This window comes from Callorhinus ursinus, unplaced genomic scaffold, assembly GCF_003265705.2.
Source record: "Callorhinus ursinus isolate GAN/ISIS: 27379988/994484 unplaced genomic scaffold, GSC_fseal_2.0 scaffold35, whole genome shotgun sequence".
NCBI classification, from domain to species: Eukaryota; Metazoa; Chordata; class Mammalia; order Carnivora; family Otariidae; genus Callorhinus; species Callorhinus ursinus.
The window spans coordinates 1,036,649-1,108,737 of NW_027397097.1; the positions used below are offsets into that span (position 1 = coordinate 1,036,649).

A 72,089-nucleotide genomic window follows, 5' to 3' on the forward strand; every position below is an offset into this window, starting at 1 on the left:
TTTCCTGGAAATCGTCAACTAGGTGCATTCCAGAAGATTATATGTAGAAATATGTGGTGAACCGTGGAAGCACTTGCCTGTAATTACTAGATACTTTTGCTATAATCAGCAGTCCAGATTAGAGCAACTAAGACAGCCCCTGTCATGGCTATATCAAACTTAACTGTGTTACATGTATATTACTCCACCATGCTGGCTATGAAAATACTGTATCTCAGCTCTAGAATCACTATTCGTTACTATGCTTTGATATGAAAGCTGGAAATCAGGAAGCACGATTATCACTTGCCGGCTGGTTTCCTGCTATGTTCTGTTAATTGGAATATGCTAAAAGGAAACTGGAAGCTACTGGAAGGATGAGTATCCCAGCATGTTTGCTTGTTATTCCTGTCAATGCCACACAACAATGCCAACATCACTGGTTCCACATTCTAGTTTTATTTTTTCTCCCACACTCCCAGCAAAATCTCATCATCCTTCCTTGGAAGAAACAGAACCAGACACCAGTGGGGTGCTTTTCAGGAATCTGACTCTCAGGTCCCTGAGGGACCTCTTTGCTCCTAAGGCATGAGCTCCAGCTATAAAGTGCCCCTTCACAGCGGTTTCAGTCTTGGATTCTATGTGATCCATTCTCTCAGCTCCTGAGATACTACAACCAGCAGGATAGTACCTTCTCATATGGGTCTGAGTGTCAGCTCTAGGAAGACCTTCCACCAAGCTTCTAGGTTTTCATAACTTCAAACTCCTCTTTGTTCTCACAGACATACGGGTGGAAGTGACATCCTGCAGTTATTACCTCTATTATTTCTGTATTCCTTTTGTGCCTTCAGTCCACCTAAACATGTTTAGCAAGTTCCTTGGATTAAATACTCCCAGTGTTAACCACTGGTATGATTTCTGTCTTCCTAACTAGAGCATGATTAACATACCCACTTCAACATTCCTTGAAGAGAAGGTCCAATAAAGCATCACAAATCAAACCAGATTAAAATCTCTCTGCCTCTGGTTCCTGGTACTTGTGAGATTATATTTGTCAAAAACAAAACAGACTTATTAACCGTTAGACATGACATTAGTACTTCTGAAAAAAAAAACCCATACAGATTGTGTTGAATTAAGAAGAGTTATTTTTCTTTGGAGACATATCTAGCAAGAAGTTGCTGCAGCCAAGGTCGAAGAGGTTAATGCCTTTGTTCTCCTCTATGATTTTGATGGATTCCTATCTCACATTTAGGTCTTTCATCCATTTTGAGTTTATCTTTGTGTGTGGTATAAGAAAATGATCCAGGTTCATTCATCTACATGTGGCTGTGCAATTTTCCCAAAACCATTTGTTGAAGAGAATGTCTTTTTTTCCATTGGATATTCTTTCCTGCTTTGTTGAAGATTAGTTGACCATAGAGTTGAGGGTCCATTTCTGGGTTCTCTATTCTATTCCACTGATCTATGTGTCTGTTTTTGTGCCAGTACCATACTGTCTTGATGATGACAGCTTTGTAATAGAGCTTGAAGTCTGGTATTGTGATGACCCCAGGTTTGGTTTTCTTTTTCAATATTCCTTTGGCTATTCGGGGCCTTTTCTGTTCCCATACAAATTTTAGGATTGTTTGTTCCAGCTCATGAAAAATGCTGGTGGTATTTTGATAGGGATTGAAATGAATGTGTAGATTGCTTTTGGTAGCATAGACATTTTAACAATATTTATTCCTCCAATCCATGAGCCTGGAATGTTTTTCCATCTCTTTGTGTCTTTCTCAATTTTTTTCATAAGTGTGCTATAATTTTTAGAGTACAGATCCTATATCTCATTGGATAGGTTAATTCCTAGGTATTTTATGGTTTTTTGGTACAATTATAGATGGGATCGACTCCTTAACTTCTCTTGCTTCTGTCTCACTGTTAGTGTATAGAAATGCAACTGATTTCTGTGCATTGATTTTATATCCTGCCACATTGCTGAATTCCTGTATGAGTTCTAGAAATTTTGGGGTGGAGTCTTTAGGGTTTTCCACATAAAGTATCATGTCATCTCAAAGAGTAAGAGTTTGACTTCTTCTCTGACAATTTGAATGCCTTTTATTTCTTTTTGTTGTCTGATTGCTGAGGACTTCTACTACTATGTTGAACAACAGTGGTGAGAGTGGGCATCCCTGTTATGTTCCTGACCTTAGGTGAAAAGCTCTCAGTTTTTCCCCATTGAGAATGATATTCACTGTGGGCTTTTCATAGATGGCTTTTTTGATATTGATGTATGTTCCCTCTATCCCTATACTGTGGAGAGTTTTAATCAAGAAAAAGGCAAGAGAAACAAGAATAAAAATGAACTTACTGCAACTTCATCAAGATAAAAAGCTTTCAACAGCAAAGGAAACAGTCAACAAAACTAAAAGACAACCTACAGAATGGGAGAAGATATTTGCAAATGACATATCAGATAAAGGGCTAGCATCCAAGTTCTATAAAGAACTTATCAAACTCAACACCCCAAAAAACAAATAATCCAGTAAAGAAATAGGCAGAAGACATGAACAGACATTTCTCCAAAGAAGATATACAAATGGCCAATGACATAAGAAAAAGTGCTCAGCATCACTTGGCATCAGGGAAATACAAATCAACACTACAATGAGATATCACTTCACACCAGTCAGAATGGCAGGAAACAAATATAAATGTAGTGATCTGAAGGAGTACCTGCACCTCAATGTTTATAGCAGCAATGTCCACAATAGCCAAACTATGGAAAGGATGACCTCTTACCATTTACATCAACATGGATGGAACTGATGGGTATTATGCTGAGCGAAGTAAGTCAGTCAGAGAAAGACAATTATCATATGGTTTCACTCATATGAGGAATATAAGAACCAGCAGAGAGGATCATAGGGGAAGGGAGGGAAAATGGAATGGTAAGTCATCAGAGCAGTAGACCATCCATCAGGGACTCTTAACTATGGGAAAGAAACTGATGGTTGAGGGAGGGGAGGTGGGTTGGGGGATGGGGTAACAGGGTGATGGGCATTAAAGAGGGCACTTGATGTGATGAGCACTGGGTGTTATACAAAACTCATGAATTACTGAACTCTACATCTGAAATTAAAGATGTAATGTATGTTGGCTAATTGAATTTAATTTTTTTAAAAAAGAAGAGTTATTTTTCATAGGCTGCTTATGCTATAAATCTTCCCTGAAGAGCTGGGGGAAAGTAAGAACATTTGATCAAAAAAGTTCAGGTTACTGACAAAGCAGTAAAACATGTATTGAAGATAACACTAGCTATTATATAAAAGGTTATGGAGGTCTGAGGCAGAGAAAAAGTAAAAATATTTGGAACAATTCCATAACCATGGGCAATGCCAATTTCATGTGTCAGATTTAGATGATAAAATTCAGTAACTGGCTATTGTTAACACACTTTTTATTCCTGCCTTCTTCTTTAAAACAAACATTTTGGTTATCCAAGTAAATGAAAACCTTTTATCACAAATGAATAAATGTTAATATCATTGTGGTTGCCTGAGTAAATAATGATAGATAATTGTAGCCTAAATTTTTCTCTTAGCTCATGGTCTTCTTACTTAAAGATAAAGTGATCTTTTGAGATGCTTTTATCCCAAACACAAGTCTCAGCATTTTAACTTCTATGAGGGGCATTTTACTCATCTATACAATAAAAAGGAATAAAAAAAAGTGAAAAACCCATCTATTCCTTTGTTGCACTGGGCTGGAGAACTTTTAGCACAGCTCTGCGTATCTGTTTGGTCTTCACACTATAGATGATGGGGTTCAGCACAGGGGTGATTAGCAGGTAGGCATTGGCAATCAGCGTATGTACGTAAGGTGGAGTCTGTTTCCCAAATCTGTGTACAAAGGACAGACTAATCAACGGAATATAGAATACAGCAACAGCCCCAATATGTGAGACACATGTGCTAAAGGCTTTCTTCCTCTCTTCTGGAGATGCAAAGCTGAGGACAGTCTTAATGATTAAAAAATAGGAAAAAATAATGATGGATTCCACTCCAGCAGTGGTGATCAGGGCTGTCAACCCAACTGCACTGTTGATCCTGGTGTCTGTGCACAAGCGCTTCATTACATCAGGGTGGAAGCAGTCGGAGTGGTGCAGCATGTGGCTGCAGCAGAAGGACAATCATTTAAGCAACACCATAGGAGTCAGTATCAGTGTCCCCCTGGTGATGATTGCTACTCCACTCTGTGCTATTTTAAGGTCGGTTAAGATAGAGGCATATCTAAGAGGACTAGAGATGGCCACAAAACAATCAAAGGCCATGGCCAACAGCACTGAGGATTCCATGACAGTGAAAAGTTGAATGAAAAACATCTGTGACAAGCAGGCATTAAAGCTGATCTCCCTGACGTCGAACCAGAATATACCCAACATGGTAACTAGGGTGGATACGGACAGGCTGAGGTCAGTGGTGGACAGCATGGAGAGGAAATAATGCACGGGTTCGTGGAGGCTGGGCTGGGTGACAATGGCAAAGAGGATCAGGCTGTTTCCCGAGAGGGTGGTTATGTAGAGAAAGCAGAAGGGAATGGAGATCCAAGTGGAAGGCTTCCAGCCCGGGAACACCAGTTAGCAGGAAAATGATGGAAGAGGACGCGGTATTCTGGAAAGTTAACATGTTGAATTCAAACTGCATCCTGCAATGATAAACTGTATTTCTTTAAAATGAATTTGACCTGAAAGTAATTATTTCACCTAGTAAACATTTATAAAGGACAACATCTGTATTATAGAAAGAGTTTATGAAGATTGGTTAAAAAATAAAGGAAGGAAACTAAGATCACATCTAATAAAGAAGCAGAAAACAGGAAATGAACAATTATGTGAGGATACAGAATTTGTATATAAACAAATCTAGCAATGACCATCTTAATTAAAATCATTGTTAAGCAGATCACTTCCTGACTTTACGTGGATACAGTCAATACTTTTCGAAATATGTATATTGGGTTGTATGAAATCTTAGATGAACAACAAACAGTACATGTAGGGATTCTGATATAGTAAATCAAGTAAATTGGCTTCTGAGGTTCCAAAAAGAATGTTCTCTTCATCTCCTGGATATGTTTTTTGAAGTAGGTTGAATATCTCCAGTCATAATAGCCTACATTCGTTGAGCCCCTACTATCTGGTAGCTGTTAGTAGTTGTAATAATATCCTGTATGGACATACAGTTTATTTGTAGTATCATAACTTGAACTGTATCTAATTAACTTTCATATCACATAACTAGCATAAGCCATCAAGATAATTACAAACAGAACTATTTGAGTACAGAAGGTCTCAAAGGTAAGTATTAGGGGCGCCTGGGTGGCTCGGTCAGTTAAGTGGCTGCCTTTGGCTCAGGTCATGATCCCAGGGTCCTGGGATTGAGCCCCACGTTGGGCTCCCTGCTGAGCTCCCTGCTTGCTTCTCCCTCTCCCTCTACCTCCTCTCTGCCTACTTGTGCTTTCTATCTCTCTATCAAATAAATAAATAAAATCTAAGGGGCACGCCTGGGTGGCTCAGTCATTAAGCATCTGCCTTCGGCTCAGGTCATGATCAGAGGGTCCTGGGATTGAGCCCCACATCAGGCTCCCTGCTCCGTGGGAAGCCTGCTTCTCCCTCTCCTGCTCCCCCTACTTGTGTTCCTTCTCTCGCTGTGTCTCTCTCTGTCAAATAAATAAATAAAATCTTTAAAAAAATAAATAATAAAATAAAATCTTTAAAAAAGGTATTATGGATACCTGGATGTTATAAATTTTTATTTGACATCCCAAATCAATTTTTTAGGACTGCATATTCTACATGCTGATGCATTCACAACATGGACTGATATATATATTGGCTAAGTTACTCACATGATAAGTTCCTAAATTATGTGTGCCCTGAATTTCTCCATCTCTAAAGTAATAATAACACACATACCCCATAGAATTATTATAAGAATTAAATTAGTTAATGTATATGAAAAACTCAGGGGGTATTTCACTGTGATATAAAAGTCACCTAGTACCAGCTATTATATTTTTAAAAATTAAATTTAAAATATTATATAATCATTTCTTTTCCTTCCTCTCCCACATCTATTTGCATGCCACTCCCCCTTAGTCATGGGTCTTATTGTCTGAGCTGAGACAAAAGATGAAAATATTATCTAAGTCTGATTTTGGCAATGACTGCTGGTTAATAACTTCTTCATATTCTTCATATTCCCTTCTTCCTCCACAGCTAAGATTCTCTTCTTCATTCTTACATGATTCAGAAGAAGAAGAACTCTTGCTCACTTCCAAAGACAACCCTACCTACTATGTTGCCTCTAAATCAATTCTAGATATTTGTATAGTTTAACATTAAATTACTGAATGCATTCTGAAAACCAATAGAGGGATACAGAACCAAATTAAACATGGCACCTGCCATCAAGGATACTTAAAAAAGGATAAGATACTTAGAAAAACAAAAATGTAAATGAGCAAATAAAATGCCATGTGATATATAAAATAATGAGTTTGTGTTTAAAATACACAGGTTGACTATATTAGAACATCATGTGGGGGAAAGGTCAAGAGAGGCTTCCTTGAGCACATGAAGAACACTTGTGCAGGGATGATAAGTAAAAATCACCATGACAGTATCCTAAGCATGTCCAAGTGTCATTTCAGATATCTTAGAAATGTCATGAAGATCTGAGATACAAAGTGCTAAAAGTGTTTAAAGGTAGCAAGAATCCAGTACAGAATTATTTTATCACCATCAAAGGGTAAGGAATTTGGATTTTTTCTAAACACTGAAAAAATAAAAAATACATAGATGTCTTTCTGCCCTGTGAAATAACCCCACCAATTTTCCTTCTTTATTAAAATGTGTTTATTTTCATTTGTGCCATTACCACAGTCTATAAATATTTCAACTTCTTTCTCAACCTAATCATAACATGGCCTCTTTCCTGTTGCACATATCTCCTTCCCTTTACCAACAACTTACTGAACATTTGTCTATCCTCATTTCTCTCTTAAATGGTTCACACCTATCACTGAAATTTGCTTTTTCTTGGACTGAAGCATACTCTGTTGCATTCTATTGCTGCATAAAAACCTAGCACAGTCATGGTTCGAAACAAGACATTCATTACCTCACATTTCAGCAAGTCAGACATCTGAGCAGAGCATCAGCGCGATCTCTGCTCAGGGTCTCACAAGGCTAAAATCTGGCTTTCAGCCAGGACTGTGCTCATCCAGAGGTCAGGGTCCCTTCCAGAGCCATCCAGGCTGTTGGCAGCATTGCATTCCTTGTGGCATAGAATTGAGGTCTCCTCTTCCTGGCTGGCCGTGGACTGGAGGTTGCTCTCAGCTCCCAGAGACTGCCGTCCACCCAGTCATGTGGACCTCTCACCACATGACAGGGGCCAACTTCCAATCCAGCAGAGGAATCTCTCTGCTGCTTCTTGTCTCTTTTAAAGGCTCACATGATTGGGGCAGGCCCAGCAGAATAAACCCCCTTTTGATCAACTCAACATCAAGTCATCACAAACCCTACTGACATCTGCAAAGTCTCTTTGCCATATACACAACGCAACACATCCCATCACATTCAGAGGCCCACTCACACTCAAGGGGTGGGTTGCATACTGCACTGTACTCATAGAGGACAGCCATCGTGAGGGCCCTTTTAGAATGCTGCCTACCACAACTGTCTAGGCCAGCCAATCTACAAACCTTTATGGGTTTGACTTCTAAAATGTCCTTTGACTGACCAACCTTACCCTCCACTTCTATCACCTCTATTGTAATAACAGTCTCATTAGTTTTTGCAGGAACTACAGCAATTTTCTCATATGTAATTTCCCTGCCCTGAGTTTCAAGTGTTTACATACTTTCTCCATATTGATGCCAGCATGATCTCTCAAAAATACATCTTCATACAGAGGCCTTCATTGCCTTCAGCATGAAGTCAAAACTCTTTCCCCCTTTATTACAGCAGTCAAGGATCTTCCCAATCTGACTGAAATCTACTTTTCCTGCTGCCCAACCTCTTTCCTACCCAAGGGACCTTTTGATATGATCAGCCTGGACCTTTCCTACTTCACCAAACTACCAAATATAGCAAGTTATTTCACAGGGCTGTGCTTTGTTTAATTCATATACCTCCCACTCTTCTTTGAGTGAGCCTAAATTCTTTAGACATGTTGTTTGCTCCATGGATCCATTCATAAATTCAACATTAGTATATTATCTTTAGGAAGCATTTTGTGGCATCACTTTCTCTACGTCAAGGCAGAAATAATTACTTATTCCTCTGGAGTAACATTCTTTTTTATTTATACATCTAGAATAGCATTAATTCCATTGCATGATCATAAGTTATCTGAAAATATGCCTCTCCAACTGAAATCAGCTACTGGCAGGTAGACCATTGCTTTTCATCATTATATTCCTGTTACCATGCCCTGTATTGTGCAGTGTGGGAAATCAATAGGTATTTTTTGATAAAATTAAATCCAAGAGTTGTAAACCGACAAGGGATTCTGGAAATATATCAGGATCTCAACACATTACAGCCTTGTGCATTTAATTTAGGTTGTGTGGCCTCAGATTACACAGGTGACTATTGGAAGAATCTCAGTGAACTCTTTTAGTCCTATAAAATGAGGTGTGTGTGTGTGTGTGTGTGTGTGTGTGTGTGTGTGTTGGGTTTTTTTTAATGAAAGACTTGTGCTACTATTTTAGGGTAACTTTCGATGTGCCTCCCTCATTTCTTGATAGTAATTCTCTCTTATACGAAAACAATATTCCAGTCCCATTGTAAGAGCATTCTGCAGGTCCTGTGCAGGACTACCTTGAGTTAACTCTCTCCTCTAATTACAGAAAGTCACTAATATGGTTGCAGGGTAAGGCAAATATAGTTTTAAATGTTGGCTCTGAATCAGAGAAAGACATGTTATCATATGACCTCACTGATATGAGGAATTCTTAATCTCAGGAAACAAACTGAGGGTTGCTGGAGTGGTGGGGGGGGTGGGAGGGATGGGGTGGCTGGGTGATAGACATTGGGGAGGGTAGGTGCTATGGTGAGCACTGTAAAGTGTGCAAGACTGTTGGATCACAGATCTGTACCTCTGAAGCAAATAATACATTATATGTTAAAAAAAAAAAAAGAAGAAGAAGATAGCAGGAGGGGAAGAATGAAGGGGGGGAAATCGGAGGGGGAGATGAACCATGAGAGACTATGGACTCTGAAAAGCAAACTGGGGTTTCTAGAGGGGAGGGGGTGGGAGGATGGGTTGGCCTGGTGATGGGTATTAAAGAGGGCACATTCTGCGTGGACCACTGGGTGTTATATGCAAACAATGAATCATGGAACACGACATCAAAAACTAATGATGTAATGTATGGTGACTAACATAACATAATAAAAAAAAAAAAAATGTTGGCTCTGCCACCAGCTAGCTGAGGTTCTCCAAAGAAGCACTTCATATTAGGTTCTATCTCTGTAAAATTAAGTTTACCAACAGCATTAACTGTAAAGATTAAGTGAAATAGCATTTGTGAAGGATTTAACGTGCTAACTAGTATATGGGAAACATTTAACAATGGTAATGGGGATGAGAAAGGTGAATAGGGATGGGGTGGTGGGTGGTGACAGCTGTTCAATGATTTTGAAATGCAGAACAACTAACCAGAAAACTCACAATTGCAAGGACATGCCAACAACCTGCTCCAAGCACCAAGGTATGTGGTCCACAGATCGACTGAACCCCATCAGTCAGAATATAATGTACCTGAATACAGATTTCAGCAAAAAACTTTTCATAGTTTTCCTGAGAAGCCCAGGAGAGCTTTTTGCAATGAATTAGATCTTCCTTGTTCTGAAGGAAACCAGTGTGTGTAAAGCTTGCTGTTTTCCCTGAATTCAGCAGTTTTACTTACAAAGTATGGAGCTTGTTCTTTCCTGCCCCGTTTGCCAGAAAAGGGCTTGAGGAGCTGTGGAGGCTTTCTCCTCAGGGATAGATAGCGTATATAAGGAGCCATGACTCAGGCTGCATGAAATCTCCTAATCAGAAAACCCCTGGTGGACTTCTCTGTGGCCCCTAGAGTATAGTTTCCCAAGCGTTCATTCTACCTCATGACTTCCCTCCCTTTCTACTTTACTACACTTACTTTTGTCATTTCCATGCAGGGACTAGTATTATAGAGCCTTGACCTTGTATCATGGTAAAATTTTGCTAAAAGTAAATTTGTGAGTAAAAATTCCAAAACAAAACACCTGCTCTATGTACAAGCTCACTCCTGTCCCTACCTTACCTCCACACCCAGAAGATGAATGGATCTTCCTCTAATATCAGTTGTGTGAATCTTGTACATTTTTAAGAGACCTCTTCATTCATGGGGGGAGAAAAGCTCCATTGATTCTTTCATAGAACACTTTAAGTATCCATCGCATTCCAGGATTTTGTTACTGATAATACAGAAAATAGGACAGAGTCACTTTCCCCAGGGCTCACAAGCTAGTGAGGAAAGAGGCATCAAACTCACTGATTACAACAGGGCATAATTACAATGAGACCACAGAAGAAAGAGAATGTATTATCCAAGTCAGCACCCGGTCTGATGGAGACATGGGAGAAGAGAACACTGGAAAACCAGGAGTAACATGGTCAGCACGTCTGGAACCCTGTGTACAAATGAGAGAGCAGGTGGCAAGTACAGCTAAATAGGGAGGCAGAATCTATGCCACAGAAGATCTTACAGGCATTCTAAAGCCTTGAAGTCTAAATAACGTAATAGAAATTGCACAGAATGGAATTTAACCTTTCTCCTTTCCTAGAAAAAGGCATTTCTACATCCTTGAGAAGCAACTGAAGATTTCAGGCATCTTGTTTGAGGCTACATAATATATTGCAGTTCCCTGTTTGGTACAATATCAACCTGAATGATACAAATCTTAAATTTTACATGTAAGCCACAATACATCAGTTATAGTGAAATATCAATTAGAAACATTCTCAAACAGAACCTCAATGAGCTCATGTGGTTTTGGCAGAACACTCAATCACTTACTCTTTCAAATAGTCTGGTTCATCTGATGAAGATCAGATGAACCAGATTATTATTTTCAACATTGGCTCAGATAGTCATGAGCAAGCATTGTTTCATAAGTCTATAAACAAAAGAAAAATCTGAAAATACATGGACCTCTGTGTTTGATGATGTTGAATTCACAGGAAAGCACAGCTAAAAAGGAGTGAAAAGTATTGCCTGTAAGATTAAAAAAGAAAAAAGTATACTTAGGTATTTTTCTGTGAATTATATCACTTTATAAAGAAGGAAAAGAAATATACTTTAAATTTTATTAGTATACATATAACTCTTGCATGCAAAATGATATGTAATTTCTTATTGAAGCATAAGTCAACATTGTTGCTTTCCTAAAAACATTCTCTAATACATTTATGTTTTTAAAATTTGAACTTATGGTTTCCCAATTTACATTCCCACAAACAGTGCACTGAGGAGCAGGGTGCCTTGTCTCCACATCCTCACAAACACTTGTTGTTTCTTGTTTTCTGATTTTAGCCATTCTAACAGGTATGAGGTGATATCTCATTGTGGTTTCGATTTGCATTTCCCTGATGATGAGTGATGTTGAGCATTTTTTCATGGGTCTGTTGGTCATTTGGATGTCTTCTTTGGAAAGATGTCTATTCAGGTCCCCCACCCATTTTTTAATCAGATTGTTTGGAAAATAGTATTTAGGTTCCTCAAAAAGTTAGAAATAGAAATAACATGATTCAATAACTCCATTATTGGGTATCTACCCAGAGAAAATGAAAACACTAATTTGAAAAGATATATGCACCCCTATGTTTATTGTAGCATTATTTACAATAGCCAAGATATGGACGCAACCTAAGTGTCCATCAATAGATGAATGGATAAGGAAAATGCAGTATGTACACACACTAAAATATTACACAGCCTTAAAAAAGGTTGAGATCATGCCATTTGAGATGACATGGATGAACCTAGAGAGTTTTCTGTTAAGTGAAATAAGTCAGACTGAGAAAGGTAAATACCATATGATTCTACTCATAAATGGAATCTAAAAAAAAAACCAAATGAATAAACAAAAAGCAGAAGCAGACTTATAAATGCAGAGAACAAACTGATGGTTGGCAGAGGGGCAGAGGAGTGGGGAATTGGAATAATGGGTGAGGGGGAGAGAGAGATACAGACTTCCAGCTATGGAATGAGTAAGTCACGGGAATAAAAGGCACAGCATAAGGAATACAATCAGTAATATTGCAATAGCGATGTAACAGGAGAGATGGTGGCTATACTTGTGGTGAACATAGCATAATGTATAAACTTGTCAAATCACTAACTGTACACCTGAAACTAATGTAATATTGTGTCAACTATACTCAAAGAAAAAAATATATATGTTTCCTCATCTTCAAAGTTCTCCATTTTCAAAACTTTTCCTGAGAATCCATGAAATTTGAATCTCTTATGTTCATACTTTCTATACTGATTCTTGTCCTAAGTTTCCTGACACCCTAATTTTAATCTACAGAAATAATGCTTGGTTTTTAAGGTATACGCTCCTCTTTTATTCATTCATGTATGTATTCACTCAACAAGTATTTAAATATCTACAAAATGTCAGTGAGTGCAGTGGACAGAATTAGAATTAGATCTGGTACTCTAAGAAGAGACATCTGTCCATAACTCTGGGAAGGAATATATCTAAGTGTAAGTCAACTTGATGAGTTTCATTCTGTTATATGAACAGGCAGTGGCTTTGGCTAGAGTGGGAATAATTCATTACATTAAGACAGCCTTTGAAGAGAAGAAAAGAGAAAAAAGTTCAATAAAAAAATTAATGGTTAGAAAATTTGAATTGAGGGGCAATGTATAACGAAATAAAATCCATGAGTTTTGTGTCAATGCTTGGACCTCAGTTGGAAGACAAACCTGACTTTTTCACCTGTGACCTCCATGCAAGAACTAGAGTATGTACTTACCTTTACTTTCCCTACAAAGGGACTCCTGCCTTGATAATAAGGCTTATGAGTTGTCTAACTGATGTTCTGGTTTAAAGTCACAGGAACAGTGAAAAGGAGGTCAGAAGAAAGAGCACTGGAGAATAGCAGTATTTTCAAAAAAGACAGTAGCAGTAGCAGCACCTAGTGATGGGACTGCAGAGGCATGCCACTAAGGGAAAATAACCCCCAGGTAAGAAAACACAAGGCTCTCATCAGTTTTTCTCAGACCTCTGATCTCAGAGCCAGGAAAAATGCCTGGCAAAACAGTTTCTAAGAGTATCTGTTCAATGAATGAATTCATTGTATCTGATAACAGTAATAGGCCCTTAGACACTTAATATCAGGCATATATTGTGATTCCTGACTGCCCCTTCGAATTATGAATAAAGTTCATAACCATATGGGCATATATTAAAACAGGAGATCAGCTAACATTTTTCTGATTAATCTGGTATTTATCTGGGCGCCTGGGTGGCTCAGTTGGTTAAGCGACTGCCTTCGGCTCAGGTCATGATCCTGGAGTCCCGGGATCGAGTCCCACATCGGGCTGCCTGCTTCTCCCTCTGCCCTCTTCCCTCTCGTGCTCTCTCTCTCTCTCATTCTCTCTCTCTCAAATAAATAAATAAAATCTTTAAAAAAAAAATCTGGTATTTATCCTTGGTACTATGACTTTGCTCAAAGACAGACCCGGTGATAAAAATAAATTTTTCTATGTGAAGTTGTAAGGACCTTAAATCATATCCTCTTTATTTTGAAGATGAGGAAACAGGGTCTCAAGTTAATGCTCTTTTTATTATAGTTAAATAAATTAAGAGACCCCAATGGATTATCTGAATATCCAAACTAGTCTTCTATGTAATACCAATAGTGATAATGTATTAAATGCCTACTATGTAACAAACAATTTACTTCATTGTATTTCTTTCTCTGAATCCTCTTTCCACTCCTTTGCATGCTTCTAAAGGTCTCTTTTTGAAAGGGAAACAGAGTAGGACTATTCTAATGCAGGAAACCCCATTAGTAAAGCTTGTGGGAAAAGAATAACTTTTTTTTTAATTCTATGAGTATTAACCCCTCTTGGGTCTTCTTGCACTAAAACTAATGAGCAAATATTAAATAACTATTCATGGAAAGATATACTTAAATGTCTCTTTCTTCCCAATGGAGAATTCTTCCAAGACAAGACAAGGGCTTGTATGACTTACACATCCTTGTAACCAGGCTACCAAGAACATATAACTGCCCCCACTACAAAGTTTTGCATCCATCACTCTCACAAAATGCACTGGGTCTTATGAGCTCCTTTTTACACTTGAGAAAACTGAAGCTAAGATTAGAAAACCAAGGCTCAGAGGGATCATTTGCTTTCTCACATTTATCCAACATGACAATGGCAAATCCAAGAATTAAACTCTGTTCTGACTTCAAATTCTGTTTTGCCACTACTTATTTAAAAGGAATTTAATTTGGGGGCACCTGGGTGGCTCAGTCATTAAGCGTCTGCCTTCGGCTCAGGTCATGATCCCAGGGTCCTGGGATCAAGCCCCACATTAGGCTACCAGCTCAGTGGGAGGCCTGCTTCTCCCTCTCCCACTCCCCCTGCTTGTGTTCCTGCTCTCACTACCTCTCTCTCTGTCAAATAAATAAATAAAATCTTTAAAAAATAAAAATAAAAAATAAAAGGAATTCAATTTTTAAAATATGTTGAATGCTCATAACTTCATGACTTTAATGTACATTTTATTACATTGTTTTTATATTGATATAATACATGAGTATATATAACATATGAATTAGTTGAATATGTACTACCAAGTTCACCAATTTTCTCTGACCTGTTGGTTTCATAAACTATCTGAAGATTGCACAGTTCTTGATGTATTCAGAAAAGATTTCAATACACTAAAACACTGACCTCATGCAAAGAAGAAATCTTGAGTCTGGAAAGGTAGGTCATTTGGTCCTATGCCCTGCTCTTTGAAGAGTCATCCCAGGTGGCAGCAGAGAATCTTTTAAAGCCAGAGAGAGAGAGAGATTATCTCAACCTCACAAACTTATGGGCAGAAAGATCCTTCTGTCCTAAGGCTAGGGAAACACTCCCTGATCAGTCCTGTCCCCTTAAACCAACACCAAAGTTCTCTTTTGCCAAGAAAACTCATAGAGAATACTCAGGTATCAGCTCTCAGAAAAGCAGCCTTTATAAGGGGCCCAGAAGTTGCCTGGTAAGAGCCATTTTCCCAAAAGAGAATCAAACTCCTAGGAGAGAACTCTACGCACCTGTGTCCCACTAACCCTTTGTGCCCTGAAAAACAGACCATGAAGGGCAATTTCTGTGCAGTCTAGCTTCACTCTTACTGCACCAAAGAAAAATCCTGGAGATTCCAGGGGTCTAGTCTCATTCAAGAGCTTTCTGACCCCTGAACAGCTAGCTGTAAAGTTTATAAAGGAAAGCTTTGCACAGGGTAAAAGTAAGAGAGAAGCAGCATTTAATGGATCACCCATGAGTTTGCTCACCAGGCATTTGCCAGTGTCACAGAAATCATGACATTGAACCAGGTAGGAAAGGAGTTGCTGAATAAATACATTCACTGAGGCTAATGCAATAGTATTTGGTTCAGAGCCCATGACTGTCCCTGGGCATTCAGAATATCTTGGGAGTGTTGCTAACTTGTACACAGGCATACAAAATGATAACTTAAAAGAAAGTGATTCAGCAAACAAGCATATGAAAAGATGTTCTGCATCATATGTCATCAGGGCAATGCAAATTAAAACAATAATGACTTTAGAATGGCCAAAATCCAGAACATTGACAACACTGCCAAATCCTGGCAAGGAAGTGGAGCAACAAGAACTCCCATTTATTGCTGGTGGAAATGCAAAATGGTACAGACACCTAAGAAGACAGTCTGGAAGTTTCTTATAAAACTAAACATATTCTTACCATACAATCCAGCAATTGCATTCCTTATATACATACCCAAAGGAGTTGAAAACATATCTACACAAAAAATGCACACGGATATTTACAGTAGCTTTTATTCATAATTGTCAGAATTTGGGAGCAACCAGGATGTCCTTGAGTAGGTGTGGATAAATAAAGTATGATATAACCACAAAATGGAATATTTTCAGTACTAAAAAGAAATTAGTTATTAAGCCATGAAAAGTCAGGAAGTAAACCTAAATGCATATTATTAAGTGAAAGAAGCCAGTCAGAAAAGGCAACATATTGTATAATTCCAACTATGTAACATTCTGGAAAAGGCAAACTATGCAGACAGTAAAATGATCAGTGGCTTGCCTGGGGCTAGGGAAGAGTCCTTGAGGAATTAATAGGCAGCACATTAAGGATTTTTAGGGCAATGAAAATACTCCATGTGATACTATATAATGGTGAATACACGGTCATTATAAATTTGTCCAAACCCATGGAATGCACAACACCAAGAGTGAACCCTAATGTAAACTATGGACTTCGAGTGATAATGATGTGTCAGTGAAGGTTCATCAATTGTGAGAAATGAAACACTCTGGTAGGGGATGTTGGTAATGGTGGGATGCTATGGATATGTGAGCACAGGCGATATATGGGAAATCTCTGTCCCTTCCACTCAATTTGCTGTGAACCTAAACTTCTTTGAAGAACTGTGTGTTATATACAACTGATAAATTATTGAACACTACATCTGAAACTAATGATGTACTATACATTGGTTAACTGAATTTAAGTTAAAAAAATTTTTAAAAAGAATAGTCTAGGGGCACCTGGGTGGCTCAGTCATTAAGCATCTGCCTTCAGCTCAGGTCATGATCCCAGGGTCCTGGGATTGAGCCCCGCATCGGGCTCCCTGTTCAGTGGGAACCCTGCTTCTCTCTCTCCCACTCCCCTTGCTTCTGTTCCCTCTCTCGCTGTGTCTCTCTCTGTCAAATAAATAAATCAAATCTTTAAAAAAAAATAGTCTAGCAAAAACAAAAAACAAAAAGTAACTAAAAAAGAACACAAAATCTTGTGAGTCCCTTGTATGTCCCTTGCAATCTTACAAAGGCACTAGAGTGCTCTGATAACTGGTCTAAAACTGACCCTAATACATTCAGCTCTGTGGTGGAGACATTAACCATGTTTGGCAGACAGCTTCTGTTAAAAATGTGGATACTCATAAGTAGCCTCCAACCTTTGGCCATTAATATAACCTTACACAATTACTGGCAAATTGAGAGGGTTGGTAGTTTCAAGAACAGTAACTAATTAAACATACTTCTTGGCATAAAAAGCTATGCACCAAGAGGACATTGCCTTGCAAAGATCTGCTATACAGAAAAAGAGAATGATTTATTGTGATTAGCATTGCTGCAGAGGCCTTAATTATCCTGTTTAATTTTTTTTTTCTTCTGTCACAAGATTCTAGATCCCCAGGAAAGTCTGGAAAGACACAGTTCATTCCAGGAGTTCGTCCAAAACCTGATAAAGTATGCTATCCATTTAGGATCTTCGGGACTAATAGAAAAATAGTCTTCCCACAGAAAGCACTTCAACAGATGGGGTAAACATTTTCACAGCCCTGGGTAAGGTTGCCATGAAACGACTGAGACTCAGGGGAAGAAAATGCACAATTCAAACAGATGTTTCCAAGATACAGAAGCAAAGGGGGATGCCCAGGCAATTACAGGGATATATATGTGAAAATCTTGCTAGCCATGCTAAGCATTCCAATCTAAAGAGCACTGGTCCATGAGCAGGGCTGCAGGAGATGGTATATTGTTAGGAGAACATCTGGTTCTTTTCCAGTGCAAACTGAGGGATTTAAACCATTCAATAACCCAAGTTTAATGATTAGTGGACACACAAACAAAGGGCATAATAACCAATGTTCATTCTGTTGACAGAGTGTCTCTTCTAATTGGCCTGTCCCAGGGCTTGAATATTTTGAATACCTTCTCTGCACTCACCTATCCATTTAGAGTTAACAAGCATTGGTTAAAATCAAAGTATTTAGAACCAGCCCAGGCTCCAAAGCTCAGCTCTGTCACCAAAAGTGTGACCTTGGGCCAATTATGTAACCACTTCACTTGCATTTCTTCATTTTTACATGGGGAAAATAATTATATCTGCCTCATAGATGTACTTTTCATAATAAACTAAGTGACCCAGTATCAATCCATAGAAAAGTCAGCACAATACACTTTGTACTCATTCATAATAGGTTATTAACAACTGTTAATATTTATTGTTATTGCTTGCCATTACAATTATTTTTTTTCATTAAGATAGCGATCTTAATAAATTATTGTTTAGTGACTGACATGTATCAGATACTATGCTCCAGATATCAAGAAGAAAAGGTATAGTCTCTACCCGCAAGAAGATCACGTTTCTGACAGGTAAGAGAGCCACCATAGTAAAACAAATCTGATTAGGACATCACCCTGCTTCCAATCCTTTGGCTTCTCAGTTCCCTGAGGAATCTGCTTTGCAGCCCTTTTGGCTCTAACCTAAAAGCACTGTCTTTCCACTCTCTCTGCTTAACCCTGTTGAATTTATCTTCAACTCCCTAAATGAAGCAAGAGAAAACTAAAGGGGGGGAAATCAGAGGGGGAGACGAACCATAGAGACTCTGGACTCCAGGAAACAAACTGAGGGTGTCAGGGGGTGGGGGAATGGGTTAGCCCAGTGACGGGTATTAAGAAGGGCACGTGTTGCAATGAGCACTGGGTGTTATCCACAATGAATCATGGAACACCACATCAAAAACAAATGATGTGGGCGCCTGGGTGGCTCAGTTGGTTAAGCGACTGCCTTCGGCTCAGGTCATGATCCTGGAGTCCCTGGATCGAGTCCCGCATCGGGCTCCCCGCTCGGCGGGGAGTCTGCTTCTCCCTCTGACCCTCCCCCCTCTCATGTGCTCTCTCTCTCTCATTCTCTCTGTCTCAAATAAATAAATAAAATCTTTAAAAAAAAAAAAAAACAAATGATGTGACTAACATAACATAATAAAAAAAAAGATTTTATTTTTTACTGACATAAAGCTTACATTATATTAAAATTAAAATAACTTGTTCTAAGATTTTATGATTTGAAAATTAAAGATAAATTAATGGAAGCTGAATATTGTGGAGTGTTTTATTTTCCTCTGTTTTTGTTTTGTTTTGTGTTTGTGTTTGTTTTTTAGCTCTCTTGTGTTACAGTTCCCCCATAGTATGTTCAGGGTGCCTATGGAATAAAACACCACAGCTGCTGCCCATGCCCGCAACATTTCCCTAACCTTTATCAGCTCCTCACCCTACCCTCTATGTTACTATTCTCATCCCTAACTCCCTTCAGGAGGTCCTTATTTCCTCAGATCTCACTTTAGCAGTTATATTTGGTGAGCCTCCCTTGACCATATAGGGCAAGGTCTCAACATCCATTTGATCTACATCGGTGCTTCTCAAACTTGAATGTCACATAAGTCCCTTAGGTATCTTGCAAAAATGCAGATGATGACTCAGTATATCTGATAGTCTACATTTCTCACAAGCTTCCATGTGATGCCAATACTATTGGTTTTTTAATAGCAGAAATCTTTTTTTAAAAAAAGATTTTATTTATTTATTTGAGAGACAGAGAGAATGAGAGATAGAGAGCACGAGAGGGAAGAGGGTCAGAGGGAGAAGCAGACTCCCTGCCGAGCAGGGAGCCCGATGCGGGACTCGATCCGGGGACTCCAGGATCATGACCTGAGCCGAAGGCAGTCGCTTAACCAACTGAGTCACCCAGGAGCCCTAGTAGCAGAAATCTACTAATTTTCCTCCTTTAAAGTAACTATAACACAGTACTGTAATTTCCCACATACTTAATTTTATCCTCCACTAAACTCTGTAACATCTGGGGCAATATCCATTGTGTTCACTGTTATTACACCCTCAAATCTTACTCAGTAACAGACGTATAGTATGCATACAATACTTTTGTAATGATAAATGAATGCATGAAGAATGTTGATGGAAGCATGTATAAGACATGGGGAGAGCAGAGAGGAATGGGATAAATAGGAATATTAGGAATAGCCAGAAGGAGATGATAGAGAGAGGAAAGGAAGAGCTACATTTCTTTATCCACTAAAATTGAGTGGTTAATGTTGGCCAAATGAATAGGGTAGAACTACTGGTAATTCAACATGACTGAATCCAGGAGAAGAGAAAGAGACTGTCACCAGACCCTGGAGGGCCAGTAGGAGTTGCAGGACCTTAGTTATTTTTTGTAAATAGCAAATAGATTGTTTCTAAACACAGTTACTGAGGCAGGAACCAGGTTTTGTTGTTATTGTTATTCTTTGCTTGCTTTTAGGTTTGCTTCTACAATTTGGATATATTAACCCTCGATTATCTGATTTGCCTCTTGCTCCTGTCTCAGACTGTTTCTTTCAGAATCTACACTATTTACTCCCTTAGAAAACTCTCAGTCCTGAATTCTGTTTTCCCATTTCCTGATTCAAGATGACTATCCACATCAGCTGCTCCCTGTGTGAATTTTAAAGGTCTTAGCCTATGACCAGATAAAATACTTATTTCTGTGTCATTGAGAATTTTTGTTACCTACATGTTTCACTACTGTGGATAATACTGCAATAAATGTTCCTCTATATAAAATGTGGCCTGTATCTCTATTTTTTCCTCTGGATAAATTTCTAGAAATAGAACATAATGGACCTTTTAAGCCAACAATATACTGGAAAATACACTTTCAGGAAGTTCATACAAATACTGTAAAACAGGGCTTAGTCCATGATAACACAGCAACATAACACTGTGTATTATAAGTTTCTTAAAAATTTGCTAATTTGGGGGCACCTGGGTGGCTCAGTCAGTTAGGTGTCTGCCTTCAGCTCCGGTCATGATCTCAGGGTCCTGGGATCGAGCCCCGCCTCGGGCTCCCTGCTCAGCGGGGAGCCTGCTTCTCCCTCTCACTCTCCCTCCGTGCTCTTTCTCTCTTTCTCTCAAAGAAATAAAAACTTTAAAAATTTTTGCTAATTTGACAGGCAAGGATATTTTACTGTTTACTGTAGTAAAATACTGACATTCAATAAATAACATTTATTGCAAGTCCCTATGGCACATTTTTTCTTGTTTCTAATTCTGTTCTCCCTGTTTGGGTTATGAAGTTTGGAAAACATTAATATGAAGTCCAGTAATGTCACAGACTGTGGTATGTTTCCCAGGTTCAATGGTATTGATATTGACAGATTGATAATGGCATATTCCTGTTGCTAAGTGATTTTATTGAGGGGTATTTTGCTCAGACTTTCAGAAGGTTGAATTGAATTACCAGCTACTGTTCTGCTGGCCTGGCACGAGAGTAGGGCAGTGAGAAGGACTGTAATTTGGAAGTATGAGTACAATGTGTGTCAGTGCTCTACCACTATGCACAATAGTTCCATGCGCATGCACCAAGCTCTGGCTCAGAGTATACTATAATATTATTATAACTCTATTGCTGTGAGAAAAAGTAACATTCTTTTGGCCAAGGGATAAATAAACATAATCCCCAAGAAGTTTCTGAGACTGATGGGAATGCAGTCACTGCCCTAGAATTTGCCCAGACTAGTAGAGAAAATGCTTCCAAAGGTCTCAAGAAGTCCACTGTAAGGAGCTATAACAGACCAAACTTCATATACAAAATGTAAGCATACACAGGTAACCGTGTGTTAACATCCAGGCTAGCACATAAGCATGCGCACATGCTGTTGGGTTAGAACAATTTGAATTGGAATTAGTGGTAGATGAATGAGCATGTGAAGATTATCTAGAGAATGAGTTTTAAAACCTGACAGGGTTGATGTAATGTATGGTGATTAACATAACAATAAAACAGTAAAAAAGCAAAAAAATAAAAAAATAAAACCTGATCGGGTTTCCAATAGCCCAAGCTTTAAATAGTGGTTGTGACACTTATTAACTGAGAGACCTAAGTAAGTTACTTATATTCTCTAATCCTTGGTAACTGTAATGAATCAAAGTAATAAGGGATTCTTCCATCAAATTTATTATCTTACAGTTAAGTAAGTCAGAAACTGATATGAATCTCACTGAGCTAAAATCAAGGCATCAACAGGGCTGCATTATTTTCTAGAGGGCATAAGGAAGAACAATACCCTTGCCTTTTCTCCTTCTAGAGATTGCCCACATTCCTTGGCTCATGATGTCCCTCGCTCTGCCATCTTCAAAGCTAGCAATGGTGGATCAAATCCTTCTCAGGCTGCCACCTCTCTGGTTCTCCACTTTTAAGAACTCATGTGATTAGAAACCCACCCAGATGATTCAGGATAATCTCATCTCAAGGTCTTCAAGGTCAATCACATCTGCAAAATCCCTTCTGCCCTGTAAACATAACATATTCATCGGTTCCAGGTATTAGGACATGGACAACTTTGAGGGGCACTATTTTCTCTACCAAAAACACGCCATAATACCTTGGGCACAGAATGCATGATAAAGTGTTGTTGTTACATTATAAAGAATAAAGTATTTCAGGCCAAGATATTTTCTGTGGTGAAACAGACTGGGTGGTAGGGAGAGATAAGGATGGAAGCAAGGAGACTAGTTTGGAAACTACTGAAATTATCCAAGTAAGAGATAATGACATGTTGGAAAAAGGAGGTATTTTTGGAGGTGATGAAGAGTGATTACATTCCAGTAATAGTTTCAAAGATATTAGGATCTGAAGACTTATATGCAGAGTGTAAGAGACAGAAATGAAGGGTAGACTTCAAGACTCATATGCTCTAGAGTGGTCCAATAATGGTGGGACCACTGAGGATCTAAAGGGACCATAAGTAGAGAAGATGGCAGTCTATAGCAATTTGTGGGCACTCTATTTACTGAAGACTAGAGAGAGCAATTGCCACCTCTTTTCAGATTGCATCATTGGCCAGATCCATCACCCACCTACTCAAAGTCCTTGGTACAATGTAAGATCCTCAAAATTTAAACAAAAGTGGGGAGAATCTCAAATTATTGTTGTTAGTTTCCTTCCAGTTAGTGGTCTGGGATTCAAAACATAAAATAGGTTAAATTATGAAAAAATAAATTAAAAATGTATTTTCTGCACACCTAATTGTAGACTGAGATTTTTACCTATGACATTCTCCAAGTACTTGGTTCATGCCTCTAAGAGAATATTATCATTGATTATCAGTATTGGTAATTATCAGTTAACTGTGTGTTTCTAAACTAAACCAAGAGACCATGGACAGTAAGAACTGTGTTGTACGCCCCCTTTTTTTTAATCTCCAGCCGTTAGCATGATGTTCGGAATATAGGATACTCTTATGCAATATTTACTGGATATATGTATAGATGAGTAAATTATTTTTTTCCTAGTTATAAGTGACAGGCTGCTAAAAAGCACAGACTAATGAAACAGGACTGCCATAAATAGTTATAGATGATAACGAGTTACTGAGTGGAATGTGATTTGCACTCACTAGAGGAGATTCCTTTTAGCAATTTGGTATAATATTTCATTTTTTAAAATACTCTTTAGAGTGACTGCTTAGGGGCACGGGATTTCTTTTTGCAGTAATAAAATTTTCTAAAAGTAGACCATGATGATGCTTGTACAACTCGGTAAATTTACTATAAACTATTGAATTGTACATTTTAAATGGGTGAATTTTATGATATATGAATTATGTCTTAAAATTATTTTTACAAAAAATCACTTCAATAAAAGGGCACAAGGACAAAAAAAAATTACATCAGCCTATAAAGCACATGACCACAATAAGTAATTACGTAATGGAACAAACAAAGACTGTATAAGGCAAAAGAAGTCTTCTGGGAACCACCATACCCCTGGAGACACAGTGAGTGACACCACCACCAGGAATGGGCCTCTCAGCTCTGTGTCTGTCTCCATTCAGGCTGGAACAAGTCTCCTCATAAGCTCGGTCCTCCCCCTGGAATCTGAAGTCTCCTCAACCTTCTCAGTCAGCCTGAGAGGGACAAGTAGAACTGCTGTACAAACTCTGTAAGTAAAACTGTTTTGTTCGATGAAAAGACTTGACTCTAGGTGAGCCAAACTTTCTTATCCACAGCAAGAATTTCCTCACAATGTTCAGAATTAGATGAGATAGTGAGATGGTGGGCTGAGGTGGACAGCAGAATTTTTAGAATTATTTATTCTCAGGAACCCTGCAGAGAAAGGGCATTTTGTCTGCCCCATGTGGGTTGCACAGTTTGTGGTTTGTTAAGCAAATGGCTTAATTAGGGTGCTATATAAGTTATCATAGTTAGTGGTTTGGTGCTTGAGAAAACCAAAGAGGTTGTCAGGAGCTGAATAATGCATTTCTAAGCCCAATTATTCTTACTAAAACTTAAAAAAAATACCAATTTTGAAAACTTACTGCATGCGAGGCACTGTATTAGGTGCAGTATATAGTCTACCTATAGATGAGGAAATTTGATCAAAGAAAGTTTACACTACTTATACATGAAACCATAGTTTTGGGGAGCATAAGTGTGGGAATTTTTTTTTAAAAAATTAGGTTTAAAATCCTAATTCTGACATTCACTAGCTGTGTGTGATTCCGAATATGTTTCATAACCTCTCTCATACTCGGTTACCAGAAAAGGGGAATCAAAGTGAATTTAGTACTACTTGCCAAATGATGTTGTAATATGAATTAAAAGAATGCTTCTCAAATGCTTAGCTCTGTAACTTTCACAGAACAAATTCCAATAAATGGTAGCTGTTGTTATGAGTAATATTTTTATTATTGCTACCAAAATTCTCAAAACTAGTTAGTGTCTAAGCAAGGACCTGAACCCAGATCAGTCACATGTTATAGCGATGCCATTAGCAATGGCTTGGACAATATTGATAATGCTATATGGTTGTTCAGGAGTTAAAGACATAGAAGCCATAGCTCATAACAGTTCAATGAAAGAAGAGCATCACTGTGATCTGGGAGGACAGGAAAATTAATTAGGAGACTATAGCTTATATCTTCCAAGAGAAAAGGAAGGTTGTACGTGGATTGGAGAGGAGGGATTGAACAGATTCCAGGGTGATAGCAGCACAGAGTAGTTTGGGGGAATTTTAGTACCTCCCCCTGATAAATCCATTAGTCCCCCTTTATTCTTTGATATGAACGGGTAAGTCTGTTCAATTAAGGAAAGCACAATGAAGTACAGCTTCAAGCACCCACTATGAACCACATTGCTATTACTCGGCCCTCAAATAGAAAACTCTGGATTCTCCAGTTTTTGACATTTTAGAAGTAAAATCATTAAGTATTTAATGAACACTGGCATGTAGGGGATGAGAGAGAGGGAGAAGAGTGTGTGTATGTGCGTATGTGAGGGCAGTAACTCTGATTAGATGATTTGTTAGTTTGATGTCATTTACAGACAAATGAGGCATAGGAGAGAGAGTCGGGTTTGGAATGGGGGAAGGAATCAGATCCATTTGGCTCCTATTGTGATTGGGGTATCTGAGGGATTATGGGTGGGAGTATGCCTCAAGGGTAGTTAGTTTATTCATTTTTTTTTCCACTGGCACTAAGCAGAGAGCTTTGACCTGTTCTTCAAACTGCTGTCCATTAGTTTTTCAAATTGCCTACTTGATCACCACACTCTAGTTCCAGGATTCATGACTGCCTTCAAGTTTCAGCCCAGACATTTTGCCATGGCTTCAAAGATCCTGTTAACTTTTGAAATATAGAACGCAGGAGAATCTATAATTAGATTTCAGATTCACGTGTCATCTGAATATAAGTGCTATTTAAAGCTGTGGGAAAAACTAAGATATCCCAAGGAGAGTATACTGGAGAGCAAGAAAAAAACAGGGGCTTCTATGAATCGTGGGTCACTACATCAAAAACTAATGATGTATGATGGTGACTAACATAACATAATAAAATTAAATTAAAAAAAAAACCAGGGGCTTCCTGAAAGAAAAGGACTCCTAAAGAATACCACAACTGAAAAGACAGAACAAAAATACTGTTCAATAAAGAAATTAAATAAAAACACAGAATAACTATCACTGAAGCTAGTGAAGGAGAAAGTGCCTAAAGAAAAGACAAAGAAAAGGTGCCTAAAACTGTGAAAATTTGAGATGAGAGAGAGGAAAACAAATCTGAAATAAATTTTTGGACTTGGTATTTAGAAAGTCATTGGTGACATGAGTTGGAGAATTTCCTGAGAGTCATTAGAGAAAGAACCCAGATTATTACTGAAGGTAAAGGGATAATAAACACAGGCAGACTGTCTTTCAAATAATATGTTTTGTCATTATAAAAGATAAGGCAGGAAATTGAGGGAGAAACAGGGTTTGTCTCTTATTTCCCATACTAACAAAGCACAGGGGCCAATTAAGAAAGATGGTCAATATATCTTAGTTGAACTGAATGTCATGTTGACAACATCTACATAAATGTGTGGGAAGCTTTCATTAATGGTTTGGGGTATAACTTGAGAATTGAAGCTGCGGAAAGGGAGCCACTGGTACTATCTAAGATACTAAAGAAGGAAAGGAATTTTGTTAGGGTTAAGGGAACAAATGAAGAATGATTTGTTTAGTTATTCATAAAATACTTGGAAATGCCTAGCTCTTAATGTTCTGCAACTAAAATTGAAGTTCCCTCTCCTTTCCATGGAATGCAAGATGTTCATGTCCTGGCCCGGCTGATTTCTCTTGCTCAGCTCCCACATCACCCAGCATCATATTTAAGGCTCCAGCATTTTAATTTTCTTGTAAGTTGTCCAACCAACCCTGTTATTACTTCATTTGGTTTCTGCTTATGTTTTTATCTATGTCAAGAACACCCTTTTCCTGCTTTTAATCCTTGTAAACTCACATCCACCCATCAAAATATTACACAGTTCTAATTCACCTACTCAGTTAAGAGTTCTTGGAACTAATTCTTCTTGACACACACAGACACATTCATGTATACACACACTCAGAATCTGTCGCTCCAAACTATCCTGTCTTATCACTTAGAAATACCTCATCCAACGCACTCTACAGCTAGAGATATTTGTCTCTGAATCCTCTTATATGCAGTGTGCCTGGCATGCAGTAGTTGTTCCCCAAACTGGTAATTTTTCATTTTCATAGGAGTCACTGCACTCTTATTAAAGATACAGTTTTCAGCCTTAAAAAGATGAGGTGTTGACAACCTCTCTGGTTTTCTCAGGCACCAAAGCACTGTCATTTTATCTGCTTCATATCCTTAGTGCTGACACAATACCCAGTGAGCTCCCAGTTTGATAGTGAAATGAACTAAGCGTTGGTGATGGGTGATCAAGAGCTTAGATGGAGTTAGTGGCTATGAAAACCAATAAGGAATCTTCTATGTTTGCACCCAGCATGGATGAGGACAGGGTACAGGAAGACACAGTTGTAGAGCAATGGAAAGGAAAGAATTTTAGGGAGTTCTCTTCTGCCAGACTCAACTCAGATCAGTTCAGCCTACACATTATGTTTTTCTTCTGATCCCTCAACAAGAAAGGGAAGGGAAAAAACTGACAAGAATGAAAATGTGTAATGAATAAATTGTTTAAATTAATAAAATAATGTAAAGGGAGCCATGAAGAAATTAGGATGAAAGAGAAATTGTTCCAATAGCAATTAAAAAAAAAAGATCTCTTATAAAATTTCCTAGCACTCCGTAACAAAAGTTACAACTCAATCATTGCATGTCATAGCGACAAGCATCGTGAAAATCTTCATAATAGCTAGACGTAAGTGACAGATATGGAGGCACTCTGCAACCCCATAACCCTTTTTTGTCATTCACCACTGTACCCTAGATGTTGAAGTTATTTATAAGCAGTGCTATTCTTTCTCCCTCACTTGATTTTAAACTCTTTAAGAGTTCATTCTGGCTCAACACTTTCACATATGCTATTCTAGTAGACTTGGAATACTTCATTTCTATTTACATAAAACATAGCAATCTTTCAAGCACTGATTTTCCTAAGAAGACTTCTCCAGATACCCTAAGCCTTTTACACACAATTGAACTGTGTGTGCAATTATGAACTTTTTCATAATTAGTCTAGCTCCCATGGACCCCAGGAAGTTGTTAACCTCAAAGGTTGAGACCCAAGTTCTGGAAATTAATAGTAAATAAACAGGTCAAAGACTTGTGGAACGTGAGAGGTGAACCCCCTTTTTTTAATTATCATAAGTACTATTCATTTAAAAAGTAGAGTTTTAGTTTGCCTTTCTGATCAATATGTATTTTTAAAAACTATAATTACTAAAAATGTTTTCAGAAATCAATATATTTATGAAAAGCGCTAACAGAACTTGTTAAACATCAAATTTGTAAAACTTGTTAACTTTCAAACTTTCATAATTAACTGAAATGCATGCCAGTTGAGCAAGTCTGTATCCAATTCATTTCAGCATAATGTCAGTTGTATTCATGACACTCAATAAACAGGCACCAGAAGCAGTGCCAAAAAGAAAATGCTCCCTTTCTTAATGAATGTTTCCTTTCTGTCAACTCTTATTCCCATTAGGAGGTTTGATCATACATTTCTAACAGTAATTTCATTGGTTCCCTGAGGACATTCTTATGACTCTGAACTGTAGAGTCTAAAGTTATAGTTTACTTACTGGGTCAATTCATGTAACTTAGCACTTCTTTTTCCTCTAATTTTTCATTGATTTCAATTAAATATTTCCCAATTTTTTTAAACTAAGATTTCTTTAGGGAATCCTTGAGGTACTTTATCTAGGTGAACGTGAGTGGTCTGGAAAACATTTAGGCTCCCCTGAGGAACAGTTACCTTACTGACTGAACACTTTCCAGTCACAGCCCTAATGTCTGCTTTCCCAAGACTCCCCTTTCAACTCATACATACCCATCTGAAGAGCCTGAAATTCTGTACTCAATGAAAAATGAAATGTAATGTTCACAGTAAAGGTATATCTTTCCCTCCAAGGCAAAACAGTAAAATTCTATTAAATATCACCTAAGAAGGATGTCTTAACAAAATGGAGAACAACCAGTCTTCAGGCAGATGAAGAGAGAACTCTATCTGTATAAGGCAGCATGCTATATCATATGGGGGGAGGGGACAGAGGCCTCTAAGGTGGTAGGTCTGTGTTCTAACTCCACTTCCCAAATGAGACACCAGACGCTACACTGCAGGTGTCACTTTCAAGGTTAGATACCATAGACAATCTGCACATGACTGCACTGGTGCCTAAGCCATCTATTAGCGTGTCATATGTGTTTTGTATCATAAGTATCTCTCTCAATATTTTCTGGCTTCCCAAATTGTCTATAAGCTTCTCTGCTTTCTACACTTGAGGCCAATGTAGTATTGCTGCTCCACAGTCCCAGTCTACTTTTCTCTGATGCCGACTATATGGAAAAACTAACCTGCTACCTCTTTATCACAATTTGAAAATCCAGAAAAGGTGAAATATAATTGACCAATCTTGAGTAAAGTGACTTCCCTTCATCCAGTCATCTCTGGCTGGAGAAACGGAAGGAAAGGTCACATAGTATGAACATAGCTACCAGCAAAGGGTCCCAGGAAAGAAAAATGATGGGCTGAGGTACATATAAGAAAAAGAATGGTACCTACTACAGCAGTTGAAATCTTAATGATTCCTTTATCAATTTCAATGAGAAATTCATTTTTACATAGTATATAAATATTTGTCTTCAGTTAGTTTTTGGTTGAATAAAATTATTTGTAATTGGATTAATACAAAAAAATGCAGTTTTGTTGTTGTTCCAGAGTTTCATCTTGGAACTCTGTACTTTTAATCCAGCATTTCAAACTTCGGGAATACCACATCTACTTCCACCATTTTCCTGCGAACTGGTGTTCCCGGGCTGGAAGCCTTCCACACCTGGATCTCCATTCCCTTCTGCTTTCTCTACATAACCGCCCTCTCGGGAAACAGCCTGATCCTCTTTGCCATTGTCACCCAGCCCAGCCTCCACGAACCCGTGTATTATTTCCTCTCCATGCTGTCCACCACTGACCTCAGCCTGTCCGTATCCACCCTAGTTACCATGTTGGGTATATTCTGGGTATATTCTGGTTCGACGTCAGGGAGATCAGCTTTAATGCCTGCTTGTCACAGATGTTCCTTATTAAACTCTTCACTATCATGGAATCCTCAGTGCTGTTGGCCATGGCCTTTGATCGTTTTGTGGCCATCTCTAATCCACTCAGGTATGCCACCATTTTAACTGATTCCAGAATAGCTCAAATTGGAGTGGCAATTGTCATCAGGGGGATACTAAGGCTGACACCAAGGGTTGCACTTCTTTTTAAAAGACTGTCCTTCTGCCACAGGCACGTGCTCCACCACTCCTACTACTTCCCCCCTGATGTAATGAAGCTCTCGTGTACAGACAGCAGGATCAGCAATGCAGTTGGGTTGACTGCCATGACCTCTACTGTTGGGGTGGACTCAATCCTCATCCTCCTTTCTTACATTTTGATTATTAAGACTGTCCTCAGCATGGCATCCCCAGAAGAGAGGAAGAAAGCCTTCAGCACATGTATCTCCCATACTGGGGCTGTTGCTATTTTCTACTTTCCATTGATCAGTCTGTCCTTTGTTCACAGATTTGGGAAACGAGCCCCAGCCTATGTTCATACAATGATTGCTAACACGTACCTCCTGATCTCTCCTGTAATGAACCCCATCATCTACAGTGTGAAGACCAGATATGCAGAGCTGTGATAAAAATTCTCCATTCCAAAGATACATAGAATCACAGAATTCTAGAGATGGCCTACATTGTCAATTTAAAACAAAACTGGTGATCATGAAACAAAAATTTAAAATTAAAGCTGGAATATATTTAGAACATCAACTAGCTTGACCCTTTATTTTACAGATGAGGAGACAGAGACATAAGAATAGAAGTAATGAACAGTGTAAAGTGTAAAGTCCTAAATCTATCATTTCACCCATCACTGTTCATTCTGAACTGTTGTTTATCCTGCCAACAAACTGTAAGGGCCCCATTTCTCTTGGACACAGAGGTCAAGTGAGCTGGCCTCCCTCCAGGGAAGTTTCCTTAGCATTACCCATACTTTTCAGCCTGACTTGTTTAGATTTCTGAATCTCTCTCCCTAAGCTACCCATGACAGATACATAGATGGTTGGATGGATACAAGACATAAGCTATCTTTTATCTCACTGAAGGATGCAATTATATGCCTATTAAAAGGGCTTCTCATTCTCTGATAGCAGCTTGTGGCCAAATTTGGGATCTCACATTTGTCTCACATAAAGCTATTATGTCTTTGCATAAGATCTGAGGATAGGGAAAAGAGCAAATAGTGGTCAGAGGTGTGAATTCTGGGACCTTTGAATCTTGGATTTGTTCTTCCTTGCTTATCCATGATGGGGATAATCCAAGTCAAATCTTTTAGTTCCTATTTTATCACACTATATTTTAAGACTGCTGGTCTCCAAACCCTCTCCCCTAAAACCAAATGAAAGAGAATCTCCCAGTTGCAGTATGGACCCAGATGAGGAATGAAGAAGAATCCTGGGGAGATGAACAGTTTTACATAACTACCACCGATGAAGACACCTGCAGAGTTAATTCCCAAGATTCAGAGGTCCTTCTTCTTAAAGCCAAGCCTTTAGCTCTTTAGAAACAGTTAGCTCTAAAGACCAGGGTACCTAAGGAGCCTAGAAGAGAAAGTGTTTGATGAGGTCAGATCCTAGGTGTTTGGGTGGCAGGGCAGGGGCAGAGGAATGCTGGGCTTCCAAAATCAAAAAGCTTTCCCTAACATGAATGGCTTGTTGGCAGAGGTTCCAGGAAAGACAAGCTCTAGGAGTATCAAGACTCGACCCAAGTTCTCCTTGGGGAAAGGACTGTGGCCTGGAGGCAGCTTTCAGGTGTGGAGAAACACATCAGCCATGAGCAAAGAGAAAAGCCTTCACAAAGGACCATGCCAGGCAGCTAGGATCCGCTGGAAGCCACACACCCTGCCAGCACCTTCATCTCTAGATAAGTCACTGGAGGGAGCCACTCCCTTTCATTTGATGACCTCCAAAGGCATTTCTTTTTTTTACTTAACAGATTGACTTGTGGTCTTTTTTTCTTAGGTTTTTTTCTCATCTTTTAAAAACTGCCATTTTTGTGTTTCTTTTTCCCCTTGCTGACCTTAGACCTGGGGATCCAGAATCCTGAAAATTTGAAGGAAAAAAAAATTCCCTATCCCCACTGGCTTCATATACCCATTATTCCCTTCTCTGTCTAATTCCTACTCATGTTTGAAGACTGAACAAAAGGCTTATCTTTGCCAGGAAGGTTCCCCTGATCATGCCTCTCCCCCTCCCATGCATTAAATGCACACCTTAAGCTAACACTTATTCCAAAACTCTAATAATTGGGTTACTTGTCTATCTTCCACGATAGGTAGGGCATCTGAAGGTCAAAAGATGTGTCTTTCATCTCTGTATCATGAGCATCTAGCAAATAGCCTTGTACATAGTAGGTCATATAAGTAGATGCTTATAAAATGAATGAATAATTGAAGGAAAGAAAAGAAAAGAGAACATACCTGGAAAGGGTTCTCAGTAGGGTATCTGTTAACACCTATCTGAGAAAAGGACCATCCAATATCCAGGTAATGAAGGTGTGGGCCAGAAGGAGTCCAAAGGAATTTGGAAAGGATACATTTTGGGATAAGCATTGTTTTCCCCAGGTTCCGTTTTTAAAATGTAAATGGGAGGTGCCTGAGTGGCTCGGTCAGTTGGGCATTCCAGTCTTTGTTTCAGCTCAGGTAATGATCTTGGGGTCCTGGGATCAAACCCCATGTTGGGCTCCACACTCAGCGCTGAGTCTGCTTATCCCTCTCCCTCTGCTCCTCCCTCCACTTGTGCTTGCTCTCTCTAATAAAGTAAATAAATAAATAAATAATTTTAATGTAAATGGACCTTGAGAGGGGCAATTGATAAATGAGTTTGAACTATCCTCTTTCCCTTTGGAAGAGGGCTTCAGAGCTTATGAAAGAGCCTAAAGGGCTTGGAAGAGTGAGAAGGGAGAGTACGAGAGGGAGAGCTAAGGTGCATTCAGTTCCCAGGTTTCCAGGGTTGGCCTCTCTGATTGTGCTCCATGTCCTAGCAGGCTAGCAGGCTGCCAGGGTGACCTCACCCTCTCCAGCACCCCCTTCTTGATGCCAGCTATGAGTTCCTGCAACTTCACACATACAACCTTTGTACTTATTGGTATCCCAGGATTAGAAGCAGCCCATTTTTGGATCGGCTTCCCCCTGCTTTCAATGTATGCCGTGGCAGTGTTTGGAAACTGCATCGTGGTCTTCATCATAAGGACAGAGCGCAGCCTACATGCTCCCATGTACCTCTTTCTCTGCATGCTGGCAGCCATTGACCTGGCCTTGTCCACATCCACCATGCCCAAGATCCTCGCCCTCTTCTGGTTTGATTCCCGGGAGATTACCTTTGATGCCTGCATTACCCAGATGTTTTTTATTCATGCTCTCTCAGCTATTGAGTCCACTATCCTGCTGGCCATGGCCTTTGACCGTTATATAGCCATCTGCCACCCACTGCGCCATGCAGCAGTGCTCAACAATACAGTAACAGCCCAGATTGGCGTGGTGGCTGTGGTCCGTGGATCCCTCTTCTTTATCCCACTGCCTCTGCTCATCAAGCGGCTGGCCTTCTGCCACTCCAATGTGCTCTCACACTCCTACTGTGTGCACCAGGATATGATGAAGCTGGCCTATGCAGACACGTTACCCAATGTGATCTATGGTCTTACTGCCATTCTGTTGGTTATGGGTGTGGATGTCCTCTTCATCTCCTTGTCCTATTTTCTGATTATACGAACAGTTCTACAACTGCCTTCCAAGTCAGAGCGGGCCAAGGCTTTTGGAACCTGTGTGTCACACATCGGTGTGGTGTTAGCCTTCTATGTTCCTCTCATTGGCCTCTCAGTGGTACACCGTTTTGGAAACAGCCTTGATCCCATTGTGCATGTTCTCATGGGTGATGTTTATCTACTTCTGCCTCCTGTGATCAATCCCATCATCTACGGTGCCAAGACCAAACAGATCAGAACTCGGGTGCTAGCTATGTTCAAGATCAGCTATGACAAGGACCCTCAGGCTGTGGAGAACAGGTGATCCTTACCACTCCACTCTCCCTTATCTTTAATGGCGTGACATAAGGATTTCCTAATGCTAGCTTAATTCTAGTTGTCTATAAGCGTATCGATGATTTTCTCAGCTGTGGCCTCCGAATTCTGCCTCTGCTTGGGGTGAAAGTTTGGAGGCTACCATTATTTCCTTCCATAGGTCAAAATGTTATTGATATTATTATTGTACCAAAAGTTTAAATTAGAAAAACCACCAATATCCCAATATGTAGTAAAAAAACATAGAGAAGAGTGACAAAAAATACAACTGGCTTTTTAACAAGGGGAAAATTATTCTACCTGACTAGTAATCTGAGAAATCATATACTAAAACAATAATTAGGCAGCATTTTTGTCTATTAAATTAGCAGTTTTTATTAATGAAAATTCACAATGTTGAAATATAAATTCATGACCATCAAAGGTGATGGTATAATTGGCATATGTAGCAAGAACTTTTTAAAGTTTCTATGCTTTAATGCTATATTCTCACTTTTGGAAATCTATCCTAACAAAATATCCCTAAGTGCAGAAAGCGGGTTTTTCACAAAATATATTGGTTACACAATTATTTAGAGAAATCATATTAAAAATACTAGGATATAATATATAAAAGTAAGGAATAGTAAACTCAAGTATGGTCCATTTATTTAATGGAATATTATGTGGAATAATCTATATAAAAGGAATATTGTGTGACTTTTAAAGAACCTACTATAAAATGAAACATGCATATAATGTTAAAAAATAAACAATAAGGACACATGATTGAAACTAACTTGAAAAGCACCTCTGCCTTGAAGGAAATGTGCTCAAATTAATAGTGACTTATTTTTGTTTTTACTTTCTAAATTTCTTTATTATGGAGATCTTGTTTAGCTGATGTGCAACTTTCAAAATGAAGAAAATGAAACTGACAATTTACATAAAACAAAGCTTGTCACAGACCTCACTGTTGGTTTACTATGCATTATCTGGGAATTTATCTAAGCTCTACACAGTAATGCCAATGAACATGTCTTGAGTGCTTATCATGTTCTAGGCACTGTGCTAAGTGCTTTAGTGGTTTTATCTGATTTTCACAACTTTTTGGAGTAAGTACCATTTTTGCCTCCCATTACAAGTGAGAGAAATGAGACTTTCATTAACAAGATAATTAAGCCATACAGTTTGTGGGTGCTGTGCCAAGATTTGAAATTGAATTTGATAACCAAATACAGTTACTTAATTTCCATGTTATATTGCTTCCTTTTTAACATCTGCCATTTATTTCCTCAGCCTGTGCAAATCCTGTTTTCTCTCTGCTGTGTGCCTTATAAGATGAATGTATTTGTGTTGAGACATAACCCTGCCCTCATGAGTAACAAATCCAGAATACTGTTCAGGTTTTATAGCCACCTTTCATGTTCCACAGCCTGCTTCTTCCCAGATTAAGGAAGAATATTTTTGTCTATTTATCTCTTATATATTCTCAATCATATTTCCCTTTTTTAAGTATATTCTGTACCTGTCAAATATTTTGAATGTCTGGTTTTTAATTCAGGTATAAGATATAATAAAATTTTATTTTAAATTTTGCTAAGTGTTATACATACTGCTTTTATACTTATAGAATCCTATAAACTCAGATTTGAAGATACAGGAGATTCCCTAGTCTACTTTCCCACCCCAGGTACTGTTTGCACAACTGTAAAGATGCTGAATGCATCAAGGTGGGATATTTCCATTGTATGGTTGAAATCAGATTTCATGAGAAGCTGAAATCTGACTTCAATCATTGGGTTCCCTTAGAAGCTTCACTGAACAAATCTTGGGTGGGGGACTTGGGTGGATAAACTATGGGGGAGACTCCAACCTGTGGGCTCTTTCTTAGGAGAAGGAACCTCAGACACTTAACCTCTCTCCTGCAGAAGGGCCTTCGTAGTATATGTATCTGTAAGCATCCAATTGTGATTCCCTGCTCAAAGGTAGTAAAGTGGCCTCCAAAGTCATGCAGCTAATCAACGCAGATAGAATAGGCTGAATGAAAGAGAGAGGATGGAGGAAATGGGTGACTTCCCTAAAGAAACAAAGAGATGTCCATGCTCTATAAAAGTAGAGATTCAGGTATCAGGACTTACCCCAAATAATTTTTATTTTTTTATTAGATTGAGCCTCAGTAAGTCTCTCCCTATAACCTCCATCCTCTTCTATCTTCCTGTGCATTACTCAACCTTAAATCATACCCTCCTGCCTACCCCCATATGCCTAAGAGCATAGCCAGATTGACAGTTTAATAAAGCATGTATGTTTTGCTTTTAAATCTCTCACAGTATCCCAGTGCAGCCCAACTTATTCATATTCTATTGCCATCTCCCCCACCCTTCCCTCTGCCCTAAGATTTTCATTTTTTTCTTTTAAACACTGCTTTCGTTTTTTTAAGTTTTTATTTAAATTCCAGTTAGTTAACATACAGTGTAATATCAGTTTCACGCATACAATACAGTGATTCAGCACTTCCATACAACACCCAGTGCTCACCGCAAGTGCCCTCCTTAGTCCCCATCACCTGTTTCACCCATTCCCCCACCCACCTCTCCTCTGGTAACCATTAGTTTGTTCTCTACACTTAAGAGTCTGTTTCTTGGCTTGTCTCTCCCTCTTCCTTTGCTCATTTTTTTGTTTCTTAAATTCCACATATGAGTGAAATCATATGGTATTTGTCTTTCTCTGACTGACTTATGCTAAGCGAAATAAGATTTTCATTTTTTAAAAGTAGTTCAGGGACACCTAGGTGGCTAGATCAGTGAAGCATCCGACTCTTGGTTTCAGCTCAGGTCATGATCTCGGGGTCCTGGGATCAAGCCCAGCATCTAGTCTGCTTGTCCCTCTCCCTCCCCCTCTGTTCCTCCTCTCTCTCTCTCTTTCTCTCATAAATAAATACTTTTTAAAAAGTAGTTCAAAGACTTGTTTGCCAATATTCATAGCAACACTATATTCGCAATAGCCAAAAAAGTGGAAATGACCCAAGTGTTCATCGACAGAGAAATAGATAAACAAAAGACGGTATATACATACAATAGAATATTATTCAGACATAAAAAGGAATAAAATTTAGATACATTTGACAATATAGATAAACCCTGAGAATATTATGCTAAGTGAAATAAGCTAAAGGACAAATATTGTGTGATTCCATTTATATGAAAGATGTAGGACAGGCAAATTCATAGAGATAGAAAGTAGGATAGAGGTTACCAGGGGCTGGGGCGGGAGAGGATGAGGTGTTTTTAATGAGTACATAGTTTCAATTTGGACTGACCAGAAAGTTCCAGACATGGATAGTGGTGATGGTTGCACAACAATGTACAACTAATTTAATGCTACAAAATTGCATTTTAAGAATTTAAAAAATTCTTAAAATGGTAAATTTCATGTTATATTTATTTTACCACAATAAATAATCATGAAAGAAAAAAGGTAAAATTTTCATTATCATCATCAATTTTTTATCAAGAACATGTTGAGGAGCAGCTGGGGGGCTCACTCAATTAAGCATCCGACTCTTGGTTTCAGCTCAGGTCATGATCTCAAGGCTGTGAGATAGAGCCCCATGTTGGGCTCAGCACTCAGCACAGTCTGCTTAAGATTCTTCCCTCTTCCTTTTCCCTCCCCCTCTGCTCCTCTCCCAGCTCAAACTGTAAATAAATAAATAAATAAATAAATAAACTTAAAAAAAAAAAAGAACATGTTGAAATGATTATATTTTGGATATATTGGGTTTAAGAAAATACCCTTGTATAAAAGTACCCAAAGAGGACAATATTTAATCTCCTGTATTAAGGGAAGGAAAGAGCCCTAGAATGGGATTTATGAGCTCTGAGCTATAGTTCCTATTCTACCTCTAGGTGGATGACCTTTTCTAATGAACATAAATCTCTCTGAATTAACTCTATAAAACATGGTGATTAAATTAGATAATCTCTAAATCCCATCCTATTTTGAATATTATGTGCTCTGAACACTGAGAAGCCTTGAACAATTCCAAAGGGCCTGCAAAGCTGGAACCCTGCAGGGACTCCTGGAAACAGCCTTCTGCCTCACAAATCAAAGCCAAGTCCCTTCCCTGAGGCCACACCTGCTATTTGCCCAAACAGTATTTATCAACTCGATCTCCTACCCCTGATTCTGCCATTAAAGGCTCTTCTAAAACTCAAAACTGCTCTCAAAGATGGGGATTTTCCACCCCAGAAAATATGCACAAACTCTCTAAAAGGAAGCTCAATCCAATAGGAAGAGCAAACAGTTCTGACTCATCAAGCCAATTCACCCTCTGTGAGGCTTGTTTTCCTCCTCTGTTTATTAGGGATGATAACCATATCTACCCCTCAGGGTTTTGTGAGAATTATGTGCAACAATCCACACATAATGCTTAGCACAGAATTTAGTACATAGTACGAACTCAATAAATATTCATTATTACCATGGAGGAGGTGGCGGGTGACAATCCCTGCCTCACAGTGATATTGAGGGGATAGAGATGTGAGTTTCTGCCTGTCGCAAGCAAGCCACAGATTTTTCTTAAACACTCATCTACTTAGTCATTAGCCTGGAAGCTTGGAGTTTAAGAACTGGGTCTCTCTCTCTCTCACCTATACCAGGACTAAGTGTAGTGAATGGGGGAAGTAAGATTCAACTGGGATTCAAATGGGATTGAAATGATTTATCTTATGCACAAAAGGAGGAAAAACAACAGAAGGCCATAGTTTTCAAAGTTGTCCCAGGAAAATGTGATTGCTTTCTAGAAGGTGGCAAACTAAAGGGGGTGTTCTGGCCATTGCTTATTCCTTGTTCACGTGGACACAGTCCTGGGAGAGTGTTTGCCTTTTGGTTCCCATTGATCTAGAAGGGCTTACAGGAAGAGGCCCTCTGGGAACTTGGGGAGGTGAGTCAGTTCATACAGGTGGTCCCAGGCAGCCCCTGCCGTGAGAGGCCTCTGGGTCTTAAGCAAGTACTCACTGAAGTGAGAGTATCTTTCCCAGTGAACAAGGATCTCCAGGGACTGAAGATCATAAAAACACTGCCCTGTTCCCAGTCATGTTTATGTTGGCCTGGTCAGTGGAGGGCACTAGTTTAGGTAGCCAATTCCCCTTGAGAGCCAGAGTCTGAGGTTGCCTGATAAGCAGGACAGCTCCCATCCCCAGCAATTTCATTTAGCCCCCATCTCTGAGCAGCAAATCATTTACTCCAGATTAGAGTGACAAGAAATAAGGACAGAACATAAATTTATTTGTTTCTGGGGACAGACATTTCCCCAAGCTTTTTTTGTTATTAGAAGAAAAGATTTACTGTCAATAAGTATTTACAACCAGAGATTACCAGCATCACATATCTGAGATTCTTTCCGATGGTGGTCACCACCAATTCTCCCAGCCCATGTGAAAATTCATGCCCAATGTCCATTTTTTATATCATTCAAAGTTAAATATTCAAGAATCATTTATAATGTTCTGGGCCCTGTAAAAGGTGAAAGGAATACAAAAATAAACAATAGTGGATATTACAGTGGGTGTCAGATATTATCCAAAAACAAGAGATAACAAGTGTTGACAAAGATGTGGAGAAAAAGAAACACTTGTACATTTTTGGTGGGAACATCAACTAGTACAGTCACTATGAAAAACAGAATGAAAATAATTAAAAATTATTTTTAATAATATGCTATATATGATTCAGCAATTCCACTTCTGTCTGGATATATATCCAAAGGAAAAGACATCATTATCTCAAGGAAATACCTGTACTCCCATATTCATTGCAATATCATTCCCTATAGCTAAGATACAGAAACAAGAAAAGGCATGGAATATTCAGCCTTAAAAAAGAAGGAAATCCTGCCATTCGCAACAAGATGGAGGGATCTAAAGGCCATGATGCTACATGAAATATGCAAGACAGAGAAAGATAAATACTGCATAGTACCACTTATATGTTTGATCAAGAAGAAAATAAGTCAAATTCATAGAAACAGAAAGCAGAATGGTTGTTGCCAGAGGCTGTGGATGGGGAAATAGGGAAGTTGGTAAAAGAATATAGACTTTCAGTTATATAAGAAGAATAAATGTTGAGGATCTAAGTATAACATGGTGACTACAGTTGATAATACTATATTGGATAATTAAAATTTGCTGAGAGAATAGAACTTAAATGTTCTCAGAAAGAAAGAAAAGAAGGAAGAAAAAAGGAAAGAAAGAAGAAAAAGAAAGAAAGAAAGAAAGAAAGAAAGAAAGAGAAAGAAAGAAAGAAAGAAAGAAAGAAAGAAAGAAAGAAAGAAAGAAAGAAAGAGAAAGAAAGAAAGAAAAAGACTAAATATGTGAGGTGATGGATGTGTTAATAAACTCAATGGTGGGAATCCTTTTACAGTATATACCAATCATCACACTGTAGCCTTTAAATATATTACAAATGAATTTGTTAATTGTACCTCAATACATATATAAACTAACTCAAAATTGACCACTGACTTGCATGTAAAAAAAAAAAATAATGTAAGCATAAATCTAAAACTTTTGGAAAAACTTAGGAGAAAATCTTCAGGATAGAGGGCAAAGTGTTCTTAGTCTTGTCACCAAAAGTATGATTCTTTTAAGGAAATATTGGTAGATTAAGATTTATTAAAATTAAAAACTGCTTGTGTGTCAAAGACTCAGTTAAGAGGATGAAAAAACAATCTACAGAGTGGGAGAATATATTTCCAAATTACATATCTAAGAAAGGCCGAGTATCTAGAACAGATAAAGAACTCTGAAAACTCAACTAGAAAAAAATCTAATTAGAAATAGGCAAAAGACATGGAAAGACATTTTATGGAAAAAGAAACAGATGCAAATAAACACATAAAAAGTTCAAAGTTATTAGCTAGGAGGAAATAAAAATTAAAAGGACAGCGAAGTATCACTACACAACAGAATGGCTTAAAAAAAAAAAGGTGAAAACATCAAATGCTAGCAAGGATATGGGGAAATTGGATCATTCATACAGTGCTGGTTGAATGTAAAATGGTATAGCCAGCCACTCTGGAAAACATTTTGGCAGTTTCTAAAAATACTAAACATGCAACTAACATATGGCTGAGCATTTGTACTCCCAGGCATTCATCCCAGAGAAATGAAGAGTTATGTTCACCAAAAGCTTTCACACAAATGTTTATAGCAGCTTTATGCATAATAGCCCAAAACTGGAAACACAGATGTTCTTCAGCAGGAGAATGGTTAAACAAACTGTGGTACAACCATACCCTGTAAATACTACTCAGCACTTAAAAGGAATGAACTCTTCACACACAGAATAAGCTGGACAAATCTCCAGAGAATGATGCAGTGGGAAAAAAAAACCCCAAACAATCTCAAAAGATTACATATTGTATGATTTCATTTATATGACATTCTTGAATGACAAAATTATAGAGCTATAGAACACATTAGTGATTGCCAGAGACTAAACGGGGGATGGGAGGGAGAAAAGTGGATGGGGCTATAAAAGGACAACATGAGGGATCCTCGTGGCTCTGGAAGTGTTCCGCATCTTCGCTGTAGCAATGTTGATATCTTTATTTTAATACTGCATTATTGTTTTGCAAGATGCTACCATTGGAGGAACTGGGTGAAGGGTACACGGGATCTCTATATTAAATATTGCAACTGCATGTGAATCTACAAAATCTCAAAATAAAAAGCATGAAAAAATATCTTAAAGGGTCAATAAAGTTGGAAGATGCTGTTGGAGTAGGAGGACTCTAGATGAACCCCATCCCACTAACACAAGTAGATAACTATCAAATCATTCTAAATACCGCAGGAATGAACCTGAAGACTGGCAGAACAAACTCCACAACTAAAGGTGGAGAAGAGGCAACACTGAAGAAGGTAGGAAGTGCAGAGACATGGTCTGGGGAGAAACAGATCGTGGCTGCTGCAGTGGGGAGAGAGCCAGGGTCACAGAGAAGGGTGAGAGACAGACCAGCGCACAGTGCAGCACACGGGGAAAATGAAGCCCCATAGCAGTTGGCTTGGAAAGTGAGAGAGGGGCTGAATTTCATGAGTTCCTGCAACCAGTGGGGCTTAAAGCCTGAAGTTTTAAAGGTCAGCATGTTTGGCTTGGGAAGAGCCTGGAGGGTACTGGGGGGGTGCTCTTAGAGAAGAGGCACACAGCCCACAGACATACAGCATGGAAACAGCGATCTCAAGAGCGCCGGTGGCACACAGTGGGGAGGTTATTTGCTCTTCTCAGAGCATGTCCCAGAGAGACAGCAATCAAGGGGAGACCCCTGCTAGAACAAAGGAACTGGTCAGCACCATTTCCCTCCCCCACCCCTCAGCATAAGCACTAGCCACCAGTGGGAACCAGCACAGTGCTGACACCCAACACTTGCTTCCACCAAGCCCCGCCCCCTCACTCGGCCAGAACTACCCTTCCCGGTCACACTTGCCTCAGTTCCAGAAGGGGGGGCCACTTTCCCCAGAAGACCTGCCCAAACCCCTATTCACACCTTGTCTTCTGACAAGAGAGTTTTGCAGAGCTGTGGTTCCTGTGGCTGTGGCAACAGGCCTCATTTCACAAACAGACAAGAACACACCTAGTTAAAATGCACCACATTCAGGCCAGGGACCAAACACTGCCCACAACAGGCAAGGAGGGCTCTGCAGATGACTGGCCTGCAGGACTGAGGGGCCAGGACACACCAGCAGAGCACATGCCACGCACACTGGAGACACTCCCAGGAGTGCCAGGCTCTGGGGAATAGGGGACACTGCACTGCGGGGCACTCCAGGACCTCTTCTTCAGGATAGAAGCTCTATCAAGAAGACCAAACAGTTGTAAATATTTATGCACCCAGCACGGGAATACCCTGATACAGAAAACAGTTAATAATAAACATAAAGGAGCTAATCAATAAGAATACAACAGTAGGGGACTTTAACACTCCACTTACATCAGTGGACAACAAAAATCAATGAGGAAACAAAATGGCTTTAAATGACACACTGGAACAGTTGGATTTGACAAATATATTCAGAACCCTCCACCCTAAAACAGAAGAATACACATTCTTTTCAAGTACATACAGAACATTTTCCAGAAGAGATCACATATTAGTCCACAAAACAAGCCTCAACAAATTAAAGATTAAAATCATACCATACATCTTTTCTGAACATAGTGCTATGAAAGTAGAAGTCAACCACAAGAAAAAGTCTGGAAAGACCACAAATACATGCAGGTTAAATAACATGCTACTAAACAATGAATGCATAACCAGGAAATAAATTAAAAAGTACATACAAACAAATGAAAATGAAAACATGATGGTCCAAAATCTTTGGGATACAGGAAAAGTGATTCTAAGACGGAAGTTTATAGCAATACAGGCCTACCTCAAGAAGCAAAAAAAATATCAAGTAAACAACCTAACCTTACACGTAAAGAATCTAGAAAAAGAAAATTAAACAAAACCTTAACCCAGCAGAAGGAAATAATAAAGATTAGAGAAGAAATAAATGATAATACAAACAACAAAACAAAACAAAACAAAACAAAACAGTAGAACAGATCAATGAAACCAGGAGCTGATTCTTTGAAAAAGTCAGTAAAATTGATAAACCTCCAGCCAGACTTAGCAAGAAAAAAAGAAAAGGACTCAAATAAATAAAATCACAAATGAGAGAGAAGAAATAACAACTAACACCACAGAAATACAAACAACTATAAGAGAATATTATGAAAAACCATATGTCAACAAATTGCACAACCTAGAAAAAAATGGATAAATTCCTAGAAACATAAACTACCAAAACAGAAACAGGAAGAAATAAAAAATGTGAACAAATAACCAGTAAAGAAACTGAATCAGTAATCAAAAAAAAGTCCAAGACCAGACGGCTTCACAGGTGAATTCTACCAAACATTTAAAGAAGAGTTAATACCTATTCTTCTCAAACTTTTCCAAAAACAGAAATGGATGGAAAACTTCCAAATTCATTCTATGAAGTCAGCACTACCCTGATATCAAAACCAGATAAAGACTCCACTAAAAAAGAACTACAGGCCAATATCCCTGATGAACACAAATGCAAAAATCTTCAACAAAATAAAGGCAAACTGAATTCAACAATACATTTAAAAAAATCACTCACCACAATCAAGTGGGATTTATTCCTGTGTTGCAGAGTGGTTCAGTATTTGTAAATCAACCAACATGATACACCACATCAATAAGAGAAAGGATAAGAACCATATGATCATTTCAACAGATGCAGAAAAAGCATTTGGCAAAGTACAACTTCCATTCATGATAAAAACCCTCAACAAAGTAGGTTTAGAGGGAACATACCTCAACATAATAAAGGCCATATGTGGAAAAACCCACAGCTAACATCATCCACAATAGAGAAAAACTGAGAGCTTTTCCCCTAAGGTCAGGAATAAGGCAAGGATGTCCACTCTCAGCACTTCGATTTAACATAGTACAAGAAGTCCTAGCCATAGCAATCAGACAAAAAAAAAAAAAAGAGAGAGAGAGAGATCCAAATCAATAAGGAAGAAGTAAAACTTTCACTAATTGCAGATGACATGATACTCTATACAGAAAACCCTAAAGACTCCACCCAAAAACTGCTAGAACTGATAAACTAATTTAGTAGAGTTGCAGGATACAAAATCAATGTAAAGAAATCTGTTGCATTTCTTTTTTTATCATAAAATTTATTTTTTAAAATTTAAATTCAATTACTTAACAAATAATGTATTATTTGTTTCAGGAGTACAGGTCTGTGATTCATCAGTCTTATATAATACCCAATGTTCATTATGATTCTGTTGCATATCTATACACCAATAATGAAGCAGCAGAAAGTGAAATTAAGAAAACAATCCCATTTACAATGGCACCCAAAATAATAAGATACCTAGAAATAAACCTAAACAAAGAGGTAAAAGACCTGTACTCTGAAAACTATAAAACACTGATGAAAGAAACTGAAGATGACAGAAAGACAATCCATGCTCGTGGATTAGAAGACCAAATATTGTTAAAGTATCTATACTACCCAAAGCAATCTATACATTTACTGCAATCATTATCCCAAAATACCATCAGCATTTTTCACAGAACTAGAACAAAACAACTCTAAAATTTGTGTAGAATCACAGAAAACCCCAAATAGCTAAAGAAATCTTAAAAAAGAAAAGCAAAGCTGGAGGCATCACAATTCCAGACTTCAAATTACATTACAAAGCTGTAGTAATCAAAACAGTATGATACTAGTGCAAAACCAGGCACACAGATCAATGGAACAGAATAGAAAACCCAGAAATAAACCCACAACTATATGGTCAATTAATCTTTGACAAAGCAGGAAAGAATATCCAATGGGAAAAGGACAGTTTCTTCAACAAATGGTGTTGGGAAAACTAGACAGTAACATGCAAGAGAATGAAACTGGATCATTTTCTTACACCATACACAAAAATAAATTCAAAATGGATTAAAGACCTAAATATAAGACCTGAAAACATAAAAATCCTAGAAGAGAGCATAGACAGTAATTTCTCTGACACTGGCCATAGCAAATTTTTTCTACATAGGTCTCCTGAGGCAAGGGAAACAAAAGCAAAAGTAACTATTGAGGCTTCATCAAAATAAAAAGTTTCTGCACAGTGAAGGAAACAATCAAGAAAACTAAAAGACAACCTACAGAATGGGAGAATTTGCAAATGACACATCTGATAAAGGGTTAGTATCCAAAATATATAAAGAACTTATAAAACTCAACACCCCAAAACCAAATAATCCAATTAAAAAATAAGCAGAAGACATAAGCAGACATTTCTCCATCCAGATGGCCAACAGACACATAAAAAGATGCTCATCATCACTCATCATCAGGGAAATGCAAATCAAAACTGCAATATCACCTCACACCTGCGAGAATGCCTGAAAGGAAACAACAGGTATTGGTGAGGATGTAGAGAAAAAGGAACCCTCTTGCCCTGTTGGTGAGAATGCAAACTGGTGCAGCCACTGTGGAAAATAGTATGGAGGTTCCTCAAAAAGTTTAAAAGTAGAGCTACCCTATGATCTAACAATCACACTACTGGGTATTTACCCAAAGAATACAAAAACACTAACTCAAAGGGATACATGCACCCGATGTTTATAGCAGCATTATTTATAATAGCAAAGATATGGAAGCAGCCCAAGTGTCCGTTGATTGATTAATAGATAAAGAAGATGTGGTATATATATATTATATATAATATATACTCAGCATAAAAAAAAAAATGATATCTTGCCATTTGCAACAACATAGAAGGAACCTGAGAATATAATGCTAAGCAAAATAAGTCCGAGAAAGAGAAGTACCATACGATTTCACTCCTATGTGGAATTTAAGAAACAAAACAAATAGGCAAAGGAAAGAGAGAGATAAATCAAGAACAGACTTAATTACAGAGAACAAACTGATAACCTGATGGCTACCAGAGAAGAGGTGGGTGGGATGGGTGAAGTAGGTGACATGGACTAAGGAGTGCAGTTTTTGTGATGAGCACCGGATGATGTATGGAATTGTTGAGTCACTATATTGTACACCTGAAACTAATATAACACTGTATGTTAAGTACCTGAAATTAAAATAAAAACAGTAAAAAACTAAATAAATAAATAAATAATAAAAATATCTTAAAGAGTTTTAGGTTACATGCTGTGTCATTCAGAATTTTTTTTTTGGGGGGGGGCCGTACGTGATGGGCACCCAACGAAGTGGTTAGAGGATGGAGAGGGGGCTGACATGAAGCACCATGTGCCATTAAATGGTCTCCCTGCCAGGATGTAGCTGTTGGAGTGGAAGTGGGTAAGACAGCAGATGGGTTGAGCAAGAACCTTAAGAGAAGGCACACTTGATGGCCTCCATTTCTCATGAGAAGTCAGGAGCAATGTCAAATTAGCTGCTAGGAGAAGATTTTGGCAGGTTGAGTAAACAGCTTGAGAAGAATGGCGACAATTTAAAAACCGAAAGAAATTACGGAGTGATGCAAAAGTCTCAGCTCAGTCAATGACCACAAATTCATTTTGATAAAGATTTCAAAGGTGTGTGATTTTTTTTCCCCTAAGTTTATCCATTATCTCAGGGGAAGAAAGGTAGACAGGCTGGGCCCAGTTCAGCTGGGAGAGTGCAGCCAAAATCAAAGAGGAGAAAAGTCAAGGTATCCCTAGAAAGCAGCTCCAGGTGAATGACCACAGTCAGATTGAGGAAGGAGCTGAGGCGAATTTGTGGCAGAACTCTCCAGAAAGTAAGAAAGAATGGAGACAGAGCTTGTGTGTGGTGAGGAAAACAGAGGAAGAATCCAAACCCTTGTCTGCCTGGCTCTGTAGTACATGTTCTTTCCACTGTCCAAGTTCCCTCCTTTTTGAACTTTAATTCAGCAGGTCAGCCCCAGGCTGAGTGTGGGAAGAATCTGTGCCAGCCCTAGGCTGGAGCTGCAAGCCCAAAGTCCTGGTGTCTGTCCTAGAATAAGTGCTGAGAGTTTGGAACAGGTCTGTGGCCCTTCAGAAGTCCACTCCCTCTCCTCTAGGATGCCTTCCCTGATTCCCTCAGGCTGGGTTACGCCACAACTTTTGACTCCATATCTCTACCCTCTAGAAAGACTAAGAGTTTCTGCAGGACTGATCCTGGGGCCTGGTCAACAGGAGGCTTCAGGAATATCGTCTTGGAAGGATCTCAAATGCAGATGGGTTATTGAAGCTGATAGTCTCTGAATATAACCATTTCAACGTGGTGGGATATTGTAGAATCCATGATTCAATCTCTCCCTTGTCCCCTTACTGTTTAGTTCCACCAAATGCTTCCCCTGATTCCAAAGCTAACCTTAACTTTTCCATTCCCCAGGGATCTGAGCAGAGTGACTCCTCAGCGGTCCAAGCCGGGCCTCCCTTGGAGATAGGCACTGCTGCCAAGATGTCCCTGTGTAGTGAGATAAAATTCAATCCCTCTGCCACAAAGATATCCTGGGCTCTTGCAGGATGTGGAGTGGTAGAGCAGCCTGGAACAACAGTCAGGGTGAGTAACCTGGGGCCCCAACACATCCCCTTCTCCACTTCCCAGATGGGTGGCCGCCAGCACCTTAGCCTCAGATGGAGATAACAGTGGGAAGGGTCTGCAAGTAACACAGAAGAAAGAGAAGTAATAAGTCTTGGACCATGAGAGATACTAGTCCCATCTCCTGCTTGGAGAAGATGGCCTGAAGGAGGCTGTCTATCTGAGGTTCAGGGAGTTTAAAGCTCAGACCACATTCCGGGAGAGATGTCCCTCATCATCTCTCCAGAAAGTGAATGAGAAAATGTGTCAAGTTCTCTTCCCATCTGGCTTTCTGAGGTCATCTGAGCTCTGGTTCAGCATCTCAGCTGTCCTTCTCCTTGTCTGGACTGGCATTTCTCCACAGGCATTCTCTGTCACACTGGTCTGGCTTCCCATAGTGGCCCTATGGTGGTACAGAGTAATTCTGATTACCAAGACTCTGTGAACCAAGTGGTGAAAAACAGCTGGGAAGTCTCACTTTTCCTCAGTTCCCTTGTTTTCAATATTGTCCATCTTTCATTTCTGTCTGGCATCTCTGAGTCTAGAACCTTGCTGGGAGAATTTTTCCAGAAAGTAACCGGTCTTCTGCAAAAATGCAAGGGACAGGAGAAGGAATCATATAGCTGTTCCCTAGAAAATCATCCTGTTTTCAATCCCATTCCTTACTCTTGCCTTTATCAACTCCAACTCCTTAGTTCTTTTGATGTGGATATGTGGCATAACCTCCTCTCTACGAACTTAATCTTCTATTTCTGCCAGTTTCTTTCCACTCTTCCTATTGTTGATATACCTTATATCCCATCCTGTTCTTCTGCCACTGTCAGATATATTTTTTAATTTTTACTATCATTTAAATGATATTTTGGAGAGAGTAAAGATTTGTGTGCAATTCACCATGTTTAATTAGAAAACTTTTCCCATTAAATGTTGTCACTTTTCATAGAGTAAAACTGTTGATTTATTAATATTTTATTATGAAAAATAATAAAATCGTCCCTCAAAATTAGAGAGGAGACAAACTTGATCTCTATATAACCCATCCCTAGCTACCAAAATCATCAGCTCATAGCCACTCTTGGCATCTTGGCACTACACAATTCCTACCATAGGTGGCCCCCACTCCCCCAATTATTTTTAAGTCAATATAATGTCCTTCCTTATTTTACAAATATTTTCAAATCTTAAAACACAGTCATAGTATTATAATCACACCAAAATAAAAGATCATCATCAAGAATTCAACCAGGATTTATATTTCCCCAATTATCCCATAAAAGTATTTCTGGATGTTGGACTATTTTTCTCATGTTATTTTCTTTGGCTTACCATTTTGATATTCACTTTTTTTATTATCAACTCATTTTTATACCCTAATATCAAAAATTTTAATTTGGTTCATGATTTCTTTCATTTATTTATTTATAAAATTTTTATCCAGAATTTTCTTCTCCTTCCTTAATAATTCCTTATCTCAAAGAGTATTTTTACATATCTTTAACATGTTTGATCCCTTTTAATTTTTATATAATATGTCTGCACAAATTCTATGTTGGAATTTTTCTGTTACTCATCCTCCAATGGGATGAGCTCTACCAGGGATTAATTTTTGTTCAAAATAGTGTTTGAGAGAGAAGAAATGGAGGATGACAGAACTGACACTGTCAAAACTATATTTATTATGAATACAAAAGTTCATTGTATTCTCCTTTAAAATATTCTACTAGAATATATGCAATCTTTTTTAGAGAGCCAATGCTGTCACCTCCCCCAAAGGAAAAAAAAAAAGTCATTCTTACCTTCAGAGTGAGTTTATCACATTGGCTAGATACGGCAAAACTGTACACCCAGCATTCATAGTAAAACCCCTTTTAGCTCTCGGATTTACTTTTGGTGTTTTTCTTAAATCTTTGTCAAAAGATATTTCAGTGGGGCACCTGGGTGGCTCAGCTGTTAAGTGTCTGCCTTTGGCTTGGGTCATGATCCCAGGGTCCTGAGATCAAGCCCCACATTGGGCTCCCTGCTCTGCGGAGAGCCTGCTTCTCCCTCTCCCACTCCCCCTGCTTGTGTTCCCTCCTTCGCTGTCTCTCTCTCTGTCAAATAAAATCTTTAAAAATAGATATATATATATATATATATTCCAGTGACTGTTCCCTTATGTTGTTTTTGTTGACCTATCTTTAGAGAGTTTTTTGTTTATTTACTTATCTGTTTCTTTGGAAATTTAAAGGTGAATCCAAGTAAAGAAAGATAACAAGCCCATGCCATCAACCCTTCAGGCTTCCATCATATGTTTGCAATTTACTTCCATGAGACCACTGCTTCTTGTTTAAAATAAAGCATTTTTTATTAGGCTTCTTAGGACCTTCTCACATTCTTAAAGAAAGCACTGCTTTCTTCAATATATGAAGAAATCAGTGTTTTATACTATAAAATGACACTGTTGTAGTCAATAGATTTAAATTATAGTTATTCTCTAGTTGACTTTTAGATGGAGTACATTTTTAAATCCCTTTACATTTCGTATTTGCTAATATGTAGTAACGCATGTCACCTAATATCAGAGCTGGTATATTTTCCAATGATTTTATCCTTATTTTTCTTCCCTGACTGAAGAGGCCAGATCTTTCTGGAGACCTCAACTGCTTTCCAAAGATGCTCCCTTCCCAGTCCTATGTCAACATCTCCTTCTTCCAGCCACATGCCTTCCTGATGATTGGCATCCCAGGGCTGGAGGCTGTTCATGGATGGATCTCCATCCCCTTCTCCTCCATGTACACTGTGGCCCTCACTGGAAACTGCCTGATCCTCTTGGCTGTGGGGAGAACTCCCAGCCTGCACCAACCCATGTACTACTTTCTGTCCATGCTGGCCCTCACCGATGTGGGCCTCACCCTGTCCACACTGCCCACCACCCTAGCTGTGCTCTGGTTTGACCATCGGCTCATAGGTTTCAATGCCTGCCTGGTCCAGATGTTCTTCCTCCACTCCTTCTCTGTGGTGGAGTCGTCGGTGCTCCTGGCCATGTCATTTGACCGCTTTGTGGCCATCTCCAACCCTCTTCACTGTGCAGCTATCCTCACCAATAATGTCATCATTAGGATTGGCCTGGCCATTGTGGCCCGTGCTACCCTTTCTCTCTTCCCAGTGCTCTTCCTGCTTAAACGTCTGAACTTCTGCCCTAACAAGATCCTCTTGTCCCACTCATTCTGTTTCCATCCTGATGTGATGAGAAGAGCCTGTGCTGACATCACCATAAACATCCTCTATGGGCTTTATGTGGTATTGTCCACTGGTGGCATAGATTCTCTGCTCATTGTCCTCTCGTATGCTCTCATCCTACACACAGTGCTAGGACTGGCATCTCACAGTGCTAGGACTGTGTTGAACGCATCCGAGCCTTCAACCCATGTGTCTCCCATATCCTGGCTGTCTTTGTCTTCTTCATCCCAGGCATTACCATGTCCATGATACACCATTTTGGGAGGCACCTACCCCCCATTGTCATGCCCTAGTTGCCTATACATACCTGGTGGTGCCCCCTGTGCTCAACCCCATCATCAATAGTGTGAAATCCAAGCCCATCAGGGAGGCCATGATTAGGATGCTAAAGAGGAAAGACCAAGGCTGATGAAACTATGAAATATAACAGGGTCTGGGTACCATAAAAGAAACTTCCTGTTCCTTGCAGGAAACTGCTACCCTCAGCAAGCCCTGAAAACTCCTAGCCAAGGCTAGTGGGAAGACCATCAGGATTATTCATGTTGCAAATTTACAGTCACCATTTACTTTGTACTGGAAACAGTGCTGAGGATTAGACTGAAAAATATATTAAACATGATCCTTTCTCTCCACAAACACAATCTTGTATCAGGACAAAGGCAGGTAAATACAGAACCAGAATACAAGTACCATAATAAAGTTCTGTGCAAGAGATTACTAGAGGAACTGCAAATTAGTAGTTGCCAGAGTTTGCCTGGGAAGATCAGACAAACCTCAACAAAGGAAAGAATGCTTTTAATTTCATCTTGAAAAATGTATAGTGTTTTTCTAGGCAAAGTAGGAATTCAGTAAGAAAGAGAAAAACCTAGGAAGAAAGAGCAACATGAAAAAAAAAGACTCCATGTTTCGAAGAAGTAAATGTGTTTGTGAAAAGATAAGCATTCCTGAACTTCTTTACCCCGCTACCACTTGTTATGTCTATACAAGGGTGACTGTGGCATAGAGTTTGAAGAGGGAGTGGTACAGGATGAAGCCAGAAAGGTTGTACAAATTGTACAGAACTGTACAGAACTACACATACTATACTGAGTAGATTGGTTTGTCCAAAAACGTATGAATCATTTATTAAATATTTTTTACTATAAAATAAGTTAGGAGTATGAATTGCAGGTTAGAAGTGTGTTGACATATAAGCCAGACTGGAGCCAAAAAGACTATCAGCTTAAGCTCTTATCTGGTCTCAGGGTCTTCTCATACACCATTTACTCTGCCTGTAATGTTCTCATCTCCCCCCGTCCCCCTTATCTATGTATCATTTCTACCTTCGCTTCTCATTAGTCAAGTAGAAGCTTAATTTCTCAGAAAATCCTGTCCAATTTTCTTTTCTACATTATTCACTGGACTGTGCTTGTCTCCTATGCAATATATGTACATGTGCAATAGTCTGTCCCTCGACTAGACTGTAAACCCCAAGCAAGAGTGCCAAAATATACTCAGTTTCTAGTGGTGTCTGTGGAATAATAGCTGCTTAATAATTCTTTTGAATGTATACATGAATTTGAATGGGGAAAAGAGCAATAGATTAATTAAGAGATAATTTGGAAATGTTTACTCCAAGGAGCCTGTGGTCTTTCAGAGAAAACAATACATAAAAATAATTGCAAAGTCTGTGAAAAGGTTTCCAGTTGAGCTTGGATAGCTGACCTGGAGATATGAGAAGTGCAAACCAACAGATTGAACTAAAGTCCCTCACCTAGTGAAGGTTTCCTACTTTTTCACCGTACAGGATCTCCCAGGCCATTTTCCCAGAATTTATGCCCTTCATACCTCAGTGAAATACTCTGGCTCCATAAAGAGTTTTTGTAGGAAAAAAAAAATTACATTACTAAGATGTGTTAATATATTTCTGCTTGAGTATACCTTCTTTTTTTCAAGATTTATCTATTTTAGAGAGAGAATGCACATGAGTGAAGGAGGGGCAGAGGGACAGGGAGATGGAGAGAATCCAAGCAGACTCCCCACTGAACATGAAGCCCAATGAGGGGCTTGACCCCAGGACCTGAGATCATGACCTGAGCTAAAATCACAAGTCAGACATTGAACTGACTGAGCCATCCTTGGGCACCTCAAGTGTACCTTACAGAGTGAAGCTGAAAGGGGTTGTGTGTCTTTCTTCTTAACCACCCCCCTATTTCTCCCAAAAGTATGAGGTTCAATATTACAAGATCTTAGTATATAGTGTCTGCACTGGGTAAGTAGACTCATGGGTTATAGTGGTTAAGAACACAAAATTTAGAGTCAGGAAACAAACCTTACTCAAAATCTGTCAAACCTGTCTCTATACTAATCAGCTATCCAACTTGGGAGCATTTTACATTTTACGTTTTAACAAAAAGTTGTTTTTTTTTTTCTTTAGTGACCCCTATGTGCCAGGAACTCTGCTAGGTAATGAGAATACAAAGGTACCAAAATCAAACGATTTTTTCTTATATTTTATTATAGAATTTCATTGAATTCTCAGAAAGAAAAAAAAAGTCATCTACAAAATACAGAAAATTATTAACATCAGAATTCTCATCAGCAACAAAGGAAGCCAGAGGATAGTATAACTTTAAAATCAAAATCTCCAAATTGACACGAGTAAATAACTACCAAAAATTCTAACTCAAATGACACAGCCTCTGAAAATGCATAATATAATGTTGTGGGGTTTTTTTGTTTGTTTGTTTTTTTTTTTGCTCTATGGCACCCAGGTAGGTCCAATATGCGGGTTTTTTTTTTTTTTTAATGGAAGGAATACACATCAATTAAATATCTCTGACTTCTTCTGTCACCAGCCACAGAAATGTGTCTTCTTTTGAAGGCTCTTGTAATTATCTCAGGCTTATCTGGATATAAACTCCCTATCTTAAACTCAACTGTGCCATCTAACATAACACAATCACAGGAGTGGCATTTTACCATATTCAAAGGTTTTGGGAACTAGACTAAATATGTACCCAAATAAATGTAAATTTGCAATGACATTAAGGACATTTAGGATCCTCCTCCCCTAGTAGACTATAAATTCAATGAAAGAAGAGTCTGAGCCACCTTTGTTCTGCATTGTATTCTCAAGGCAAGGTTTGCACTCATTTTAATAGCACTTAATGTTAATAGCACTAAAAATGTATTCAATGACTGTATTAGTTTTCCATTGCTGCAAAAAAAGTATTTAAAAAATTAGCATCTTAAAACAACATCCATTTATTACTTAACATTCTGCAGGTCAGAGATATGGATGGACTTTGTGAGGTTCTCTAAATGGGGGTCTCATAAGGCCAAAACGAAGGTGTCAGCCACCTGGGTTCTTATCCTGAAGCCTTGGAGAAGAATCTGTTTCCATATTCATTTGGGCTGTTGGCAGAAGCCAGTTCCTTGAGGTTGTGCAACTGTTGTCTATTGGCCTTCCTCAGCTCCTTAAAGCTGCTCACATGACCCCTTTCATCACCAAGCCAGCAACAATGCATCACATCCTTCTCATGCTTTGAATATCTCTGACTTCTGTCACCAGCTAGTTGCAGAAATGTTTCTTCTTCTAAGGACTCATACGGGCTCAAGCCCACCTATCTTAAGGTCAGCTATGCCATATAATAACACAATCCCATAAGTGATATTTCACATATTCAAAGGTTTGGGGAACTAGAACAGGATATTTCCGTGGGGTGTTTAGAATTCTGCCTACCACAGTGACTAAATAAATGGATTAATTAATGGATGTTTCTATGAACGTACACAATCAGGATACCTGACCTGTTCAAAGGATTAGGAATGGCTTTTCTCAAAAAATGATAATTAGGATGTCCAAATTTTGAAGAGAAAGTAAGAAAAAGGAGAGTATTTAGGGAAAGGTATATTAGGCAAAGAAAGCCTTGTCTCCAAAGAGCTTGTAGAAAGGGAAGCATGGTACAGTAAAGGAATGGAATGAAAAGTGGTGTGACTGGAAGTCAAAGAGCAAAGAACCTATGGTTCAAGACAAGTATGAAAACATAAATGAGAACCAATGAGAAATATGGAAAATAATTAATGTGTTAATCATGGATGAGGGTTGTTTTGACCCAAGCACATTTATTTTTAAAACAGCATTTTATATTGTGTTGTAGAGAACAGATTAAATTAAGGCTATCTGGCATGCAAATTTACCAGTTAGAAGGCCACTGAAATAGTTGAGATTTTGTGGAAACTTGGATGAGGTGTGTGGAAATAAAGAGAAAGAGATGGGTTCAAACTTATATAAGTAGAAATTACATAACTTGATTTTGGATCAAATATGAAGGCTAAGAAAAGAAAAAGGAAAGGCCAAGGATGACTGCTAGTTTGGGACACTTCAAGGTAAATGGTGGTATCATTAACTGAAATACGAAACATGAATAGAGAAATTTAGTTCGGTAAAGAATATCATGAGCTTGATTATGGACACTCTGAGCCTGAATTCCCTTGAAGGCATCCAAATGGCTCCCAGACCGTGCTATCAGAATTATTTATGGAGCCTTTTTAAATTTATAGCTTGCTGAGCCCTATGCCAGGCCTCCTGAATCAGAATCTACAATAACTACAGGTCAAAGCAAAAATGAAAAGGGGAATCACTAATTATTTTGAACTGAATGAAAATGAAACATATCGAATTTGTGAGATGCAAGTAGTTAGAAAGAAATGTATAGCACTACAGGACCTGTATAAGAAAAAAGACCCCAGTAACCTCAGCTTCCGCCTTAAGAACCTAGAAAACGAAGAGAAAATTAAAACCAATATAAGCAGAAGAAAGAAAATAATAAGAGAGAAAATCAACAAAAGAGAAAAAGGAAAACAATAATGAAAATCAATGAAACCAAAATCTATTTCATTAAGATTGATAAGCCTCCTGGCAAACTGAACAGGAAAGAAAAGAGAAGACACAAATTATCAATACCAAGAATGAGAGTGGTGACCTCGCAGATATTAAAAGGATTATAAGAAAATATTATGCCAATAAATTTCACAACTTAGATGAGATGGAAAATTTCTTGGAAGACCAAAAACATCTTAAGTCTGGATCAAGAAAGGGTGATACATCTTTCACTCCTTAGAATCTTCCTTCCCATCATCCCCTTTTCTAAAGATACTTTTTCTGGGTGATTTTCACTAGAAGCAATTTTTACCTTTGAAATTCCACACTCCCTACCTTTGAAAGTGTGGCTTCTCCCTACATTTGTATGTCTATATTTTAATACAGAACAATAACTCATGAGAACAGCTTAAAAATTAAGGTAGGGAACAGATTTCCTGTCAATCATGGTGGTGAAAAAGATGAAAAGGAAGAATAAGAGAAGGAGAGGGAGGAAATGGGTTTAGAAGTAAGTCAGGGCTCTGGACATGTCTGGGAAGAAGACCCTGGAAAAAGAGCAGCTCTACTTCCTATGTAAACTACCCTGGGACCTCTGGTCTAAAGTGGACTTTCTCTCATCCACCCCAACTCTGTTCTAAGTGACAGACATTATAAAGAATACTTTGGGGTCAAGGAGCAAGCTCACATGGTTATTGCTGAGAGAATATGTAGTAAATGAAAGCTCCCTAAGGTGAGGTTCTCTGTCATATTCTTCTCTATTTGTTTATGCCCCCCCAAATAGTTCTTACTTTACGTTGAATAAGAGAATACATAAATGTGTTAATTAGGTGATTCTGGCTCATGACATGGTGATATGGTGCCACCTGCCTCAGCACTGACTCTTCCTGTAACCTCTCTCAGGAATGTCCATTTTTCCAAGAGGGCTCCTTTAACTAGCAGTTTCCATGATGAAGTGTTGCCTGGCCGTTTTCATGGGGAAGTCAAACACCAAAAATTGAATCCTCTTCTAAGTCTCCATTTCAGATATCCAGATTCTCGATCCCCCCATTCTTTAACTTTCTTAGAATTAAAAGCCCTGTATCCCTGTTAGCTTGCTTAGGAGTGGAAAAGGCAAACTATAATCTGATTCTGCATCAGCTTCATTCCCTTTGGATCAAGTTTAACATAAAGAAAGCTTTGCGATGTGAGGGGAATGGATAAGAAGTTGTTGTGAGAATACAGTAACCCCCCCTTACCCACAGTTTCACTTTCCATGGCTTCAGTTACCCGCAGTCAACTGCATCGGGAAGCAGATGAACCTCCTTCTGACACGTCATCAGAAAGTCAATAGTTGCCTAATGCTACATTGCAATGCATACATCAGTCACCTCACTTCATCTTATCCTGTAGGCATTTTATCATCTCACATCATCACAAGAAGGAAGGGGGGTACAGTACAATAAGATATTTTGAGAAAGAGATACCATATTCACATAACTTTTATTATGGTATATTATAATTGTTCTATATTATTATTAGTTATGTTGCTAACCTCATGCTGTACCTAACTTATAAGTCAAGCTATATCATAGGTATGTATATATAGGAAAAAAATATAGTAGAGTATATATAGGGTTTGATATTATCTGCAGTTTCAGGCATCCAATGAGGGTCTTGGAATGTATCCCCTGTGGATAAGGGGGGACTACTGTACCTTAAGAGATAAACAATATACATCAACTCTGAAATCCTAAACCAATGGTTTAATATGGTCTTTTCCCAAATTCAGGTCTGTCTATCTTAAAGGCAAGACAGTGGAAGGGTAAACCCTACACATGTATGTCCATCATACCCAAGGGAGCCTTGAACATATATGATACGGAAGTCTCACCCAAACTTTTCTGAACTATAAATGGTCCTGTTTTAAAGTATGAGCCAAAAGGTCTGGGGACACTGAAGAGAAAATGTTTCTTTTGGCCTGACAAATGATAAAGACCTTCATTTTATAAGGTGTTACTAAAAAGAAAAAAATGGCAAAAGGCAATTCAAAGGAAACAGAGTGAAACGGATTTAAAAGTGCATGAAACCATTGAGAGCAAGTACTATAAAGCAGCTGAAAAACTCACTATGTGGAAAATTTAGAGATATTACACTGAAAAAATAAGATGGGAACAGGTATAAAAGTGAAAAAGAATGGCCTATTGTCATTCTAAGAAGTAATGCTATATGGCAGGCAATAAAAGACCCTCAGCAGATTTTAAGTAGGCGAGCAAGGTAATCGAAATTGTGTTTGAAAAAACTTCTGCAAACTACATGGGATTTAGGACTAGTGCAAAAGATGTTCAAGGCAAGGAGACAAATGTGGAGGTATAGCAATCCTCCAAGCAAGAAGTGAGTAGCTGGACTAGAGCACTAGTAGTCAGAATGGAGAACACAAGGCATGTTTATGAAACATTTCTAAATAAACATAAAAAATGAGTCACTTATAGACGAGATTTAATATTATTCAGACTTCTCCAGGACCCAACAAAGATCCAAGTGGCTTAGATAGTAGGGACAGAGACAGCAATGTCCAAACAAAGGAAATGGGGAAGGTAAAAGGATACCCATGTGAAAGGCACATGATGAAGGTCTTTGTCCAGAACGTACCCTAACTTCCAGCCAAATCTCCTAAAAGAGGCAGCCTATCCCTTTCATTCTAGTTCTTAACTTCAGGCCCTTCCAGGTGACCCAGTGAGTATTCATGAAATAAGTGACCAGAAATCTGTTCTAGAAGTCAAAGAGTCCTGCTATGGTTTTGTCTCTGTATCTGGCATTTAGTATTTATTAAGAAATTACATAAGGAAGATGGTTGTAGGGGTGGGGGTGGTGGTGCTGGTGGTGGTGGTGATGGTGGTGGTGGTGGTGGTGGTGGTGGTGGTGTGTGTGTTTATACTCATAAAATGGTTAAGTCAATTAAGATCAAATCCACAAAGCTTATCCTGAGCATATTAACTATCACAGACTTGGAATCCCTTCTAAAATCTAGGATAATTACTGCATCTTTAGAAAAAATTTTAAAATGGGTCTGATTCATCTGTTTATTATCCATGTTTCTAATAGGCTTTCAAATATATTTTTTTCAAATATAAAACAGATACACACATTCATCATATGCCCATACAGAAGCATGCATACAAACACTTATAAAAAAATCTGGAGAGGGGCTCCTCAGTGGCTCAGTTGGTTAAGCGTCCAACTCTTGATTTCAGCTCAGGTCTTGATCTCAGGGTTGTGGGTTCAGGCCCCGCATTGGGTTCCACACTGGGCATGGAGCCTACTTAAAAAAAAATCTGGACAAATAAACACCAAAATGTTAACAATTACGTAGTGTATGGGACTAACATAATAATAATAAAAAAGTTTGTCTTTTAACGTGACAAGTTTACTGGAATTTATTATATTTTTCTTTTATATTTTGAGAGTATAGAAGTTTGTTTACAGTCATCATATACTGCTTTCCCACTAAGAACCAACATCCGTCTCTTCTCTTTCTCTCTCTCTCTCATTCTCTTTCTCTCAATGCCTATGTCAGGGTACTACTGGGTAAGAGGCTGTTCCTCCATCCAGAATGACCAAAGCCTGCACTGACTCTAGTTTATGTTCCTAGTTCTGTTGGCCACCATTCACCTGAACATATCAAGCATGTAAAGAAAAATATACATGGGTTCACGAGGCTGTGCTCAGTCCGGACAATGTAGATGATTGTCAGGTTACCTAGCACAGCAATAAGATACAGGGAGCACAATGGGAAGGCTAACCAGAACTGAGCTTCTTCCAAGCCTGGAAGGCCTATTAAAATAAAATATGTGGCACTGGATTCATTGCTATTGGGATCCACCATAGTGAAGAAGCTGAGCCTCAACCAGTGCCACGCAGGTAGAGGCTGGAATACAAAAACAAGCCATTGTCAGATCCTCCAGGATCTCAATACCATGCTTTTTTCCCCTCCACCCTGATGTCCTATTCTCTGACCCAAACTCTAACTTCATTGCCTATCCAAACTCTGATTCTATTCTAAACTCAACCTAACCACCATTTGTAACTCAGGGCCCAGTTCTAATTATTAATCCCACCTCTAAAGTCAATCTTGAAAACAAGTGAAATACTAAGACAAGTTGCCAGAGAGCAGTTGAGTGTGAAGAAGAGCTCATGGCCAGCATCAGAAAGGACTTCCACCATTCACTGGGCTCAGAATGTGTCAGTAATCTTTGTACCACCATTGAGCTATTACACAGGGGTTCCCTCAGACCAGGCAGAGAGCAAAACATCGGGAGCACAAGATTTAGAACAGAGAGTGAGAGTTTAATTCAAACTGCTGGAGGGAGAAGGTATAAGGAGCCATATTTAACCTAGAATTTGAGGCAAAGAAGCCAAAGTCATCAGTGCCTTAAATCTTCTGTACTGACCTCTCTGTAACCTATGACACTGTGAGGAGTTCCCTCCTTCTTAAAAATTTCTCCCTCCTCCTCCTGCTGCTCCTAATCTCACTCTGATCTTGGTCTCCTTTCTGGATCTTCAGCCTCCTCTCCTTGACCCTTAAGCATACTTTTAGATAATAATGCTCTCAGAATTTTATCCTTAGTTCTCCTCTTGTTCTATACCCTCTACCCTGGTCATCTTGTCCCTTTCAATAAATCCATTTGTTATGCATAAACTACTGATTCCTAAATCTGTTTAGCAAGTTTGAATTGTCTTTTGTGATCCAGATTCGTAATTCTAAAGTCTTAAAGAAAGGAATCACCTCTCTCTCAAGCAGTCCAAAACACAAACTCTTTCTGAGGCAGTATTGTATGGTTGTTAAGACTATGAGCTTTGAAATCAATCCTGGATTCATATTCCAGGGGATAACTTCATTGTGCCATCTAGGCAAATCATTTAACCTTTCTGAGCCTCAGTTTCTCCATCATTAAAATGAGGATAATAGTTGCTGCCTAACAGAGCTCAATATGAGGATTCAGTGAGATGATGAGTATAAAGCATTTAACACAATGCCTGACACATAGTAAGTGTGCAAATATTTACATCTGTTATTAACTGTTTTCCTCTACTATGTCCTTTCTTCTGTGGGGTGGGCTGAACAGCCACACAAGCTCAGAGACCCTGAGTCTGTCTCTCATGCCTCCAGTGCATCTTTCTTTATCTGTACAATCCCAACAATCTTCCAAGCAAATGAAATCAGCTCACTATCTATTGCTTTAAAAAAAAAATACTCTCAAAGTTCCACATTAATTCTAGAAAAAAAGATCAAACTGTTAGGTTGTGGCAAAAAGTCTGTCTTCCAGCATCCAGCCCTAGGTTTCCCTCTCACCACTGCTGACCATGACCCTTGTGCTCCAGCCACATTAGAATGCATGTCATTTCATGAAGGTGGCACTGATTCCCATGCTTCTATGTCTTTTTGTCTTTTTTACTTCTCATCCCTTCATCAAGATCTTCCCAGATCCCCCTCCTTGACTTCCCACTAAGCAAAATCTTACTCATCTTTCACATCCTGGTCTACTGTGTCTCTCCTATGCTGTTTTGCGAAGCTTCTACCCCTGGGTATAATGAAATATTTCTTGCTCTGTGCTCCCAAAGAACTTTGTTTAGGTCTCTTCTCAAGCATCTACAGTCCTGAACTATAATTATTGCTATATTTATTTTCCCATGAATTATGGATTCCTGAACGGCAGGAATCCTACCATATTTATTATTTAGTATTTAGTTAACATTTATTGAAAATGAAAGTGAGAAGAATCCCTCAATACACATGTAATGAGGATAGCACAGCCAAGGAGGCAAGAAGGACTGCCAGTTGTGTGAACTATAGAGACTCTGGAGAAGAATGAAAGAATGTTTAGGTCAGTGCAAGATAGTCTTAATTTTAGAACAAGAATCTTTAGGATCAAACAGAAAAGGGCTTTCTTACTCAGGGAGCCAGAAGACATGAGAAGAATATGTGGAGAACAAGGCAGGTACAAAGGCTTGGCTCTACATAAATGCAAAGTAGGCATGCAGAACGGTTTGTGCCCAAGAGACAGGATGACCTAGGATCCCTCCTCTGCAGACATCAGCAAGAAGGCTCTGCTACTCCGGAAGGCCAGATATCGACACATCCAAAAATTTCACATGAACAGACATGGTAGAATGGGATCACAATGAGCCACCTTAAGAAAAACTGGGAAAGGGAGCCTGGGTGGCTCAGATGGTTAAGCATCTGCCTTCCGCTCAGGTCATGATCCCAGGGTCCTGGGATCAAGTCCCGCATCGGGCTCCCTGCTCCTTGGGAGCCTGCTTCTCCCTCTGCCTCTCTCTCTCTTTGTCTCTCATGAATAAATAAATAAAATCTTTAAAAAAAAAAAAAGAAAAAGAAAAACTGGGAAAGAATCATGGATTGGCATATTCCACCCTATTACTAACTCTCAGGGTCAAGAAAGCCAAATCTGGTAAGCAGATTTCTGGGGCTGGAAACACAAGCCTCAGCTCAGAATAAATGCAGAGGACAATAACAACCTTGTAATGCTGCTGCAAAATTATAAGGTAAGACCTGTCAAAAGGCATTGTAAAACCCATATCACAGTGTACAACACACTTTTTAAATTTTTTCCATTAAAATGTGGAACAAGGTCCCTGAGTATGTACAAAGTTGCCAAAAAATTTCATTTTCCCCTATTTGTCACCTAAATTGCCACTCCACCTTAGGCACACACTCATGCACACACACACACACACACACACACACACACACACAAACTAGCAGTCGATCTCTCACAATAGCAAAGCACTGATGTGGAGATATCAGACAGGAGGACTCAGTTGCCCAGGAAGGGAGACACCTCAGCAGTATAAAGTAAGTAGCTACTGTTGGTGGAAAATATCAGGCTGGGACACAGAACACTCCAGCAAAAGGAAAATGAAGGAATGGTAGGGGGACCAGCCAGAAGGCACAAGCCCTGAAGCATCCCCATCTCCCACAGTCCTGCCAGGAGGCAGGCAGAGGAAACCCATGTCATCCAGCCTGAACAGGACTGTTGGTATTTAAAACAATTTGCACGCACTCAGCACTCAGAGAGAGAACTTTTGGAGCTCTGGGGGAAATCAGAACTAAATCACTCCATTTTGAAAATAAAACATACTCAAGGAAAAATAAACAAAGTCTTTTTTCTTTCCTTTTTTTTTTTTTTTTTTTTTGAAAGCCTGCGCTACCCTAGCCCTAGGGAATAGGCCTGGAATTTTCTCTGAAAAACTCACACTATCTCAGCAAATCCCAATCATGTGCCTTGGAGAGCTGTGAAGGACATCTTGGCCCTTTCTTGAGGATGGAGGGAGCAGAAGCTGCCAGCTACACAGAGCAGAAATACACTTTGAGGCCTTCAATCCTCATTCCTTCCTCTTGGCTTCCAGACCCATGACCAGCCCATCCTCACGTTCTTCCCAAGAGCTCTCCAAAATCCCTCTTTCTCAGAGACCCATGGAAAGGCAGTCAGAGAGGTAGACCAGGGGCTACAAGCTCTATTTATTCTGATCCAAGAGAATAATAATGAAGTCACTCCCAACACTGATTTTATTGCTTTTTATGATAATAGAAATCACTGAGTGTCTACAAAACGTTGGACACCGTAAAAAGATGATCTCTAACCTAAGAACAATTCTGCATGATAGGAATTCTGTGTATCTTCTCTATATTATAGCTCAGAAAACTGGGTCCCAAGGGATTAAATAATGTTCCCAGGGTTGAACAGTTGACTAGAAAAGCAGAAATTTAACCTGGACTGTCTAACCTCAAGGCCTATACATTTTCTCCTAATCTAGGCTGCCCTTAATTGTGCTGCACCTTCTGAAAGCAATGAAATCTTCCCAAGAGGCAGGGTAGAATGGCCTGGTAAGTAGGACACCTGGCCCAGATAGACCCTTGGAAGGAAACTCAAGAGGGCAATGAAGAGGACCCTCCTGGACTAGGACTTGGGCACTCTCCTTTCAGCCCCAACTCCTCTGGCTGTGACTTTGGGTAGGTCCCACAGTGGAGGTTAAAAAACTTTATCCTCTACCCAGTACTTTCTTCTTATATAATTAGAGCCTCTCATCAACCTGTCAGACAAGTATTATTAATCCCACTTGACTGATAAGGATGTTGAAAGTTAATTAGGGCTCTCAGTGCCAAATCCATATGCTTTCCAATAGGCCAGGCTACTGCCCTGCCCTCTCCGTCTCCTTCAGAATGGACCAATGTTTTATAAGGACTATTTTAATGTTAATCTCCAAGAAATCCAAACTTGGAGAACCCATGAGTCTAGAGGGCCTCTCCAGGACTCAGAACAACCTGACCAACTCTGCCCACTTATGTGCAGCAGGGAAGGGGAACAAGGAGGGAGTGGAAGAAGATTCATAGTCATTGCCATTGTCTGGGCTAAACACACAGAATGCTCCATGCCTAGAGCAGTGTGGTAGGGACCTCTGGTGCCCCTGCCAGCCTCTGTGGGAACATCTGGAAGAGAATGCCCTTGGAGAGAGCCCAGAATACCTGGGAGCCTCTGGCTCCTACTCCCAGGCCCAGAGAGGGAAGGTAGACTTCAGGGGTGGGCAAGAACTGTAGGATCTCATAACTCAGTTCATGGGGGGGGGGGGCACTTTCTTTAATACTCCATGAGTGTGTTAGCCCCAGAATCACTTCCACCCCAAATCATCCACATCCTCTGTCCCCCACTTCTTTGCCTGGATTTGATAAAGCATACGAACCTTTGCAGGGCCTTGGCCACTCATTTTAGAATGGCCAAAATGAGAACAGAAATTGCACTCTCTCATTTTTCCAACTCAAAAAATGTAGAGCCTCACTACAGGCTGGGAGCCTCACTCTACTCATTCAAGTCAGCCCAACCCTCCAAAATCACCCCCAAATAGAGCTCCAGGGATTCAGGTTCCTGCCCCTCCACGTCCCACATAGGACCAGAGTCAATAAAAGTCCCACAGACCTGCAAAGCTTGACCTGGTAAACAGTGCCCATCAGAGCTACTCTGTTACCTGCACACAGGGAAATGTGGTTCAGTGAAAAAGCCTGATCTTAGGCTTTGATTGATATACTGATGTTTTTCCAGTAATTATCGATTGACTGCCATGTACCAGAACCTATGCTAAGCACTGGAGATAATGAGACACAGAGTAAACAAGGCACAGCTCAGAACTCCAGGGGTGGAGAGAAATTGAGACAAATCATGCAGCTATCACAACATGTTGGTAAGTACGGGCCTCAGGAGCAAAGCAGACAATAGCTTACCAAGTTGTCAGGCCCAGAGGGCTTCCCTGAGGAGGTGACCTATATGCCAAGGCTTGCGGGGCCAGTCACAGTTAACCAGGCAGGGTGGAGAGTATGGGGATAGCAGCATTCAGTTAGACAGTAATAACATACTAAGTACCTACCATGTGCCAAAACTAGAGATAAAACAGTGGATGAAACAGAAAAGATCACTGCTTTCATGGAGCTCATGCACTAGGAGGGAAATAACAAAAAGTAAACAAATAAATAAGCAAGAATATATCAGGTAAAGATAAGTGCACCTCAGATAGGATGGAGTGAGAGGACAGAGAAGCACAGGGAGGGAGGGCACCCATATTTGAGAGGGCCTCAGCGACAGCCTCTCTGAGGACGTGACATATGAGCTGAGAGCTGTATGATAAGAACATGCCAAAAAAAAAAAAAAAAAAGAACATGCCAGCCATTCTGAGATCTAGGGAAAGAGCTGAGGAGACAATAAAAGGAGAAGGCCTTCTGGGGATTCACAGAACAGAAAGAAGGTCAATGTAGCCAGAGTATCGAGAACACAGGAGAGTTTTAGAAGATGAGGTCAGAAAGGAGGGAAGGGGCCAGATCATGTAGTGGCTTGCAGGACATGAAAAGGGCTTTCATGTAATTCTGAATCACCTGGGGGAACTAAAGCAACAGACTGGATTTAATTTGTTAAAAGTGCACACTGGCAGGGCACTTGGGTGGCTCAGATGGTCAAGCAGCATCTGCCTGCAGCCCAGGTCATGATCCTGGGGTCCTGGGATGGAGCCCTTGAACAGGGCTTCTCCCCTTCCCTCTGCCCCCACCCCCAGCTCGTGCTCTCTCTCCCTCTGCTTGCTCTCTCTCTCTCTCTCTCTCTCTCAAATAAATAAATAAATAAATAAATAAATAAATAAATAAATCTATCTTAAAAAAAAAAAAAGTGCCACTGGCAAATTTGAAGACCCAGAGAGAGAGAACACACCTTGTTTGGAAAGCTGCAAGTGGTTCAGTGGGGCTGGGGAACAGAATGCACAGCAGGGGAAGTCACAGTGTAGGTGGTAATGCACTTTTTATATGAGATGAAGACTGGACCCTGACCCGAGGCACAGACTGAGTCAGGACCAGAGCTGCAGGAGGACTGCTAAGTCCCAATATCAGCCACAGAATGACTCCTGATACAGATTATAGAATGGGCCCTAAACCCCCAATCACAAACTAAGCTTCAACCACTCTAACAACCTGGGACTGGTCCTGTTGACACACAAACCCCAAACTAACTCTAACCCAACCCCAACCCCGTCTGCTTTCTGCCCCTTCACCTTCATTTAGGTCAACTCCTGCCAAGACCTAGATGGGCACCCCCAGGAAACTGATCACTAAAAATTGCTTGAAAACTACCCATAGGCAGCATCTACCACTGCCCGTGCTTCCCTTCACCCCACACAGAAACTGCTAACACTGTCCTTTGAGTCAGGAGCCTCCTTCATGCTCCTTGGCTCTACCCCTGTACTTCTGGTTCATCACAGCCTGCTTTCTCCTTCACTTGGCAAGTCTAATGGGAATTCCCTAGCTGCAAGAAACGCACACACCTGTGCATACCCCCTTGTCTCCTGCACTCACCTCAATGGCCTGGAAGAAATCTGTGTCTTTTTCTCCAGTCATCTTCCCAAAGAGGTTTGGCAGACTGTGCTGAAGTTCAGCACTCTCTGTCTCCACCCCCTCCTTTGGGCCTCCTTAGTCAGGGTTATTTATTCTCTGTCTTACCTCCTCCCTCCTTCTGCTTCTCCTTCCTGGGGTGGGTGGAGGTGCTGCCCGGAGGGTCTATCAGCGGGTACTCCTCAGTAGCCAACTGTGGGTCTGGTGTCCTTCTTGGCTTCTGTGTCCTGGGAAAGTGTACCTCGGGTATGGGGAAGGAGGGGCAGCGGGTAGAGAGGGTCTCTAGAGTCCTCCCCAGATGGGCCCTGCGCCAGCCAGGATATTGGCCAGTTCCCAATGTAAAGTTAGGGGGATGAGTAAGAAAGGCTAAAAGAAACTCATTTATGTGGCCATGGACTTCGTGAGGAGCTTTTCTCCAAGTTTCTTCCCAGGCTCATTAACTCAGCCAGAGGAAAAACAGAACAAGCTTTCAGTGAGGCCCCACAATTAAGTACTAGCCCCTCTTCTTCCTGAAGCTTTCTCTGTCCTCTGCCTTCTTCCTGTTGGTGGCCCCTGCCTGGGTCCTTGCTGAGTCTGGATCCAAGTGGACCCATCCACCTTTCCCCAAAGCTCTACGGCTACATTTTCTTTGTCTCCCAGGCCCTGGGCCCTGTGTCTAGCTAACTCATAACATGGATCCCTGGGGACCATGCTATCTTCCACTCCCTGGCCTTGGGTTTCTGAACTTCTGGCTGAGGAAGGAAGATGTGGTTTCCTTAACCCTCCCCTACTTCCAACACCAACCATATAAGACCAATGCCATCTGGTTTCTCTCTCAAGGGCAAAAATAGTGAAAGAATATTTTAGAGAGCTAGAGAACAATTTTAATGTATAACTAAATACCTTACATATTTAAATACTTTTTTTAAAGTCTATAAATAAAGCAAAGTAAATTTTAGTTGCTTCTCCTTCTTGTCTACTTATCCGCTTTACAACTCTAAGTTTTAAATTTACAACCCAGAGCACCCTAACTCAAACTATGCAAAAATAGACCATGTCAAATCAGGCCATTCCATCTCAAACCATATCAAAACCAGTGACAACAAGAGCTCCATGTACCTGCAGACCCTGCAGCCTGACACTCACTGCCATCACCCAAGCCATCTCTGCTGTTTCCCTAAACCTCCCAAACTTAGGCTGTGTGAAGACTTCAAATGTAGATAGATAGATAGATAGATAGATAGATAGATAGATAGATAGATCCATCCATCCATCCATCCATCCCAGGGATTTCTACCTCTGGCCTAAATGGAGTAGCAAGAAGTAACATCCCCCTGAAGGAACCAAGAAATGGACAATATACATAAACAATAGTTTGCAAGACAGTGGGCATCAGGCAATGAAGTGAGCCCTGAGATATGGGAAACAAATAAGGTGAAACCCTGTGGATTCCCCAGCTTCCTGCCCTAAGAAAGTTTCCATGTTGCAATGCAGGGAAGGAGAACCCAGGCAAAGTCCAGAGGACACCCTAAGTTAAGGACATGGAGATGAAGAGTTCAGGAAGATCAAGCCAGCTAGATTTGAAGAGAGAGTATCAAAGATGAGAGATCTATACAGAGAGAGAACTTCAGAGATGTAGAGGGTCCTCCTTTAGCTGAGGTCCTGATCAACACATGCATGTGAGCAAGCTACCTAAAGCTGGGGAAAGACCCACCTGAAAGATGAAAGGTAACACTATCCAGTGCTCACACAGGGCCGAGAACAGTGATTTGTTTCCACCAGCCAGACTGGAAAACTTCAAGATTCACAGGGTGCTAAGTAAAGAATGCAGAAGGATCTTGCCTCAGTAGTGGGGAATAATGAACCTTAGACTGAGCACTGCTCTAGTCCCACCTAACAAATCTTAAAAGCAAGACCCAAGTGACCTAACTATGTACAAGTAACTTGACTGATTCCCTGAACAAAGCAGAAGAATATCTATAGAGATACAAAAATACGCAGAACCAAAGTAAAATCTGCACAGTCTTACAAATGATCAAATTGCCAGACATGCAAAGAAGAAAAATGACCCATAATGAAGAGAATAATTAAAACTGATCTGAACTGAAAGTTTTAGAACTACAAGATAAAGATATTAAGATGAAAACTATAATTGCATTAAATAGCTTAAAATGTTAAGTAGAGACATGAAAGATATTTTTTAAAATTGAAATCAGGGGTGCCTGGGTGGTTCAGTAGGTTAAGTGTCTGCCTTCTGCTCTGGTCAATATCCTGGGATCTAGCCCTATGTCCAGCTCCCTGCTCAGTGGGGAGTCTGCTTCTCCCTCTCCCTCTGCCCCTCCCCCTCCAACTCCTGTTCTCACTCTCTTTGTCAAATAAATAAATAAAATCTTAAATGAAGGGGAGTAAGTCAGAGAGGGAGACGAAGCATGAGAGATGATGGACTCTGAAAAACAAACTGAGGGTTCTAGAGGGAAGGGGGGTGGGGGGATGGGTTAGCCTGGTGATGGGTATTAAAGAGGGCACGTTCTGCGTGGACCACTGGGTGTTATGCACAAACAATGAATCATGGAACACTACATCAAAAACTAATGATGTAATGTATGGTGATTAACATAATAATAAAAAAGGAAAAATAAATAAATAAATAAATAAAATCTTAAAAAAATAAAATGAAATTAAACTTCTAGTGATAAAAACTGCAATGTATGAGACATAAAACTCACTGGATGGAGATACGTTGTGGAAGAAATGATTAGTAAACTTGAAGACACAGAATTAGAAACTATTCAAAAGGAAACACAGATAAAAAGCAATATTTAAAAAACAAACACAGACTTGGGGCACCTGGGTGGCTCAGACAGTTAAGCATCTGCCTTCGGCTCAGGTCATGAGCCTGGGGTCCTGGGATGATGCCCCACATTGGGCTCCCTGATGAGCAGGGAGCCTACTTCTCCCTCTGCCTCTGTCCCTGCCTGCCACTCCCCCTGCTTGTACTCTCTCTCTCTGTCAAAAAAAAAAAAAAAACACCACAGACTCAGTGAGCAGTGGGAGAACTTCAAGTGGCCTAATTACATGTGATTGGAGTCCTCAATGGAGGGCGGGGGACAAAAAATAGGGGCCAGAAGTTTTCAAATTTGATACACACTATAAACCTATAAATTCATAGATGCAAGAAGCTCAAGATAAAGATGTTTTAGGTACACGAAAGCTGAAATAATTCATTATCGGCAGACTACATCACAACGTATGATAAAGAAACTCTTCAAGCAGAGAAAAATAATAACAGATAGAAATAATGTACATCTACACAAAGAAATACAGGGCAGTAAAAATTGTAACTACATGGGTAAATACATAAAGTTGTTTTTTTTTTAATTTTTTTATTGTTATGTTAATCACCATATATTACATAATTTGTTTTGGTGTACTGTTCCATGATTCATTGTTTCTTCATAACACCCAGTGCTCCATGCAGAACGTGCCCTCCTCAATACCCATCACCAGGCTAAACCATCCCCCCACCTTCCTCCCCTCCAGAAACCTCAGTTTGTTTTTCAGAGTCCATCATCTCTCCTGGTTCGTCTCCCCCTCTGACTTACTCCTCTTCATTCTTCCTCTCCTGCTATCTTCTTCTTTTTCTTTTTTCTTAACATATGTTGCGTTATTTGTTTCAGAAGTACAGATCTGTGATTCAACAGTCTTACACAATTCACAGCGCTCACCGTAGCACATATCTTCCCCAATGTCCATCACCCAGCCACCCCATTCCTCCCACCCCCGACCACTCCAGCAACCCTCAGTTTGTTTCCTGAGATTAAGAATTCCTCATATCAGTGAGGTCATATGATACATGTCTTTCTCTGATTGACTTATTTCACTCAGCATAACACCCTCCAGTTCCATCCACGTCGTTGCAAATGGCAAGATCTCATTCCTTTTGATGGCTGCATTATATTCCATTCTGTATATATACCACCTCTTCTTTATCCATTCATCTGTCAATGGACATCTTGGCTCTTTCCACAGTTTGGCTATTGGGGACATTGCTGCTATAAACATTGGGGTGCACGTACCCCTTCGGGTCCCTACATTTGTATCTTTGGGGTAAATACCCAGTAGTGCAATTGCTGGATCGAATGGTAGCTCTAATTTCAACTGTTTGAGGAACCTCCATACTGTTTTCCAGAGGGGTTGCACCAGCTTGCATTCCCACCAACAGTGAAGGAGGGTTCCCCTTTCTCCACATCCCCGCCAACATCTGTCGTTCCCTGACTTGTTAAGTTTAGCCATTCTGACTGGTGTGAGGTGGTATTTCATTGAGGTTTTAATTTGGATTTCCCTGATGCCGAGCGATGTTGAGCACTTTTTCATGTGCCTGTTGGCCATTTGGATGTCTTCTTTGGAAAAATGTCTGTTCATGTCTTCTGCCCATTTCTTGATTGGATTATTTGTTCTTTGGGTGTTGAGTTTGATAAGTTCTTTAGAGATTTTGGATACTAGCCCTTTATCGGATATGTCATTTGCAAATATTTTCTCCCATTCTGTCAGTTGTCTTTTGGTTTTGTGGACTGTTTCTTTTGCTGTGCAAAAGCTTTTTATTCTGATGAAATCCCAATAGTTCATTTTTGCCCTGGCTTCCTGTGCCTTTGGCGATGTTTCTAGGAAGAAGTTGCTGCGGCTGAGATCGAAGAGGTTGCTACCTGTGTTCTCCTTTAGGGTTTGGATGGACTCCTGTCTCACGTTTAGGTCTTTCAACCATTTGGAGTCTATTTTTGTGTGTGGTGTAAG

The 72,089-nt window shown here is 39.6% G+C and overlaps 2 protein-coding genes and 1 pseudogene across 4 annotated transcripts; 2 read left to right on the forward strand and 1 right to left on the reverse strand.

Annotated features, from left to right (window-relative positions):
- Nucleotides 1–3,703: 3,703 nt before the first annotated feature.
- LOC112806325 (olfactory receptor OR51C1-like) lies at nucleotides 3,704–4,646 on the reverse strand. Its single transcript, XM_073879593.1, is given in 2 exon segments — nucleotides 3,704–4,568; nucleotides 4,570–4,646. Coding segments are annotated over 2 exon segments (942 nt in total).
- A 19,265-nt stretch (nucleotides 4,647–23,911) lies between these two features.
- Nucleotides 23,912–35,728, forward strand: OR51E2 (olfactory receptor family 51 subfamily E member 2). Of its 3 annotated transcripts, none has more exons than XR_012374491.1 (2): nucleotides 23,912–24,063; nucleotides 30,648–31,165. XR_012374491.1 is itself a non-coding variant. In XM_073879613.1 (2 exons), exon 2 carries the CDS (start codon nucleotides 33,222–33,224, stop codon nucleotides 34,191–34,193), a length of 972 nt encoding a protein of 323 aa, XP_073735714.1. In that variant the 5' UTR covers nucleotides 23,912–24,063; nucleotides 33,173–33,221; the 3' UTR covers nucleotides 34,194–35,728. The 3 variants fall into 3 exon arrangements, 2 of the variants coding, with proteins under 2 accessions (XP_073735714.1, XP_073735715.1); XM_073879613.1 differs by lacking the exon at nucleotides 30,648–31,165 and adding an exon at nucleotides 33,173–35,728; XM_073879614.1 differs by lacking the exon at nucleotides 30,648–31,165 and adding an exon at nucleotides 33,283–35,728.
- Nucleotides 35,729–50,970: 15,242 nt separating this feature from the next.
- LOC141370456 (olfactory receptor OR51C1-like) lies at nucleotides 50,971–51,946 on the forward strand (annotated as a pseudogene).
- The last annotated feature ends 20,143 nt before the right edge of the window (nucleotides 51,947–72,089 follow it).

Excerpts from the sequence above, each read along its gene's own strand:
- OR51E2 (XM_073879613.1), top strand. The coding sequence starts at position 33,222 with ATGCCAGCTATGAGTTCCTGCAACTTCACACATACAACCTTTGTACTT.